This window comes from Lepisosteus oculatus, chromosome 1, assembly GCF_040954835.1.
Source record: "Lepisosteus oculatus isolate fLepOcu1 chromosome 1, fLepOcu1.hap2, whole genome shotgun sequence".
Taxonomy (NCBI): domain Eukaryota; kingdom Metazoa; phylum Chordata; class Actinopteri; order Semionotiformes; family Lepisosteidae; genus Lepisosteus; species Lepisosteus oculatus.
The window spans coordinates 19,807,240-19,862,055 of record NC_090696.1 but is presented as its reverse complement, the minus strand read 5'-3'; the positions used below and the strand labels follow the sequence as shown (position 1 = coordinate 19,862,055).

Here is a 54,816-nt window from a genome sequence, read left to right as displayed (position 1 = left end):
TGTTTTTGCATTATCCTCCGCCGTGGTGTGGACACATGGGAGCTGCAGGCTGGACGGTTATCATGGTGTTTATAACAGGGATCTGGAGATCCGAGGGTGGCAGCCTCGTCCTCCGTCGCACTGTCCTTCTGTGTCCCCTGCCGTCCTCCTCCAGCTGCGCGGCTGCCCCAGTGTGACTCAGTGCTCCGCAAACACGTCGGGGCATTTCAGTCCTCCTGAGCCTGGGCGGGGTCCCGGCGATCCCGTTTATGACGGATCATAAAGGGAGGATTAGTGTGCCCTGGCGGCCTGTGCCAGTGTTTACTGTGTGGTGCCAATGTGCCGGCGCACAGGAGATCGCAGGAGCTGGTCCGTACTGGCCCCCCCGAGTGTGGCTCCGCCTGCTGGCGTGCGGGGTCCATCACACCCCTCCCCGGGACTCAACCGGTTCGCTCCAGTTCCACACGCCGGTGGCACAGACGCCAATCCCTCGCTGGCGTGTGGGACCCCAGATTCCCGGTTTTGGGCGGGTCAAACCCCTAGTCGTGTAAAGCAGGGATCCCCAATCCTGGTCCTGAGGGGGGTCAGTGTGTCTACTGGTTCTGGCTCTGGCTCAGCTCGTCTGGGCCAGCTGAACAGCTTCTCCCAGCTCTTCAGGTGCTGCCACTGTGCCACTGCTCTGAAGAGACCTGGACATCTTCCACACTGACCCCCCAGGACCAGGACTGGACATCTTCCAGACACACTGACCCCCCCAGGAACAGGACTGGACACCCTGTGGACACACTGACCCCCCAGGACTGGACACCTTGCAGACACGCTGACCCCCCAGGACAGGACACCCTGCGGACACACTGACCCCCCAGGACCAGGACTGGGGACTCCTGTTGTAAAAGGGTTCCAGTCTGCCGGTATGGATCCCTAGAGGAAATCTATCTCCCCGTTCAACGCCCGAGTTGGTTCTGCATTCATTATCTAATATAACCAACAGGCGAGGGGGTGGGGAGTTCGAAAACAGGTCTGACAAGCTCGAGGGCTCCACTTGTATCCGAAAGAAGAAGAAGAAAATAATTTTAATCTTCCTAACGTCACAGTTCCCCCCTCCAGTGACAGAAGACTTCGCGACACCAGAACAGAGACAAAATCCGATCCCCGTGTCCGGATTCGGTCGCCTCCTCTGCTCGCTTTCACTTCGGTCTGAACAGAAAGTCCTCAGCAGGTCTCAGCTGCGCCTTCCATCCAATCAGAAAGAAAACGCAATCGAGAGAAAACACAGGAAATGTGTTTATGTCCCTCAGAGAGAGAGAGAAGACGAGAGAGCGAGAGAGAGTCTTGTCATTTCGAGTTGTGCAAGTCCCAATTCGGGAGAGGCGCTGAGGTTCGAGCCCGCTGTGCGTGGTTCGTCTGACGGTACCCGCTGGCTGAGACGTTGGGGAGTAACAGCCGAGTCGGGCTCGCTTTCCGGTACCGTGCGGGGAAAAGTCATGAAACTCTTACTTCACACGGAAGGAGCTTGAGGGTAGATACCGAAGTTACTGCTCCGAGGGCGAGCGAGAAAGACAGACCGAGAGAGAGAGAGACGGAGGGAAGGACAGAAGGAGCAAACCGAAGGCCGAAGCCCGTCTTGAGAAACGATTTTCAGATGCTAAGGACTTAAACGAGGAAGGCGTTTATTTTCCCTTCTGGCGACACAAAAAGGTAAGGAACAGATCCACCTCTGTCTGTTTTTTAATAGTTTTTTTTTGTGTGCGTGTTCGTGCGAGTTCCAAAAAGTTCTACCACAGCCCTCACAGAGAGGGGTGTTTTTTTTTTTTATTAAAGGGGGTCAACGCTCACAGGAAGCAGCTGGAATTGGGGGCTCCAGAGAAGGGGGGGTGTTTGTAAAGACCGAACGCCAGCAGCTGGAAGGGCGGGGGCACGAGCCTGGAGGCACGAGCGCCGCGGCGTGCTCCTCCAGTTCCGCCGAAGGTGGACGTTTTTCCCCGGAGCGGGACACTGGGGGGGGGGGTGCTTACACTTCCCCTTGCTCTTGTTTACCAGCAGAGCCCGGGGACTCACCCCCGGGGTGACTGACTAACCGCCGGGCGTGTGGTTCTCTACGCTGCGGCTTCGACAACCCCAGAGAAACCGTAGCGCCGGACATGGACGCTGTTCTGGAGGGACGCGAGTCGATTACAGCGACGTTGCAGAAACTCGTGATGCCGTTTCAACGGCAGGGTGACCGTCGCGCCCCGCGAAGTGCGGTCCGAAGGCGAGCCGCCCGCCCTGTCCCGGGTCTGTTCTGGACCTGTTGTCCGAGCGGGTATATGGGCTGACGGGCACGAGGTGCTCGGAAGCTGGCGTCGGCGCGCACACGGGTTGGAGGGTCACAGTGCCAGGCTCTGTCCCCTGCTAATCGCTGCCAACTCGCTCGGCGGAGACAGATTGTAGTGACGAATCTAGCCGCTCGGGGAGTTATGTCAGGCTGTCGCCGAAGGGTTACAGTGACCCCGCCAGAACAGAGGACTCCCCCCGGACATGTTGTGTCACCTGTACAAATAACAACCGAGATCATTTCGCTCTGGGCGCTGTGGCTATGAAGAACAGTTTAGATGACTCTGCTTGAGAGTGAGAGATCCTCACACACACACACACACGCCTTCATACAGTGTGTGTTGCGGCATGCTCACGCAGACACAACAGAACCCTGCCCTGGTCTGCCAGTGTGCCCCGTGCCTGGGTCTGCCATACTGCTGGTTCTTGGTGTGTGTGTGGGGGGCTCTCTTTATAAACGTGTGAGCTGTCTGCCTGCTGGTGTGGATCGCGGAGGCTTGGAGGTGCTGTTGCAGTCAGAGAGGGACTGTGTGGAGATGTGGAATAAATAATCCCCCTTCTCAACACACACACATGCACGCACCTATTCCAGCCTGTGAGGTCAGGAGCTGCCCATCCTAACACAGGAAAGGTCACGGACAAGAGGAGGCGAAACGGACCATCTGGCTCGTTTGGTTGTCGCTCGCTGAAAGACCCCAGGATCTCATCCAGCTGTTCCTTGAAGGAAGCCAAGGTATCCGTTTTGACCGCATGGCTGGGCAGCTTGTTGCCCTCTTCTGCCACCCTTTGTGTAAAGTAGCATCTGTCCTGATCGGAGGAGCTCATCCAGTTGTCAAGACATTAAAGGAGCCAGGTTACCGGCTTCAACAACATGACGGCTACCACAGTCATGAGAGAGGGAGCGTTCCACCCTCCCACCACCCTTTGTGTATATACCATGCCTCCCGTTCTTGGTTTTTAAGTGCACTTACATGCAGCCTCTGCTTGTGCCCCCCCATGAGGGGCGACAGGCTGGCCATCTGGATGCAGGCGTGCAGCACCTTGCGCCCTGTCTGCCCCCCCCCCCCTCCTACCACGAGCCTGAGCCAGGCCTCCGCTCTGGCTGGGGCGGGCAGGAAGGGTCTGCAGAGGGGAGAGTGCTGGGATGGAGGGATACTCCATGTTTCTACTCCAGCGAGCAGGTGCTCGCCGGGGCACGGGACAGCGTCTTCCTCCCGGACTTTCGTTATGAGCTCCCTGGAAATTTGGGACTTTCCAGCCTGGGTTGTTTTCTTAATGATTCTTCCCACCAGGCTGAGTTCTGAGCTCCTACAGCACGTGCTGAATTGGGCCCCTTAATTGAAGCAAGAGTGGTCTTAATTGGGAATTGTTCACAGCTCAAAAGTTAACAACATAGGAAAGGCCACAGATGAAGGGAGGCTGTTCAGCCCAGCCAGCCCGTTTGGTAATTAGCTGTCAATTAATCTGAGGATCTCGTCCAGATTAATTTCTTTCTTTCCAAGCAGCGCGAGATCCCGAGGGAAAATGACCAAAGCAGCTTTCGGAAAACGAAATTGTTCACCGAGTTCTTACTGCCCTGTCTTTCTCACACCTGAAGAAGGCTCCACGGCCGAAACGTTGTGTTTTCTTTCCTCTCTTTTCAGCGTGGAGCAGACCTACGACTTGTTCCTTTGCAGCCTGCGCGTGCTGACGCAGCTGCCCAGCTGAGCTATCAGCTCTTGTGTGGTCGCACGTATGCGATCAGTACTTATGGGAGGAAGGGGGCCTGTGTCTAGAGCCAGGGGGACTTCTGCCCCAGCGTGTGGGTGAGAACTCGGGAGCAGTCGCAGACAGGAGGAAGCCGCTTCAGGATCTCATCCAGCTGCTTCCTGAGAGAAGCCAGGGGTTCGACTGTCTGCCTGTGTGTGCCCTGCAATGGACTGGCGTCCCGGCAGAGCAGGATTATAACTTTTTCTATTCAGTCTTAAAGGGCTTTCACAGGGACCTGTACTTTTACTGAAGTGCGTTTTTTCACCAAGAAACCATAGAAGACCTTTAGAAAGATCCTGTGCATGTCTAATTTAGACACTGCTTAGGTTAAATGTTTAATTGACTTAATTGACTACTAAGGTTGGACTAAAAACCAGAAGGTGCTAGAACTGAGTTTGACAGCCCCGGGGTAGATCATGTATCCGGTGGTGTAAGATGAAGTAAAAAACAGAATTCAAATGCCAAGATTTTTTATTATTTATTTTTAAAATAAGTAAATTATTTAGTCTTATAAGTAGGATAAGTAAGATTATTTATTCTTACAATAAGTAAGAGTAAAACCAGTGAATTGAACAGTAAAACACAGGTTAGAGGTCACGCGTACAGTAGGTTGTAGGCGGAAGTGCCTTTAAAACCGACAACAGGAGGCACTTCTTTACCCAAAGAGTGGTGGGAGTGTGGAACAAGCTGCCCTGTTACATTGTTGAAGCTGATATCCTGGCATCTTTCAGACAATGGGTGTAAGAGATCCTCCAGTTAGAACAGGGCGGTACTTTACGCAAAGGGTTGTGGTGGTATGGAACAAACGACCCAGCCGTGAAGTTGAAACAGCTGGATGAGGTCCTGGGATCAGTTAACTACTAACTACCAAATGAGCCAGATGGGCAGAATGGGTCCTCTCATTTGAAACCAGGCTTCTGTTCTTAAGAATGTTCTCTGAACAAAGAGGAAGAAAAAAAACATACTCCTGCAGAGGAAGGTAAGACCCCTCTGGAGTCTGAAGACCGATGGTCTGCCTTTCCTCTGGGCACCAAGAGAGACGTCCCTAAGGTGGGCTTTCCGGACTGGGCACTGATGTCCAACTGGGTGGACACATGCCTGGCCTGGGTTGGAAGTGCTAGTTCACTGTGTCGGGTACAACAGGGAAGGCTTGGGTTATATCCAGCATGGTGTAGTGTCTCACATGAGATAGCAAACTCAGAACACAAGGCAGTGCTGGAAAGATCGATCGATTGATTGATTGACCAACCAACTGACCGACCAGCCAGCCAGCCAGCAAACCAGTCAGTCAGTCCTCATTAATAAGTAATAAGGAGACTTCATACTTCTGGATTGTAAGCAGGACCTCCGCGGTGCAGAACTATGGAACACTAGGAGTGCGTCGTTACAGTCCACTGAGTGAAAGCAGTTTGTGGATAAGGAGGACCTGAGAGGGAGCTGTGTCCAGGTCCAGCTCAGTGGCATTATCAGTATAGCTTCTTCGTGAAGATGAATATTGCAATCTGATGGTGATAATTGGAAATTTTGGGTGTGGGTGTGTTGGAAAACATGGTTAGACCCGACTCGCTGCACAAGGAGTGTGGGAAACGCAGGAATGCTGCAGGTTCGGGCAGGCCGTGCCATCTTTAGCTAAAAACCTCAGAAAGCTTTTGACTCATCGAACAGGAACGTCACCCAAGTGACGCTGACAGGAGGTTTACAGTGATTTCTTAGGTGTCTTCCGGAATGTCCAGTCAAGAGGATGGTCAGGGTGTCCAATCCTGGTCCTGGAGGGGGCAGTGTGTCTGCAGGGTGTCCAGTCCTGGTCCTGGGGGGTCAGCGTGTCTGCAGGGTGTCCAGTCCTGGTCCTGGGGGGTCAGCGTGTCTGCAGGGTGTCCAGTCCTGGTCCTGGGGGGGGTCAGCGTGTCTGCAGGGTGTCCAGTCCTGGTCCTGGGGGGTCAGCGTGTCTGCAGGGTGTCCAGTCCTGGTCCTGGAGGGGTCAGTGTGTCTGCAGGGGGTCCAGTCCTGGTCCTGGGGGGTCAGTGTGTCTGCAGGGGGTCCAGTCCTGGTCTGGGGGGGTCAGTGTGTCTGCAGAGTGACCAGTCCCTGTCCTGGGGGGGGGCAGTGTGTCTGCAGGGTGTCCAGTCCTGGTCCTGGGGGGTCAGCGTGTCTGCAGGGTGTCCAGTCCTGGTCCTGGAGGGGTCAGTGTGTCTGCAGGGTGTCCAGTCCTGGTCCTGGAGGGGTCAGTGTGTCTGCAGGGTGTCCAGTCCTGGTCCTGGGGGGTCAGTGTGTCTGCAGGGGGTCCAGTCCTGGTCCTGGGGGGTCAGTGTGTCTGCAGAGTGACCAGTCCCTGTCCTGGGGGGGGGGCAGTGTGTCTGCAGGGTGTCCAGTCCTGGTCCTGGGGGGGTCAGTGTGTCTGCAGGGTGTCCAGTCCTGGTCCTGGGGGGGTCAGTGTGTTTATAGGGTGACCAGTCCTGGAGAGTCAGTGTGTCTATAGGGTATAAACACAAAGACTCACACCTGCAGCACTCCCACGTGTTCAGGAAAACAAACAGAGCTGCGCTTGCACAGACTTTGACCCGGCTCCTGTGAAAGCTGTCGTGACAGTGCGTGTGCTCCAGCGTGCTGAGGGGGCAGCGCCGCCAGCTGTGTCATATGTGCGCAGAATCTGCTACTCGGCTGTTCTTATAGACTGTCCTCTCCCTGACTTGTCCCCTGTGCACCAGTGAAATCGGTGCCCCTCCTGATAGATTCTGGGGGTCCTGCAGAGAAAAGCTTTTTTTGAACCCCTGCCCACAGGCCTGAGCCGGGTCGGTCTCCTGCAGTCTGGTGGGCTGCTCTCAATTCTGTTTGGAGAGCGATAAACCAGGGCGGATTTGTTGATCTTTACTTCACCACAATGGCCTGAGCTCTCCCTGTGCAAGGTCCTTATTGCAGTGGTGTGGGCGCTCTGGGAACTGAGTCTCTTTAGTCTGAAGGGAGTGTCCCACACTGACAGGCTGAGGGAACTGAGTCTTTTCAGTCTGAAGGGAGTGTCCCACACTGACAGGCAGATGGAACTGAGTCTCTTTAGTCTGAAGGGAGTGTCCCACACTGACCGGCGGAAGGAACTGAGTCTCTTTATTCTGAAGGGAGTGTCCCACACTGACAGGTCGGAGGAACTGAGTCTCTTTAGTCTGAAGGGAGTGTCCTACGCTGACAGGCTGAAGGAACTGAGTCTCTTTAGTCTGAAGGGAGTGTCCCGCACTGAGAGACGGAAGGAACTGAGTCTCTTTAGTCTGAAGGGAGTGTCCCACACTGACAGGCTGAGGAAACTGAGTCTTTTCAGTCTGAAGGGAGTGTCCCACACTGACAGGCAGATGGAACTGAGTCTCTTTAGTCTGAAGGGAGTGTCCCACACTGACAGGCTGGAGGAACTGAGTCTCTTTAGTCTGAAGGGAGTGTCCCACACTGACAGGCTGGAGAAACTGAGTCTCTTTAGTCTGAAGGGAGTGTCCCACACTGACAGGCTGAGGGAACTGAGTCTTTTCAGTCTGAAGGGAGTGTCCCACACTGACAGGCAGAGGGAACTGAGTCTCTTTAGTCTGAAGGGAGTGTCCCACACTGACAGGCTGGAGGAACTGAGTCTCTTTAGTCTGAAGGGAGTGTCCTACACTGACAGGCTGAAGGAACTGAGTCTCTTTAGTCTGAAGGGAGTGTCCCGCACTGAGAGATGGAAGGAACTGAGTCTCTTTAGTCTGAAGGGAGTGTCCCACACTGACAGGCTGGAGGAACTGAGTCTCTTTAGTCTGAAGGGAGTGTCCCACACTGACAGGCTGAAGAAACTGAGTCTCTTTAGTCTGAAGGGAGTGTCCCACACTGACAGGCTGAGGGAACTGAGTCTTTTCAGTCTGAAGGGAGTGTCCCACACTGACAGGCTGGAGAAACTGAGTCTCTTTAGTCTGAAGGGAGTGTCCCACACTGACAGCCAGATGGAACTGAGTCTCTTTAGTCTGAAGGGAGTGTCCCACACTGACAGGCTGGAGGAACTGAGTCTCTTTAGTCTGAAGGGAGTGTCCCACACTGACAGGCTGAGGGAACTGAGTCTTTTCAGTCTGAAGGGAGTGTCCCACACTGACAGGCAGATGGAACTGAGTCTCTTTAGTCTGAAGGGAGTGTCCCACACTGACCGGCGGAAGGAACTGAGTCTCTTTAGTCTGAAGGGAGTGTCCCACACTGACAGGCTGGAGGAACTGAGTCTTTTCAGTCTGAAGGGAGTGTCCCACACTGACAGGCTGGAGGAACTGAGTCTCTTTAGTCTGAAGGGAGTGTCCCACACTGACAGGCTGGAGAAACTGAGTCTCTTTAGTCTGAAGGGAGTGTCCCACACTGACAGGCTGAGGGAACTGAGTCTCTTTAGTCTGAAGGGAGTGTCCCACACTGACAGGCTGAGGGAACTGAGTCTTTTCAGTCTGAAGGGAGTGTCCCACACTGACTGGCAGAAGGAACTGAGTCTCTTTAGTCTGAAGGGAGTGTCCTACACTGACAGGCTGAAGGAACTGAGTCTCTTTAGTCTGAAGGGAGTGTCCCGCACTGAGAGACGGAAGGAACTGAGTCTCTTTAGTCTGAAGGGAGTGTCCCACACTGACAGGCTGGAGGAACTGAGTCTCTTTAGTCTGAAGGGAGTGTCCCACACTGACAGGCTGAGGGAACTGAGTCTTTTCAGTCTGAAGGGAATGTCCCACACTGACAGGCTGGAGGAACTGAGTCTCTTTAGTCTGAAGGGAGTGTTCCACACTGACCGGCGGAAGGAACTGAGTCTCTTTAGTCTGAAGGGAGTGTCCCACACTGACAGGCTGGAGGAACTGAGTCTCTTTAGTCTGAAGGGAGTGTCCCGCACTGACCGGCGGAAGGAACTGAGTCTCTTTAGTCTGAAGGGAGTGTCCCACACTGACAGGCTGAAGAAACTGAGTCTCTTTAGTCTGAAGGGAGTGTCCCACACTGACAGGCTGAGGGAACTGAGTCTTTTCAGTCTGAAGGGAGTGTCCCACACTGACAGGCTGGAGAAACTGAGTCTCTTTAGTCTGAAGGGAGTGTCCCACACTGACAGCCAGATGGAACTGAGTCTCTTTAGTCTGAAGGGAGTGTCCCACACTGACCGGCGGAAGGAACTGAGTCTCTTTAGTCTGAAGGGAGTGTCCCACACTGACAGGCTGGAGGAACTGAGTCTCTTTAGTCTGAAGGGAGTGTCCTACACTGACAGGCTGAAGGAACTGAGTCTCTTTAGTCTGAAGGGAGTGTCCCGCACTGAGAGATGGAAGGAACTGAGTCTCTTTAGTCTGAAGGGAGTGTCCCACACTGACAGGCTGGAGGAACTGAGTCTCTTTAGTCTGAAGGGAGTGTCCCACACTGACAGGCTGAGGGAACTGAGTCTTTTCAGTCTGAAGGGAGTGTCCCACACTGACAGGCAGATGGAACTGAGTCTCTTTAGTCTGAAGGGAGTGTCCCACACTGACCGGCGGAAGGAACTGAGTCTCTTTAGTCTGAAGGGAGTGTCCCACACTGACAGGCTGGAGGAACTGAGTCTTTTCAGTCTGAAGGGAGTGTCCCACACTGACAGGCTGGAGGAACTGAGTCTCTTTAGTCTGAAGGGAGTGTCCCACACTGACAGGCTGGAGAAACTGAGTCTCTTTAGTCTGAAGGGAGTGTCCCACACTGACAGGCTGAGGGAACTGAGTCTCTTTAGTCTGAAGGGAGTGTCCCACACTGACAGGCTGAGGGAACTGAGTCTTTTCAGTCTGAAGGGAGTGTCCCACACTGACTGGCAGAAGGAACTGAGTCTCTTTAGTCTGAAGGGAGTGTCCTACACTGACAGGCTGAAGGAACTGAGTCTCTTTAGTCTGAAGGGAGTGTCCCGCACTGAGAGACGGAAGGAACTGAGTCTCTTTAGTCTGAAGGGAGTGTCCCACACTGACAGGCTGGAGGAACTGAGTCTCTTTAGTCTGAAGGGAGTGTCCCACACTGACAGGCTGAGGGAACTGAGTCTTTTCAGTCTGAAGGGAATGTCCCACACTGACAGGCTGGAGGAACTGAGTCTCTTTAGTCTGAAGGGAGTGTTCCACACTGACCGGCGGAAGGAACTGAGTCTCTTTAGTCTGAAGGGAGTGTCCCACACTGACAGGCTGGAGGAACTGAGTCTCTTTAGTCTGAAGGGAGTGTCCCGCACTGACCGGCGGAAGGAACTGAGTCTCTTTAGTCTGAAGGGAGTGTCCCACACTGACAGGCTGAAGAAACTGAGTCTCTTTAGTCTGAAGGGAGTGTCCCACACTGACAGGCTGAGGGAACTGAGTCTTTTCAGTCTGAAGGGAGTGTCCCACACTGACAGGCAGAGGGATCTGAGTCTCTTTAGTCTGAAGGGAGTGTCCCACACTGACAGGCTGAGGGAACTGAGTCTCTTTAGTCTGAAGGGAGTGTCCCACACTGACCGGCGGAAGGAACTGATTCTCTTCAGTCTGAAGAGAGTGTACCACACTGACATGCTGATGTAGTTCTTTAGTCTTGAACACAGAGGACTATGAGGGGACCTGATTCAAGTCAAGTATTGGAAACCCTCAAAGATACTGACCGAGGCAGCTGAGTGGGCTTATTCAGACAGTGAAACACAAAACAGAAGACGCAACTTGAAACTATGGAGAAATGCATTTAAAACCAAGAATAGGAGGCATTACTTTGAAGGAAGGTGGAGAAAGCTACTCAGCCATATTGTTGAAGTCGATACCCAGGCTTCCTTCAAGAAATCGCAGGATTACATCCCTGGATTAATTACCAATCTAATTCCAAAAGGGGCATGTGTGCCGTATGGCCTGCTCTGGTCTGTGACTCTTCTGCGTTCTCCTCCTTATTCTGGAATTGGCTGGATTGAAGCAGCTGCATCACAGCTGGCTGATATTGTTACTGGCTGTGAAGCTGAGGCACCAAATGAAAATGTTGTCTAGACCAGATGAGTTGCTTTATTACCATGATCCAAGCACTGTGCTTCAATTCAGTGAGGCAGCAGGCGAGAGGTGCAAGGTTGGCGATCTCGCACAGGGCTGTGCCACGCCTGCCTCATGTCTGTGCCATACCTGCCCCACACCCACACCATACAAGTGCTATACCTGCCTCACACACACACACCAGTGCCATACCTGTCCCATACCCACACCATACCAGTGCCATACCTGTCCCATACCCACACCATACCAATGCTATACCTGCCCCACACACACACACACCAGTGCCATACCTGTCCTACACCCACACCATACCAGTGCCATACCTGCCCCATACCCACACCATACCAGTGCCATACCTGTCCTACACCCACACCATACCAGTGCCATACCTGTCCAATACCCACACCATACCAGTGCCATACCTGTCCCATACCCACACCATACCAATGCTATACCTGCCCCACACACACACACACCAGTGCCATACCTGTCCTACACCCACACCATACCAGTGCCATACCTGCCCCATACCCACACCATACCAGTGCCATACCTGTCCTACACCCACACCATACCAGTGCCATACCTGTCCCATACCCACACCATACCAGTGCCATACCTGTCCTACACCCACACCATACCAGTGCCATACCTGCCCCATACCCACACCATACCAGTGCCATACCTGTCCTACACCCACACCATACCAGTGCCATACCTGCCCCATACCCACACCATACCAGTGCCATACCTGTCCTACACCCACACCATACCAGTGCCATACCTGTCCCATACCCACACCATACCAGTGCCATACCTGTCCTACACCCACACCATACCAGTGCCATACCTGTCCTACACCCACACCATACCAGTGCCATACCTGTCCTACACCCACACCATACCAGTGCCATACCTGCCCCATACCCACACCATACCAGTGCCATACCTGTCCCATACCCACACCATACCAGTGCCATACCTGTCCCATACCCACACCATACCAGTGCCATACCTGTCCCATACCCACACCATACCAGTGCCATACCTGTCCAATACCCACACCATACCAGTGCCATACCTGCCCCATACCCACACCATACCAGTGCCGTACCTGCCCCATACCCACACCATACCAGTGCTATACCTGTCCAATACCCACACCATACCAGTGCCATACCTGTCCTACACCCACACCATACCAGTGCCATACCTGTCCCATACCCACACCATACCAGTGCCATACCTGTCCTACACCCACACCATACCAGTGCCATACCTGTCCTACACCCACACCATACCAGTGCCATACCTGTCCTACACCCACACCATACCAGTGCCATACCTGCCCCATACCCACACCATACCAGTGCCATACCTGTCCAATACCCACACCATACCAGTGCCATACCTGCCCCATACCCACACCATACCAGTGCCATACCTGTCCTACACCCACACCATACCAGTGCCATACCTGTCCCATACCCACACCATACCAGTGCCATACCTGTCCTACACCCACACCATACCAGTGCCATACCTGTCCCATACCCACACCATACCAGTGCCATACCTGTCCCATACCCACACCATACCAGTGCCATACCTGCCCCATACCCACACCATACCAGTGCCATACCTGCCCCATACCCACACCATACCAGTGCCGTACCTGCCCCATACCCACACCATACCAGTGCCATACCTGTCCAATACCCACACCATACCAGTGCCATACCTGTCCCATACCCACACCATACCAGTGCCATACCTGTCCCATACCCACACCATACCAGTGCCATACCTGTCCTACACCCACACCATACCAGTGCCATACCTGCCCCATACCCACACCATACCAGTGCCATACCTGTCCAATACCCACACCATACCAGTGCCATACCTGCCCCATACCCACACCATACCAGTGCCATACCTGTCCTACACCCACACCATACCAGTGCCATACCTGTCCCATACCCACACCATACCAGTGCCATACCTGTCCTACACCCACACCATACCAGTGCCATACCTGCCCCATACCCACACCATACCAGTGCCATACCTGTCCTACACCCACACCATACCAGTGCCATACCTGTCCCATACCCACACCATACCAGTGCCATACCTGCCCCATACCCACACCATACCAGTGCCATACCTGCCCCATACCCACACCATACCAGTGCCGTACCTGCCCCATACCCACACCATACCAGTGCCATACCTGTCCAATACCCACACCATACCAGTGCCATACCTGTCCCATACCCACACCATACCAGCCCCAGCTCCCTCCCTCAAAGTGCCCTTTGCTGTGTGGCAAGCCTGGGCAGACACCCTGCCTGCTGAATTCCTACCTTCCTTCCTAAAGACAGACTGGAGTTGAGAACGGGGTGGTGACTGAGGGTGTGTGCTGGGCGGGGTTGGGGGGATGGTGGGGCAGGGGGGCGTTGCGGCGGGGCCCTGCTCCTGGTCTGCTGCGGGTGTGTGCACGCCGACGGCACGCGGAATAGGTTTCCAGGGAGCGGCAGCAGAGCAGGGAAGAGCCCTGCGGGTGGAGCCAGACGCCAGTCAAGCGGCTGTGTGCCGCGCAGTGCCAGCCCGCAGTGTTTATTTTATCAGCAGTGTGACAGGCGGCATTCGCAATCAGTGTAGAAACGGTAGAGACAGTCCCTTCCTTAATTGGTGCACAGCCTGGCGGCTCTGTGCCGACAGGAGACGGCTGTGTCTGGTGGATGATCACAGCTGCGCCTAAGGATACGACCAAATTAACCCCCGGTATCTTCTCCTTATTAGAGGGAAACCACTTGCCGGTGTTTTAGCAGAATGGGGTCAATATGAGTGGCGCCTGATCTACAAGGAAGTCCTTCCTGTGAGCGCAGGCCGTTTCTAACCACGGGGGCCACCCGGAGGCCTCCTGATATCTGCGGCTTCAGGGCGGGCACTCTGGAGCCCCCCAGCAGAGCACGATGGGATTGAACGAGCTCAGGGACCCCGTGGACAGCTGCTGCCTGGAGTCAAAGAGCTCAGTGACCGCTTAGCTCCCAGCTGGGAACAGGAGCAGCTCTTATTCCATGTGGTTTGTCGGCACTTGGAGCTGTGCGCTCTGCTGTAATGGACTGTGATTTCGTCACTGGGGACACTGGGATATAGGAGGCGTGGCGCTTAGGATGAGGCGTTAAACCTGATTGCTTGATCATGACAAATCCCAGGGAATGTTCGGAAGAATAGGAGCGTCTGTCCTCCCTCCAGCTCCCCCTTCAGCCCCTGGGGCAGCAGTGTCTCTCTCCTGCCCTGAGCTGCCCGCAGTGGGGCTGCTGTGCGTCTCCCAGGAGGGGCTGCTCTTCAGCGGGGGAGGAAGTGGGTCTCCTCCTACTGGTGAAGTGCTTTGAGGTCCTTTAGCATGAAGAGCAATGACAGCTTCTTAGTTTTGACCCTTGCAAGGCACTGTTAAATAAATCTCTGTCCGCTTGAGATCTTGCAGGTGTTCTTTCCTCGCGAGCTGTGACAGATCAGCTCTGAGAGTCATGCTGACACGGCGCTTTCATTCCACAGCATCTGGTGCTGCTAAAACTGGGGAGGGCAGAAGATTCTGTAAAATCAGTCTCACCCTTTGGCTCACACACCCACGACAGCTCCTGCCCTAGCTCCTGTCTTCAGGTGGAGTAACGCAGGTCGGGAGTGGGGTGGCACAGCTCAGGGTGAAGCTCATTAACAGAGTGGCTTTGGTGCAGGACACAGGCTTCTGTCCTTATGTTATGGCTGCAATACCTGTTCCACTAGGGCACCATCCTCAAGTGTAAAGACACCGTCTCCCAGGGCACCAAACACCTCCTCTGTCAAAAGCTTCTAGTTCACCCTCTGAAGGGCACCTGATTCTAGGACATCCTCTGTAAGGGCACCAGCTTCTAGGGCACCATCTGTAAGAGCACCAATTTCTAGGACACCATCTGTAAGGGCACCAGCATCTAGGACATCCTCTGTAAAACACCAGCATCTAGGACATCCTCTGTAAGGGCACCAGCATCTAGGACATCCTCTGTAAGGGCACCAGCGTCTAGGGCACTATCTGTAAGGGCACCAGCTTCTAGGACTTCCTCTGTAAAACACCAGCTTCTAATTCACCCTCTGTAAGGGCACCAGCTTCTAGGACATCCTCTGTAAGGACACCAGCTTCTAGAGCACCATCTTTTAAGACGCTGTCTTCTAGGGCACACTGTGCCGGGGTGCTGTCTTCTAGGGCACACTGTGTTAAGATGCTGTCTTCTAGGGCACACTGTGTCAAGATGCTGTCTTCTAGGGCACACTCTGCCCAGACCCTGTTTTCTAGGGCACACTGTGTTAAGATGCTGTCTTCTAGGGCACACTGTGTTAAGATGTTGTCTTCTAGGGCACACTCTGCCCAGACCCTGTTTTCTAGGGCACACTGTGTTAAGATGCTGTCTTCTAGGGCACACTGTGTCAAGATGCTGTCTTCTAGGACACACTCTGCCCAGACCGTGTCTTCTAGGGCACACTGTGTCAAGATGCTGTCTTCTAGGACACACTCTGCCCAGACCGTGTCTTCTAGGGCACACTGTGTTAAGATGCTGTCTTCTAGGGCACACTGTGTCAAGATGCTGTCTTCTAGGGCACACTCTGCCCAGACCCTGTTTTCTAGGGCACACTGTGTTAAGATGCTGTCTTCTAGGGCACACTGTGTCAAGATGCTGTCTTCTAGGACACACTGTGTCAAGATGCTGTCTTCTAGGGCACACTCTGCCCAGACCCTGTTTTCTAGGGCACACTCTGTAAGGACGGTGATGACTTGAGACTGAGGTGAGTGTGTGGAATCACAGGGAAGACTCCTGTTGTAGAGACGAGCAGTGACCTGCTTTAGTGTTGCCGTACAGATAAGGTTAAAAAGTTAATGGTGTGCAAGATGAGCCAGATCTTCCCAGGATGAGTTTACAGGCTCGAGGTGCCATACACTGCTGGTGTTGGATTACATCAGTGCTCTGCTTCAGGTCCTCCTTAGGCTTCGGTCCTGGGCTGTAAAAGACTATAATTGCAGTGAAGTTTCCCATCAATCCAATTAACTACTGAAGAGATCAGGTTGCAATGAAAGGCCGGGATACCCAGTCCAAGAGTCCCTGTTATCAGAACCACCTGAGGCTGTGAATGGGTTGACAAACAGCCGAGTCCAGAGTGAATCGGATCCCACAAGACTTTGTTCGGCACGCTAGCGCCGCCCCAGTGGAGATCTGGAGAGGCTAGCCATCGGGGGGTTACAGCAGCGGCAATGTCTGGCCACCCACAAGCCCTGCGAGGTTGTCTTGGTATTTTTAGCTCCTGCAGTTTATTCAAGTGTTAAGAGAAAAACACGAGAATCGGATGATGAAGAGATTTGTTGAATTAAGATGAGCACAGAGGAGTGCTTGGCTCAGCCTAGCAGGAGTGACTCATGGCTGACCAGACAGGTGCAGAGCTGCAAAACTCCCCACTTGGAGGCTTATCTGAGCAACAGGCTTTTTCTCTTTAGATGTCTTTGAAGGTGTTAAAGAAAACTAGAAAACCTGATGTCATCAGCTATTACTCATTTTTCTGCACCCTGCTACATTTGTTCTTGTAAAGATAAATAAGGCTAAGAGCAGGAAGTGCTTCTTTACACAAAGATTCACAGGAGTGTGGAACAAGCTACCAGCAGAGCTTGTGGGCAGAGCAGATCCTTGGTTCACTTTGCTAGTAACTACCAGGTGAGCCAGACTGTCCGAACAGCCCCGTCTCGCTCACAGGCATCACGTTCTTCACTTCTGACGATCTTAAATAGCTGAGTAGCCAATTAGCTAGATAGATAAGACTTTATTGATCCCGAAGGGAAATTGATGATTGCCCCAATTGCCCCTTTAAAAGATTTCTGTTTCACCTGCTGGGCCTGGGCCTGGGCCAGTGTTGGGATCAGTAGCGCGTGATCGGGTATGATGCTCTTCCTGGGATCAGGGTGTAGCACCCTGGCTGTGTGGGCACCCACTGGAGCTGCGGCGTGGCAACAACTGTTATTGCACAACAGTGAGCTGCGGGTCTGTGTCACTGGTTAGTGGATTTGAATACTTCATCGTTTTATAGTGCATTCTGGAAACCAGTACGTACTTCTTCTTCAGCGGTATATCAAACCCCACAGACGGCGCAGCCTTTCCTCGGCTCCTTCATGTGGGGCCCAAACCTGAGTGTGCACAAGGCAGCCAGAAAGACTTTTATACACCAGGAAACCCCTCCTCCACACTATCTGATTGGCTGATTATCGCCTCAGAACACGCGATTGGCCCATTCAGTGATCACCCATCCAATGACAATGGGGCATTTCCTGTGCTCGTCAAAACAAGTGAGTCGGGCAGTTCAAAGGCGAGTCAGGGGCACTCTGCGCCAGAGGACACGGTCAAGGCTGGGCCTCTCGTGTGCCCAAGCTTGAATCCCCCTTGAATGACTCACAGCTGTTGTGATCCGTTTGCTGCGGCCTTCACAAGGCCGGGGGAATTCTGCATGCGTGTGACTCGCTTTTCACAGTGAGGCGTCATGCTCTGGGGAAATATGTCCTCCTACAGCAGGTTTCCTCAGCAGGCTGCCTTTTCTACTCCTTGCACATTGCGGCAGGGCGCTCTCCGACAGCTGGCAGTGCCGTCTTTGCATTGATGCTGTCAATTTCCAATTAAGCAATTAAGGAGGTGATATAAGTGCAGTGGCCTGATGTGACTCGTAAGGGGTGGGGGGGGGAGTCCAATGCATGACCTCATCCCGACCACTGTATCGTATGGACTACAGGCCGTCTGGGGTGGAGTTTTCTTTTTTGAAACCAGCCCATTAACCTTGGCCCAGTTCGCGATACGTTTGCAAACCAAAGGCGTGGTTTTTTGTTTTATGCCAAGATTCCACTTCACTTTGTGTGTCTTTGTTCCCAGATCCAATGTTTACAACAGTGAATTTCCTCTCCCAGCACGAAGATTGATGATGTTAGGCGCATGCCAGCTAAGACTCTTTCATATCCCAGCTGTATTTATGTACTGTAAGCACAAACACTGGACTCCTGTACAGATTCCTGTACAGAGAGCTACTGGTCAGCTCCAGCGCTACAGGCCCAGGTTTCCCTCATTCCTGTACAGAGAGCTACTGGTCAGCTCCAGCGCTACAGGCCCAGGTTTCCCTCATTCCTGTACAGAGAGCTACTGGTCAGCTCCAGCGCTACAGGCCCAGGTTTCCCTCATTCCTGTACAGAGAGCTACTGGTCAGCTCCAGCGCTACAGGCCCAGGTTTCCCTCATTCCTGTACAGAGAGCTACTGGTCAGCTCCAGAGCTACAGGCCCAGGTTTCCCTCATTCCTGTACAGAGAGCTACTGGTCAGCTCCAGAGCTACAGGCCCAGGTTTCCCTCATTCCTGTACAGAGAGCTACTGGTCAGCTCCAGAGCTACAGGCCCAGGTTTCTCTCATTCCGGTACAGAGAGCTACTGGTCAGCTCCAGCGCTACAGGCCCAGGTTTCCCTCATTCCTGTACAGAGAGCTACGATTTCCGTGTGAATATGCTTTTACTGCCTCATACACACACTCTTCCGATGGTGGCCAAATACACCACTGTGCTAAGAATGTGTGTGTGTGTATAAGGGGGCAGGATCAGACCAAAAAAAATATTCTGAAGCCTGGAAAACCGATCAAAAAGAAAACTGAGGACAAATGTAAATATTTTCTCCTGCTAGAATGTAACCACAGATTAAAAGCAGGGTTTTTTAATGGGAAATCGAGTAGCGGCCTTGTATAGGGTTCCAGCAGAAGCAAAAGGATTGTATTGTTTTCGCCTTTGAAAAGTTGTACCAGCAGTATTCCCGATGCTCAGATGGAACCCCTCCAAGAACAGAATCCTTCCCGTCTTCCGAGAGGTCGGATTGCGAAAGGCAGGGGATGCAGTGGGGATGTTTGTTTTCCTCGGAGCCTGGGAGTCGACGACGGGGCCTGAAAGGCGAGAGGCGCCAGTCCCCGCTGGCTGGCGTGCGAGATTGGCGCGCCGGCTGGAGCGTTCAGGGCTAGACGCTTCACGAGCTCCTCGGCGGGATAGGGATGATGGCGTTACACCGCAGTAAAAGCACAGTAAAGAGCCTGGGGCATGGAGAGCAAAGCTATAGACTGTGAGATCCACATGCTGGGCGTCAGCAAGGGGAAACACAATTGTACGGCAGCAGAGCTCTCCTCCGACAGCAGGCCATCAGCAGTGACTTCCTCTCATCTCTGCCCCCCGGCTCTGCCTCACTCCAGTGCAGTGCTGTTGTCTCCCAGCCAGCAACTGGGCGGACTGCAGACACCCCCTTCCACCCCCCTCCCCCGCCTCCACTGTGCTGCACTGTAGCCAATCCAACCCAGCCGGACACGTCTCTAGGGAGCAGGAGGGGCTGCAGCACCCATGGAGAAAACGCACTCCAGTGTGGGGAGAGCGTGCAGACTCCACACAGACAGGTGCTGCAAGCTGGACTCACACCAGTTCGATTCAGTTCAGTCCACTCCAGCTGTTGCCTGCTTCCAGAGTTCCAGTTTGAGTAGACCTGATAAGGGAGAGACATTGCAGGAACACTGCATATTCTGTCTAAATGAGGACCAGTCAGGAGGTGTCTTCAAGTCCACAGTTACGCAGGAGGTGTGCCTGTGGTTTAGAGTTACTCTGGGCCACAACAGCTGTGCTCACTTCTGTGAAGAGCAGCTGAATTGCCTGGTAGTATTGAATTTCATCCCTTTTGTTTCCTAGCATGTTTTGTGTGCTGTGCCGATAAACTTTCTGCTACCAGAAAAGCTCCATGGCAATGCTTTATGTCCAAAGACAAATCCAGACGGGCTGTGCTGGGGGCTGTAGCTGTACTGGGGGCTGTAATAGTACTGGGGACTGTAGCTGTACTGGGGACTGTAGCTGTATGGTGGGGAGTAGTGGTACTGGAGGCTGTACCGATGTTGCGTGCTAGACCAGTTGGCTGTTCTCCAAGAATTCCCGAAGCCCTTTTCCATGACTCGAAAGCTCTGGAAGGACCAGGAGCAGGCATGCGGAGCTGTCTGTTCGTGTCTGATCTGGTTGAATCTGACATTCCCGAATAAAAAATGTTGGACAGAAGCAGGCAGTTTCTCAATGGCACGGCTCTCCTGAAACAGTGTGGGGTTTCAAACTCGGTGGATTGTTTTTGCGTCAAGTGGGAGTTGATACTCTCCCAGTAAACTCCTGTTGAGTAATGTCATGCGCTGGAATTGTTTTTTTTTCTTTTTCAAAGTTCCCTTTTTTAATTTGCCCATACTTGCGTAATTGTTTAAACTCCCGAAACAACTCCTTGACCCAACATTGTTACTGGAGACTCGCTGACTCCAGTAAAAAAGACTTGCTGGAGTTGCTGCAGGCGGCTGGGAGCAGCTCCCGTCGGTCTCTCGGGACACAGGAGCTGAGAAAGGGAGAAGAATTCCATGGATCCCGATTCCAGCCATCTTCTAACGGCTTTCAGTTCAGGGATCCAGGGGAGCTGGAGACTATCCCAGTAAGCACTGATAAAACACCAGTCCATCACAGGGCACACAGACACTCCTCCTCACACCAGGGCCAGTTTTCCCAGAAGCCAGTTACCCCTCCAGCATGTCTCTGTGCTGTGGGTGGAAACCGGAGCTCCTGAAGGAAACGCTGGTGGACACAGGGAGAGCATGCAGACTCCACACAGACAGCACCCCAGGTCCGGAATGGCACCCAGGGCCTCAGCTCACCACTGCGCCCCCGTGCTGCCCTGTATCCCACTTCACTGGCATTTGACAGTGACAGCAGGAAGCCGTGAATCCGTGCCCGGACAGCGTCGCTGCTCTCTCCTCCTGTCGAGCTCGCCGTTCCCTTGCACGTCTCCAGCGTGCCGCCAGCTTCCCCGGGGAAACGCACTGCTGCAGTTCTCGGCTTCATGGGACGCGCACCCCCGTCGTGGGACTGGAGTCTCCTGGGGCGTCTGCGTTGGTCACTCTGCAGGCGGCAGGTCGCTGTCAGTCCATTCGAGATGAGCAGCGAGTGGGGGTCAGAGCCCAGCCGCCCCCCTGCCCTGCCAGGAGCTCCTGGGCTATGCATTCTTATTTATCGCCACTGCTTGAGAAAACCGAGTTGTGAGGAATTGAGGAAAAAGCTGTTACTGTTGGCAGCACGTCTCCTCGTCCAAGGAAACATACACTTATTTGTGTATTTTCACACACATGCTGACAGCCTGCTCACCTGTCAGCCTGCTCACCTGTCTGAGTGTCAGCCTGCTCACCTGTCTGTCTGTCTGTCTGAGTGTCAGCCTGCTCGCCTGTCTGTCTGTCTGTCTGTCTGTCTGTCAGCCTGCTCACCTGTCTGAGTGTCAGCCTGCTCACCTGTCTGTCTGTCTGTCAGCCTGCTCACCTGTCTGAGTGTCAGCCTGCTCACCTGTCTGTCTGTCTGTCTGTCTGTCAGCCTGCTCACCTGTCTGAGTGTCAGCCTGCTCACCTGTCTGTCTGTCTGTCTGTCTGTCTGTCTGTCAGTCTGTCAGCCTGCTCACCTGTCTGAGTGTCAGCCTGCTCACCTGTCTGTCTGTCTGTCTGTCTGTCTGTCTGTCTGTCTGTCTGTCAGCCTGCTCACCTGTCTGAGTGTCAGCCTGCTCACCTGTCTGTCTGTCTGTCTGTCTGTCTGTCTGTCTGTCTGTCTGTCAGCCTGCTCACCTGTCTGAGTGTCAGCCTGCTCGTCTGTCTGTCAGCCTGCTCACCTGTCTGTCTGTCAGCCTGCTCACCTGTCTGTCTGTCTGTCTGTCTGTCTGTCTGTCTGTCAGCTTGCTCACCTGTCTCTGTCTGTCAGCCTGCTCGCCTGTCTGTCTGTCTGAGTCTCAGCCTGCTCACCTGTCTGTCTGTCTGAGTGTCACCTGTTCATTTACCTGCCTGTTACCCTGCTGACCCCCCTGCTGCCTATCAGTCTGCTCACGTTTACTTGTCTGTGTGCAATCAGAGCGAAACAGGAAGTCAGGCAGTCTGTACCCAGCTCAGAACAGGAAGCTGGGAGCGAGTTGCAGGAACGGAAGCTGCAGGCTCAGCTGCTGCACACCCAGAAGGTCCCGTTCGCGGTTCGCGGTGGCCCCAGCATACTGTACGCCTGCGGGCCTCATCCTGCCTGGTTCCTTCGGCAAAGCAGCGGATAACCACAGAAAAAGTGAATAGTGTCGGCAGTCTATACGGGCAAAAAAAGAACAAGAAGGGGATCGTTTAAAACCGAAAATGATCCCACGACAGGACAGACCCTTTGGGAAGGTGTGCAGGCGGGGTTTGTAAACAGGCTGACCTGCCCCTGACGTTATCAGGGGTTACTGTTAGGGGAGGACATCCTGTTGAAACCACGATCAAAGCTTGACAAAGCAAACGAGCTGTGACAGTACAACTGTGGCACAAAAGCTGGGGGGGGGGAAATGTGAGGCACCGTGAACACCCAGGAGCATCCTCAAGGTCCCTCTGCCCCCGGGAGGGAGAAACACAATCATCCTTCTCCGAGCTCTCAGTGGGTCCCCGTCCCCTTATCTGGCGCGGGGAGCGCTGTATCAGTGGACGTAGCTGGTGTTTCAGCGCAGGCTGGCCCGTGGCCTTCCTGAGCCCTTCCATGTGCCTCCCTCAGATAAGGACTCCAGGAAGTTGCTTTCGAAACGGGCCCTCGGCCCCCGTCCGTGCACGGCAGCGGGCTGGCCAATCAGAGGGCAGCAGGCGGCGCCACGCCTCTGGAGCGGCACACACTGACACACACTCAGTGTGACTGCGACTGGCTGAGCCTCTCAGTGCGGGCTCTCCTGCCAAACTCCGCACGGCCTCAGGAGCTTGTGGATCTCCACGCGGCTCGTCCCCCTGTGACTCACGATTTCCATGTTTCCAGCGCAGTCATGACTGTGCTGGGCTGCCAACAGAAACAGCAGATGGCAAGAGAACGTGGATTCCAACAGGAAATCTGTAGAGACGCGTCTGCTTGAAACCAGCACAGCTCTTCCTCTCTGCCTTCGCCCGCCCTCACTCTGTCTCCTCTTCCTCTCCACCCAGGCCTGACGATGGCGCTGTGGAAGCAGGTGCAGCTCCTGCCCACGCAGACCCTGAGTGAGCTGTACCCCAGCAGCTTCCCCATCGACGTGCGGCACTACCTCGCCAGCTGGATCGAGGAGCAGCGCTGGTATGGCACGCACGGACCGGTCTGGAGCAGAGAGACAGGCCGACGTGCAGACACACACACTGACAGTCCGAGGGGCACACACACCGAATCAGGGGAAGGATGGACAGAGAGGGAGACGGGCTGATTGGTAGCTCAGACAGACAGATACAGAGACAGACAGAGACTGATGCACAGTATGTGGACAAGCGCACCTGAACAACCGACAGACTGATGAGCTGAGACACTGGGAGACTTTGTGGTTGATCGTGGACAGAGAGACGCACAGACACAGATTGATCGACGGGCTTGAACAGAGACATGTGCACAGACACAGATTGATCAACAGGCGTGAACAGAGACAGGTGCACAGACACAGAGTGATCGACAGGTGTGAACAGCGACGGGCACAGACACAGAGTGATCGACAGGTGTGAACAGCGACGGGCACAGACACAGATTGATTGACAGACGTGAACGGAGATGGGCACAGACACAGAGTGATCGACAGGTGTGAACAGCAACGGGCACAGACACAGAGTGATCGACAGGTGTGAACGGAGATGGGCACAGACACAGAGTGATCGACAGGTGTGAACAGCGACGGGCACAGACACAGAGTGATCGACAGGTGTGAACAGCGACGGACACAGACACGGATTGATCAACGGTTGTGAACAGAGAGGTGCACAGACAGAGTGATCGATGGGCACAGACAGATTGATCGACAGGCGTGAACGGAGACGGGCACAGACACAGAGTGATCGACATGCGTGAACAGAGACAGGGGCACAGACACAGAGTGATCGACATGCATGAACAGAGACGGGGCACAGACACAGAGTGATCGACATGTGTGAACAGAGACAGGTGCACAGACACAGAGTGATCGACAGACATGAACAGAGACAGGGGCACAGACACAGAGTGATCGACATGCATGAACAGAGACAGGTGCACAGACACAGATTGATCGACGGTTGTGAACAGAGAGGTGCACAGACAGAGTGATCGATGGGCACAGACACAGGGTGATCGACAGGCGTGAACGGAGACGGGCACAGACACAGAGTGATCGACATGCGTGAACAGAGACAGGGGCACAGACACAGAGTGATCGACATGCGTGAACAGAGACAGGGGCACAGACACAGAGTGATTGACAGGCCTGCTGAGACAGGTGACAGACTGGCATGTGCGCAGTCACATACTGTTATCACTGTGTCCTGGCAGGGAGGAGTTTGACCTGGAGGACCCCAGCGGCGAGCCGGCCGCCCTGGACCTGCTGGAGAAGATCACGGCCTACCTGACCAGTCTGGCCCAGCACAACCCAGATGTGGTGGAAAAGATGAGGCTGCAGCAGGTCGTCAGGAACATGGTAATTTCCTCTAGTCCATCCAGGGGCCACGTCAACAATACTACATTCATGTAGTTAAAGGGAAGATTTAATCCTTATGTCTGTACCCTCGTTAAGGGCACAGTATCTGTATTTAATACTGCAGTCTGTACCCTCGTTAAGGGCACAGGATCTGTATTTAATACTGCAGTCTGTACCCTCGTTAAGGGCACAGGATCTGTATTTAATACTGCAGTCTGTACCCTCGTTAAGGGCACAGGATCTGTATTTAATACTGCAGTCTGTACCCTCGTTAAGGGCACAGTATCTGTATTTAATACTGCAGTCTGTACCCTCGTTAAGGGCACAGGGTACATGTGTAAACCTGCAGTCTGCCTGTTTCTATGACGTTGGCTGCGCTGGCTGCTGACTGTCTCTGCTCTTCCAGAGTGCGTTCCGCTCTCAGCCCCTCCAGCTGGTCGCCACGGTGCAGGACATCCTGAAGAAGGAGAGAGCCCTGCTCAACCAGTTGGTAAACACCCCTGCCTCTTACCCCACACACAGCACTGCTCACGCCTTCTGACGTCTCCCACCAAATAGCAGCACAGCTTTTAACATCAGTAGTGGCAGTAACAGCAGACACAGGAGCAACAGCAGCACATACCAGTTGGAGCAGTCTATTTAATGCCATTGATCACAACAGTAGGAGGTGAATGTGTACCAGTGGAGTAAGAACATTAGTACTCACAGTAAGAGCAGTAGGAGGTGAGTGTGTACCAGTGGAGTAAGATCATTAGTACTCACAGTAAGAGCAGTAGGAGGTGTGAGTGTAGCAGTGGAGTAAGATCATTAGTACTCACAGTAAGAGCAGTAGGAGGTGAGTGTGTACCAGTGGAGTAAGAACATTAGTACTCACAGTAAGAGCAGTAGGAGGTGAGTGTGTACCAGTGGAGTAAGAACATTAGTACTCACAGTAAGAGCAGTAGGAGGTGAGTGTGTACCAGTGGAGTAAGATCATTAGTACTCACAGTAAGAGCAGTAGGAGGTGTGAGTGTAGCAGTGGAGTAAGATCATTAGTACTCACAGTAAGAGCAGTAGGAGGTGAGTGTGTACCAGTGGAGTAAGATCATTAGGACTCACAGTAAGAGCAGTAGGAGGTGTGAGTGTAGCAGTGGAGTAAGATCATTAGTACTCACAGTAAGAGCAGTAGGAGGTGAGTGTGTACCAGTGGAGTAAGATCATTAGTACTCACAGTAAGAGCAGTAGGAGGTGTGAGTGTAGCATTGGAGTAAGATCATTAGTACTCACAGTAAGAGCAGTAGGAGGTGAGTGTGTACCAGTGGAGTAAGATCATTAGTACTCACAGTAAGAGCAGTAGGAGGTGTGAGTGTAGCATTGGAGTAAGATCATTAGTACTCACAGTAAGAGCAGTAGGAGGTGAGTGTGTACCAGTGGAGTAAGAACATTAGTACTCACAGTAAGAGCAGTAGGAGGTGAGTGTGTACCAGTGGAGTAAGAACATTAGTACTCACAGTAAGAGCAGTAGGAGGTGAGTGTGTACCAGTGGAGTAAGATCATTAGTACTCACAGTAAGAGCAGTAGGAGGTGTGAGTGTAGCAGTGGAGTAAGATCATTAGTACTCACAGTAAGAGCAGTAGGAGGTGAGTGTGTACCAGTGGAGTAAGATCATTAGTACTCACAGTAAGAGCAGTAGGAGGTGTGAGTGTAGCAGTGGAGTAAGATCATTAGTACTCACAGTAAGAGCAGTAGGAGGTGAGTGTGTACCAGTGGAGTAAGAACATTAGTACTCACAGTAAGAGCAGTAGGAGGTGTGAGTGTAGCATTGGAGTAAGATCATTAGTACTCACAGTAAGAGCAGTAGGAGGTGAGTGTGTACCAGTGGAGTAAGAACATTAGTACTCACAGTAAGAGCAGTAGGAGGTGAGTGTGTACCAGTGGAGTAAGATCATTAGTACTCACAGTAAGAGCAGTAGGAGGTGAGTGTGTACCAGTGGAGTAAGATCATTAGTACTCACAGTAAGAGCAGTAGGAGGTGAGTGTGTACCAGTGGAGTAAGATCATTAGTACTCACAGTAAGAGCAGTAGGAGGTGTGAGTGTAGCATTGGAGTAAGATCATTAGTACTCACAGTAAGAGCAGTAGGAGGTGAGTGTGTACCAGTGGAGTAAGATCATTAGTACTCACAGTAAGAGCAGTAGGAGGTGAGTGTGTAGCAGTGGAGTAAGATCATTAGTACTCACAGTAAGAGCAGTAGGAGGTGAGTGTGTACCAGTGGAGTAAGATCATTAGTACTCACAGTAAGAGCAGTAGGAGGTGAGTGTGTACCAGTGGAGTAAGATCATTAGTACTCACAGTAAGAGCAGTAGGAGGTGTGAGTGTAGCATTGGAGTAAGATCATTAGTACTCACAGTAAGAGCAGTAGGAGGTGAGTGTGTACCAGTGGAGTAAGATCATTAGTACTCACAGTAAGAGCAGTAGGAGGTGTGAGTGTAGCATTGGAGTAAGATCATTAGTACTCACAGTAAGAGCAGTAGGAGGTGAGTGTGTACCAGTGGAGTAAGAACATTAGTACTCACAGTAAGAGCAGTAGGAGGTGAGTGTGTACCAGTGGAGTAAGAACATTAGTACTCACAGTAAGAGCAGTAGGAGGTGAGTGTGTACCAGTGGAGTAAGATCATTAGGACTCACAGTAAGAGCAGTAGGAGGTGTGAGTGTAGCAGTGGAGTAAGATCATTAGTACTCACAGTAAGAGCAGTAGGAGGTGAGTGTGTACCAGTGGAGTAAGATCATTAGTACTCACAGTAAGAGCAGTAGGAGGTGTGAGTGTAGCATTGGAGTAAGATCATTAGTACTCACAGTAAGAGCAGTAAGAGGTGAGTGTGTACCAGTGGAGTAAGATCATTAGTACTCACAGTAAGAGCAGTAGGAGGTGTGAGTGTAGCATTGGAGTAAGATCATTAGTACTCACAGTAAGAGCAGTAGGAGGTGAGTGTGTACCAGTGGAGTAAGAACATTAGTACTCACAGTAAGAGCAGTAGGAGGTGAGTGTGTACCAGTGGAGTAAGAACATTAGTACTCACAGTAAGAGCAGTAGGAGGTGAGTGTGTACCAGTGGAGTAAGATCATTAGTACTCACAGTAAGAGCAGTAGGAGGTGTGAGTGTAGCAGTGGAGTAAGATCATTAGTACTCACAGTAAGAGCAGTAGGAGGTGAGTGTGTACCAGTGGAGTAAGATCATTAGTACTCACAGTAAGAGCAGTAGGAGGTGTGAGTGTAGCATTGGAGTAAGATCATTAGTACTCACAGTAAGAGCAGTAGGAGGTGAGTGTGTACCAGTGGAGTAAGAACATTAGTACTCACAGTAAGAGCAGTAGGAGGTGTGAGTGTAGCATTGGAGTAAGATCATTAGTACTCACAGTAAGAGCAGTAGGAGGTGAGTGTGTACCAGTGGAGTAAGAACATTAGTACTCACAGTAAGAGCAGTAGGAGGTGAGTGTGTACCAGTGGAGTAAGATCATTAGTACTCACAGTAAGAGCAGTAGGAGGTGAGTGTGTAGCAGTGGAGTAAGATCATTAGTACTCACAGTAAGAGCAGTAGGAGGTGAGTGTGTACCAGTGGAGTAAGATCATTAGTACTCACAGTAAGAGCAGTAGGAGGTGAGTGTGTACCAGTGGAGTAAGATCATTAGTACTCACAGTAAGAGCAGTAGGAGGTGAGTGTGTACCAGTGGAGTAAGAACACAAGAACCAGCCGCAGCTGCAGCTCTCACTATATCAGTTATAACAGCACACCCCCTCCTCTCTCCCTTCTCTCCTACTCCTGCCAGGTGTTCCCCCCGTCCCCCAGGAACCCCCAGTGCCCTCCAGCCGCCTCTTCTCTGCCGGGGGGGGCCCTGGTGTCCGCGTCCGCAGCCCAGGGCAGCAAGGGCGCCCTGCGAGAGGAGAGGAGGAGGGAGCTGGACCAGCTGGTGGTCCGGGTTCTGGACATCCAGAAATGCCGTCAGAAGATCCACCAGCTGCAGGAGGAGCTGAACTGGGACAGACAGAACTGCGAGTCCATGCAGGGTTGGTGGTGTGGGGGGTTATACCACCTGATCTTGGATATCTACAGCAGCTCCCACACATAGGAGACACTGCTGTGCACTCTGAGGAGACAAGTTCCCATATTTAATACTGCAGTCTGTACCCTCGTTAAGGCCACAGGATCTGTATTTAGTACTACAGTCTGTACCCTCGTTAAGGGCACAGGATCTGTATTTAATACTGCAGTCTGTACCCTCGTTAAGGGCACAGGATCTGTATTTAATACTGCAGTCTGTACCCTCGTTAAGGACACAGGATCTGTATTTAATACTGCAGTCTGTACCCTCGTTAAGGGCACAGGATCTGTATTTAATACTGCAGTCTGTACCCTCGTTAAGGGCACAGGATCTGTATTTAATACTGCAGTCTGTACCCTCGTTAAGGGCACAGGATCTGTATTTAATACTGCAGTCTGTACCCTCGTTAAGGGCACAGGATCTGTATTTAATACTGCAGTCTGTACCCTCGTTAAGGGCACAGGATCTGTATTTAATACTGCAGTCTGTACTCTCGTTAAGGGCACAGGATCTGTATTTAATACTGCAGTCTGTACCCTCGTTAAGGACACAGGATCTGTATTTAATACTGCAGTCTGTACCCTCGTTAAGGGCACAGGATCTGTATTTAATACTGCAGTCTGTACCCTCGTTAAGGGCACAGGATCTGTATTTAATACTGCAGTCTGTACCCTCGTTAAGGGCACAGGATCTGTATTTAATACTGCAGTCTGTACCCTCGTTAAGGACACAGGATCTGTATTTAATACTGCAGTCTGTACCCTCGTTAAGGGCACAGTATCTGTATTTAATACTGCAGTCTGTACCCTCGTTGAGGCCACAGGATCTGTATTTAAAAGCTGCCTTGTGTCCCTCTGCAGCCCAGGTCCAACAGAACAAGAAGAGTGGGTCAGATCCAAAGCTGGCAGAGAGCTGCACCAACCTGCAGAATCGCATCCAGCAACTGGAGTTCAACTGCCAGGGACTCGCCAAGGTAACACACGGCTGTACAGACACAGACACACTCCCACAGGAGCAGGCCGGACACAGACACACTCCCACAGGAGCAGGCCACATACACAGACACACTCCCACAGGAGCAGGGGGGACACAGACACACTCCCACAGGAGCAGGCCACATACACAGACACACTCCCACAGGAGCAGGCCGGACACAGACACACTCCCACAGGAGCAGGCCGGACACAGACACACTCCCACAGGAGCAGGCCTGGGAGGTGGGAGATGTGTAGCAGTGTGGGGCAGGTGCACACAGGGCCAGTGTCTGGGAGGTGGGAGATGTGTGGCAGTGTGGGGCAGGTGCACACGGGGCCAGTGTCTGGGAGGTGGGAGATGTGTAGCAGTGTGGGGCAGGTGCACACAGGGCCAGTGTCTGGGAGGTGGGAGATGTGTAGCAGTGTGGGGCAGGTGCACAGGGCCAGTGTCTGGGAGGTGGGAGATGTGTAGCAGTGTGGGGCAGGTGCACACAGGGCCGGTGTCTGGGAGGTGGGAGATGTGTAGCAGTGTGGGGCAGGTGCACAGGGCCAGTGTCTGGGAGGTGGGAGATGTGTAGCAGTGTGGGGCAGGTGCACAGGGCCAGTGTCTGGGAGGTGGGAGATGTGTAGCAGTGTGGGGCAGGTGCACATGGGGCCAGTGTCTGGGAGGTGGGAGATGTGTAGCAGTGTGGGGCAGGTGCACATGGGGCCAGTGTCTGGGAGGTGGGAGATGTGTAGCAGTGTGGGGCAGGTTCACACAGGGCCAGTGTCTGGGAGGTGGGAGATGTGTAGCAGTGTGGGGCAGGTGCACATGGGGCCAGTGTCTGGGAGGTGGGAGATCTGCCTCACCGACTCTCTGCTCTTGGGCTCTGCAGCAGCGGCTCCAGTTCCTGCAGGAGGGCGTGTCCAGCCTGGACCAGTGCCAGGCCCACCTGCTGCTGTGGCTGCGAGCCTGGCGCCGCGAGCAGCACCTGGCTACCATCGGGGCTCCCTTCGACGACAACCTGGCGCCCCTGCAGACATGGTGAGAACCCCGTCACGGTCGCCTGCTCCCACACCACCCAGCAGTACACAAAGACACTCCCAGGTTCTCCTGCAGTGACACATACAGCACTCCCCGACACTGAGGCATCACACATTCCTGGAATAGTGCAGGGGCGCTCTGCCTCACTGGCACTCCTCTCCTGGCCTGTGGAGCAGGGAACGCCCCCCTCAGCCTGCCCTGCAGAGAGCAGCTCGGCCACGGACGGGACATTTGCATATGATTTGCTTCTGTCCTGATAACGGTGATGGGGTTATCTGGTGATCTGCGCCAGTAAGTGTTCTGTGAAGTGGAACGATTATCAGCTCTCTCCAGCTCTGTCCCTCCATCAGCAGGCCTGGTCTGGGGCCGTTTCAGGTTTGATCATCTTCGAAATACTCGGTGAGCCCATGAAGTACGCGGCGGGTCATGTTGTAAAGATAATTCCAGCCCCTCGAAACGTACCTTGGATAACGGCGTCAGATGCGTTAAGGAAGAAGAACAATAAGAACAGGAGAAAGATAATTCCCCGGACTACAGAATGGGACTTTTTTAATTCCCATCAGGAATTCCATATTTCCCCCATCAGTGTCCGAGGAAGAGAAATGGAATGAACCCTCTATTCGTACACATGATTCATATTTTTTTTTAAAGACACATATTCAGCCTGTAAAGTCTTAGGAGTCGACTGTGAGTAACTGAGAGGGGTTTTAAAATGTCTGACTGTTTGGATGATTTACCTGATTGCAGCTGCAATTAAAGAATGCATCCAAACTCCTCAGTTTCATCCAAATTCCTCGCCCTGATCCCGGAGAGCCCCAGTCTTCCAGGGTCGACGAGAGTAATTGGTTCAGTGGAGTGGTTCAAAGCCAGGCACAGCTGGCACTGCAGGGGCTTCAGAATAGAGGAGCTCCTGTTTTGTTTTGTTTTTTGCCAAGTTCTGCTGATATCGTTTATCTGTGTTTCTAGTTTTCTAACCAGGAAGTCAAACATTAAATTAAATTAAACTGTGATAAAACTGGAGATCCCATCTGGAGAGCCATTGTCTCGGGCCCTGTGGCAGACCGGCAGTTGAGATAGTGAATTATTATAACAAATGTTCACGTAGAGACCCCCTGCGCTCATTCGCTCTCCCAGCTCCCAGCACACACTTCCCCTCTGCTAATGGGCCAGCCCTGGACCTCTCCCATCACCCCTCCTGCTCCCCTGTCCAGGTGCGAGCAGCTGCTGGGAGTGAACATGCAGCTCAGTCAGGAGGTGATCATCGCCAGCCGGGACTCCGGGCTCGAGCCCTTCAGGGAGCTGCAGGAGAGGCTGAGCCTGCTGCTCAAGACACTCATCCAGAGGTATAGCAGGGGGAGACGGGGGTACGGCAGGGGGAGACAGGGGTACGGGCAGGGGGAGACAGGGGTACGGGCAGGGGGAGACAGGGGAACGGCAGGGGGAGACAGGGGTACGGGCAGGGGGAGACAGGGGGGTACAGCAGGGGGAGACGGGGGAACGGCAGGGGGAGACAGGGGTACGGGCAGGGGGAGACAGGGGGGTACAGCAGGGGGAGACAGGGGAACGGCAGGGGGAGACAGGGGTACGGGCAGGGGGAGAAGGGGGGTACAGCAGGGGGAGACGGGGGAACGGCAGGGGGAGACAGGGGTACGGGCAGGGGGAGACGGGTACGGGCAGGGGGAGACGGGGGGTACAGCAGGGGGAGACAGGGGTACGGGCAGGGGGAGACGGGGGTACGGCAGGGGGAGACGGGGGTACGGGCAGGGGGAGACGGGGGTACGGCAGGGGGAGACGGGGGTACGGCAGGGGGAGACGGGGGTACGGCAGGGGGAGACAGGGGTACGGGCAGGGGGAGACAGGGGCACGGGCAGGGGGAGACAGGGGTACGGCAGGGGGAGACGGGGGTACAGCAGGGGGAGACAGGGGTACGGGCAGGGGGAGACGGGTATGGGCAGGGGGAGACAGGGGTACGGCAGGGGGAGACAGGGGTGCGGGCAGGGGGAGACGGGTATGGGCAGGGGGAGATGGGGGGTACAGCAAGAAGAGACAGGGGGTGCGGGCAGGGGGAGACAGGGGGGGTACAGGCAGGGGGAGACAGGGGGACGGGCAGAGGGAGGGAGAGGAGGAGGGGTACAGTCAGAGAGAGGGAAAGGAGGAGAGAGGGAGAGAGAGGAGGAGAAAGAGGGGTACAGGCAGAGGGAGCGAGAGAAGGAGAAAGAGGTGGGACAGTCAGAGGAAGGGAAAGTGAGGAGGGAGAGAGGGTGCGGACACAGAGAGAAGAGATGAAAGGACTGTTTTTTTGGAACACCCACCCCACACACACATGCTGCAACAGAGCCCACTACCCACTCCACTCACTCGGACACCATGTCCCTGCAGTGGGGGGCTGGTGGCTCATGTTCATGGGCAGTGGTGTCTGAGGCAGTAATCTTCCTCTCTGCCCCTCGGCCCCCCCTGCTCCTCTCTCACAGCTCTATGCTGGTGGACAAGCAGCCCCACCAGGTGATCAAGACGCAGAGCAAGTTTTCCACCACGGTGCGCTACCTGCTGGGGGAGAAGGTGTCCTCAGGGAAACCTGCTGTCGTCAAAGCGCAGATCATCACCGAGGCTCAGGCCAGGAACCTGGGGCAGCCAGGATCCCTGCTGCAGTGAGGATCGCCTTCCTTCCCCCTGCACCCACCCCACACTGACCCCGCTGTCACCCCACACTGACCCCGCTGTCTCCCCACACTGACCCACTGTTACCCCACACTGACCCCGCTGTCACCCCACACTGACCCCGCTGTCTCCCCACACTGACCCCGCTGTCACCCCACACTGACCCACTGTCTCCCCACACTGACCCCACTGTCACCCCACACTGACCCCACTGTCACCCCACACTGACCCCACTGTCTCCCCACACCGACCCCGCTGTCTCCCCACACTGACCCCACTGTCACCCCACACTGACCCCGCTGTCACCCCACACTGACCCCACTGTTCCCCCCACACTGACCCACTGTTACCCCACACTGACCCACTGTTCCCCCCACACTGACCCCACTGTCTCCCCACACTGACCCCACTGTCACCCCACACTGACCCCACTGTTCCCCCACACCGACCCCACTGTCTCCCCACACCGACCCCGCTGTCTCCCCACACTGACCCCACTGTCACCCCACACTGACCCCGCTGTCACCCCACACTGACCCCGCTGTCTCCCCACACTGACCCCACTGTTCCCCCCACACTGACCCCACTGTCACCCCACACTGACCCCACTGTCTCCCCACACTGACCCCACTGTTCCCCCCACACTGACCCCACTGTCACCCCACACTGACCCCACTGTCTCCCCACACTGACCCCACTGTTCCCCCCACACTGACCCCACTGTCACCCCACACTGACCCCACTGTCTCCCCACACCGACCCCACTGTTCCCCCACACTGACCCACTGTTCCCCCCACACTGACCCCACTGTCACCCCACACTGACCCCACTGTCTCCCCACACTGACCCCACTGTTCCCCCCACACTGACCCCGCTGTCACCCCACACTGACCCCGCTGTCACCCCACACTGACCCACTGTTCCCCCCACACTGACCCCGCTGTCACCCCACACTGACCCACTGTCACCCCACACGACCCCACTGTTCCCCCCACACTGACACACTGTTCCCCCCACACTGACCCACTGTTCCCCCCACACTGACCCCACTGTTCCCCCCACACTTTTTTTATGAGAAGTTGGTGCTAATCTCGGGGCTCCATTACTGGATAATTCGTATTTAATTCTGGCGTGTGAATTCTGGGGGGGCCCTCTTGTTACAGGGAGAATGTGGGGGAACTCATCAACAACTCGGCCATCCTGGATCACAACGCCTCCACCAAGAGTACTTGCGCCACCTTCAGGAACATGGTGGGTACTGCAGAGGCACAGAGCGCCACACAACTGCACAGGCCTTAGACCAGGGGTTCCAGACCTGGTCCTGGGGACCCCCACACCCCTGGATCTGGTTGCCACTGGGCTCTTCATTGAATTCACGAGCTTCTCTTAGAAAGCCAGACCTTTTAAGTTACTAACATAAAAAGCCACCTTCAAAATTCACATTAATCCTATTATGAAGCTCAGTGAGGGAACAAGTTTCAAGTTTCAAGTTCAAGTTTCAAGTTAATTGTCATTACACTCATATACATGGTATATTGTATAACGAAATGCTATTTATCTAGCTCTCGGACATAAGTAGTACAAAGAGAAAAAAAACAACAACAACAACAATACAATTGTGTAGCGAAAGAAAGACAGAGACAACAGGCAGTGTGCAAAAAACAACAGGCAATGTGCAAAAAAACAACAACAGGCAATGTGCAAAACAACAAAAAGGTAACAGGTTATGTGCAAAAACATGCATCAACAGAATGAAATAAAGGGATAGAAATGATGGGGAGTGAGCTTTTGACATGTATGGTAGAGGTAGATTTTCAATGTGTGTTTGGGTTTTTGGTAAGAAAGAAAGGAAGAAGGCACTGTGAGGTTCAGATCATAGGTGAGAGTGTGCGGGGCTCCCCGAGAATGGGACTGGGTGATGAAGCCTCATGTGGGAGATTCTGCCCGTCAGACCCCTCTCCCCTGTCTGGACCGCAGTGCTGAGCTCCTGCCCGGTGGACAGTGTCCATCGGCATGCTGTCTGCCATCCCAGCACTTCCCACAGATCCGCTCCTGCTCCCTCGGGCCTCACTCGCTCCCTCACCAGCTGCCCTCCCTCTGACCTCCCGTTCCTCCCCTCCCTCCAGTCCATAAAGAAGATAAAGCGTGCCGACAGGAAGGGCTCGGAGTCGGTCACGGAAGAGAAGTTCGCGCTGCTCTTCTCCTGCGAGATCAGCATCACGGGCTGCGACACCCCCTACAGTGTACAGGTACCCCTCGGCCACCCCTCGTCGCCTCCCTGTCCTTCCCTCCGTCGACTCGGAATTCACAGCCAGCTGCAGGGACCCCATCGGCATGTGTGAAACATGGAGCAGGATTACAGTGCAGCACAGCCCAGCTCAGGACAGGACAGGACAGTCCAGTCCAGCCCAGCCCAGCCCAGTCCAGTGCAGTATAGCACAGTACAGCACAGCACAGCACAACCTAACCCAGCCCAGTCCAGTCCAGTCCAGCACAGCACAGCACAGCCCAGCCCAGTCCAGTGCAGTACAGGACAGCACAGCCCAACGCAGTCCAGTCCAGTCCAGTGCAGTGCAGGACAACACAGCCCAACCCAGTCCAGTCCAGTACAGGACAGCACAGCCCAACACAGTCCAGTGAAGTACAGGACAACACAGCCCAATGCAGTCCAGTGTAGTACAGGACAGCACAGCCCAACCCAGTCCAGTCCAGTACAGGACAGCACAGCCCAACACAGTCCAGTGAAGTACAGGACAACACAGCCCAACCCAGTCCAGTACAGTACAGGACAGCACAGCCCAATGCAGTCCAGTGTAGTACAGGACAGCACAGCCCAACCCAGTCCAGTACAGTACAGGATAGCACAGCCCAACGCAGTCCAGTACAGTGCAGTACAGTACAGGACAGGACAGCACAGCCCAACCCTGTCCAGTGCAGTGCAGGATAGCACAGCCCAACGCAGTCCAGTCCAGTGCAGTGCAGGACAACACAGCCCAACGCAGTCCAGTCCAGTGCAGTGCAGGACAACACAGCCCAACCCAGTCCAGTCCAGTACAGGACAACACAGCCCAGCCTAGTCCAGTGAAGTACAGGACAACACACCCCAACCCAGTCCAGTACAGTACAGGATAGCACAGCCCAACGCAGTCCAGTACAGTACAGGACAGCACAGCCCAACCCAGTCCAGTCCAGTACAGGACAACACAGCCCAGCCTAGTCCAGTGAAGTACAGGACAACACAGCCCAACGCAGTCCAGTACAGTACAGGATAGCACAGCCCAACGCAGTCCAGTGAAGTACAGGACAACACAGCCCAACCCAGTCCAGTGCAGTACAGGACAACACAGCCCAGCCTAGTCCAGTCCACTGCAGTACAGGACAACACCATCCAACCCAGCCCAGTGCAGAACAGGACAACACAGCCCAGTCCAGTGCAGTACAGGATACAGCACAACAGGTCTTAGTGCAACACAGGGCCAAGTCAGACGACAGTCCCCTCCCTCCCCTCTTCCCCAGTGCGTAGTGACAGTGTACGTGTCGATACAGGTGATTTCACTGCCCATCGTGGTTATCGTCCACGGCAGCCAGGACAACAACGCCCTGGCCACCATCATCTGGGACTGCGCCTTCTCGGAGCCCGTGAGTCTGAGCACCCGTCCTAGTGCCGCTTGCATCCTCCGTCTGTCCGCTGCCTCCCCGCCACCTCAAACCGCCTCTGCATGCCCGCCTGGGCGTCGGCGCCTCTGCCTCAGTAACGGCCCGTGTCCGTGTCTGTGTGCGCGCAGGACCGCGTGCCCTTCGTGGTGCCCGAGCGCGTGCCCTGGAAGCAGATGTGCATGACCCTGAACAGCAAGTTCATGTCAGAGGTGCAGACCCAGCGGGGGCTCGACTCGTACAACCTGCACTTCCTGGCACAGAAGATCTTCGACAAACACGACATCAACGGGGACTTCAGCAACCAGCTGGTGTCCTGGGCGCAGTTCAACAAGGTACCCCCGCGCGCTGGCCCACGCTGGCCCACGCCGGAGCGCTGGCGCTGTCTGTGTGAGTGCGCACTCATGTCCTCTCTCTCTGCCTGGGGGCTGTGCCGCAGGAGGTTCTGCCGGGTCGGGCCTTCACCTTCTGGCAGTGGTTTGACGGAGTGATGGAGCTCACCAAGAAGCACCTCAAGAGCTACTGGAGTGATGGGTACTGTACCGCTGTCCGTCCAGCGGCCTGCCTGCCTGACTGGTCTCCATCACTGTCCGTCTTCCTGTCTGACCGCACTGCTGTCCATCGGCCTGACAGACTGACCACAGTAGTGCCCGTCTCCATCACTGACTGTATCACTGTCCATCAGCCTAACTGACCACAGTACTGTCTGTCTCCATCACTGACTGTATCACTGTCCATCAGCCTAACTGACCACAGTACTGTCTGTCTCCATCACTGACTGTATCACTGTCCATCAGCCTAACTGACCACAGTACTGTCTGTCTCCATCACTGACTGTATCACTGTCCATCAGCCTAACTGACCACAGTACTGTCTGTCTCTGTCACTGACTGTATCACCGTCCATCTTCCTCACTGACCACAGTACTGTCCATCTTCCTAACTGAACACAGTACTGTCTGTCTCCGTCACTGACTGTATCACCGTCCATCAGCCTAACTGACCACAGTACTGTCTGTCTCTGTCACTGACTGTATCACCGTCCATCTTCCTCACTGACCACAGTACTGTCCATCTTCCTAACTGAACACAGTACTGTCTGTCTCCGTCACTGACTATATCACCGTCCATCAGCCTAACTGACCACAGTACTGTCCATCTTCCTAACTGAACACAGTAGTGCCCGTCTCCATCACTGTCCATCGGCCTGACTCCCCCTCTCCCCATCGCTCTCTCCCAGGCTGATATTTGGCTTCATTGGAAAGCAGCACCTGCACCTGATCCTGCAGGACAGGCCCAACGGCACCTTCCTCCTGCGCTTCAGCGACTCGGAGATAGGGGGCATCACTATCGCCTATGTCACGCCCACCGACGGTGAGTCCCGCTGCCCTCCCCCGCCTGTCTGCTCCTTCTGTACCGCCGCAGAGAGGAACCGGGGGCCTGTCCCGCCCATCCCGTCGTGAGACTGCTGGATTTCATCAATGCCCAGGTCTAACCCATACAGAGCTGGGCCCGAGAGCCGAGAGCAGGAGCCAGGAGCTCAGGGGACCTCACAAGAATTTGGGGGCCCTTACAGAATGACTGCTTTCTTCCAGGACCTAACCCAGAATCCCCTTGGGTTACCAGGTGTCTGTCCCCAGATACCCCCTGTTACACTTCCAAGGCGAGCGCCTCGCCTACACCGGGGTATCTTCAAACTGCACCCTCAGTGGGAGAGGGTCAGCGGGGACCCCGGCCCCCAAGATTATAAAGGCTCCTAGAGATGTGGTGCCAGGGCCTGCAGCGCAGTGTGTTCAACACTACCGTCTTCTCTCCTTGCCGGATGCAGCCTCCGTGAAATTCCCACGCACCCCAGACCTCCTCGCGCTTCTCCCAGCACGCTCCTCTCTCACGCCCTCTTTCGCTCTCACCCCGCAGTGGGCCGCACCATCCTCAACATCCAGCCCTTCACCAAGAAGGACCTGGAGATCCGTTGCCTGGGCGACCGCATCCGAGATATCAAGTTCATCACTCACATCTACCCCGACTTCCCGAAGGACGACGTGTTCAAGAAGTACTACACAGGTGGGCGGAGAGGAGCCACCATCGTGGCCAGGAGAGGAGGGGGGTTGTTGTGTGTGTGTGCACGGGTTGGGCAGCGATAACTCTCCCTTTCTGTCTCCCTGTTCTCCCTCCTCTCTCCGTTCGGCCAGATGAACAGCCCAGCAGGCACAACGGATACATCGGCGTCTCCATTCAGACCAAAGTAGCAGGGTGAGCTCAGCCGCCATGTACCAAGACTCCACAGTTAAATCAAGGGTGTTGACAGGGAGGCTCTACAACCTGCAGGTGCTGCAGTTAACCGCTGCCCGTGTCTTTCAGAGGGGACGAATCCCCAAACATGGGGAACGGGGGCGGCCACCCAGCCTTGTCCCCCGTGCGCAGCGACACCCCCCAGGATGCCATGGGAATGCAGCACCCGTTCCCTGGGTCCCACTCCTTCAGCAGCTTGATGTGAGTCAGCGTCTCTGTGGTAGCCGTGTGCGTGTGCGTGTCACTACGGTAACGGCCCATGACCGACAGCTGTCTTGTGTGCCGCAGGGACTCCTCTCTGGGAAGCGGGGGCATGGTCCCCTCACCCCGCCACTCCGACACCAGCATGGACGCAAGCCAGACGATCTTCTACCCCCAGTGAGTCCCGCCACCCGGCTGGCTGTTAGATTGAACCCTGACGTGCAGAAAGGTGTCTGTGTGTGGGGACCTGGGTCAAACACGCATTTGCAGTACTTGCAAATATACTTCCACAACAGCACTCCTGAAGTCGGCATTAGACAGCACTTGCAGGGTTGAATCTTGGAATGTATTTAGAAATCTATTGCCATGTGTTTGCAACTACTTCAGTTACATCTTTTTTGAGGGATATGAAACCAGTCTTTTCAGCTATTGGTTTGGATTTCTGGAGGTATTTGAAAGTAGTTTTTCGTCTACTCGGTAGCTTCGTTTGGAGCAACAATAAGCTTTGAGGTTCCCTGCGGATTCCAGGCCATCTTTAATAGGGAGCTGTAGTGTGTGAGCAAAGTGCCTTCACGGGATCCAGACCTTCCTCCTCATTACTCTCTTGTCACAGTGCGATGGCTCTGTGGCTCAGGATCTGCGCCTGTGGCTGGAAGGTTGCCGGTTCAAATCCTGTGGCCGGCAGAGGAATCCTACTCCACTGGGCCCCTGAGCAAGGCCCTTAACCCCAACTGCTCCAGGGGAGCCGTATAAATGGCTGACCCTGCACTCTGACCCCAAGCTTCTCTCCGTGTCTGTGTGTCTCATGGAGAGCAAGCTGGGGTATGCGAAAAGATAATTCCTAATGCAAGAAATTGTATAGGGCCAATAACATGATCTGATCTTATTTTATACAGTAAATGGACATTACAACTTTCAAATACAAATACTTAAATTCTCATTAATTTAACCCTGGTCTGGAGTGCATTGATGTGTGTGTGTGCTGTGTGTAGTGGTGTGTGCTGTGTGCAGTGATATGTGTGTAGTGATGTGTGTGTGTGTGTAGTGTTGTGTGCTGTGTGCAGTGATGTGTGAGTATAGTGGTGTGTGCTGTGTGCAGCAATGTGTGTGTGTGTGTTGTTGTGTGCTGTGTGCAGTGATGTGCTGTGTGTAGCGGTGTGTGCTGTGTGCAGTGATGTGTGAGTATAGTGGTGTGTGCTGTGTGCAGTGATGTGTGTGTGTGTATTGTTGTGTGCTGTGTGTATTGTTGTATGCTGTGTGCAGTGATGTGTGAGTATAGTGGTGTGTGCTGTGTGCAGTGATGTGTGTGTGTGTGTGTATTGTTGTGTGCTGTGTGCAGTGATGTGTGTGTGCAGTGATGTGCTGTGTGTAGTGGTGTGTGCTGTGTGCAGTGATGTGTGTGTGCAGTGATGTGCTGTGTGCAGTGATGTGTGTGTGTGTGTGTATTGTTGTGTGCTGTGTGTAGTGGTGTATGCTGTGTGCAGTGATGTGTGAGTATAGTGGTGTGTGCTGTGTGCAGTGATGTGTGTGTGTGTATTGTTGTGTGCTGTGTGTAGTGTTTTGTGCTGTGTGCAGTGACATGTCCCTGTGTCTCCCCAGCCAACAGTTCCAGCCTTCATATGGCGCTGCCTCAGATGCCATGATGATGTCATACTCTGACCTTGGTGCTGCACAGCTCCCCCAGGGAATGGGACTCTTCTCCAGCCCCGACCCCCTGACAATCAGCCCGTGAGTCCACACACCACCTGACTATAGTGTTGTACTGTGCTCTCGCTCTGCCAAGCTCTCAGTTGCTGTCTGTGTTTCTTTCTGGTTTTATGTGATTCTCAGAGTCTCACTGCACCTTACTGCTCTTTCATGTCGAACCCAGAGAAGTTTCATGACCCCTTGTGGACAGAGAGTGATCTGTGTCCACTCTGCCCTTTGTTTCCTGAGCGTTCTGGCCCAAGTGTGTTGATTTACATAGTTGTGCAGTTGTGTTCTCCGGAATCCCAATTCAGCAATAACGCTCTCCTTGACTTTGGTACACAGAGGGAAATCTGAAGCTTGGAGAAATTGTGAGGGATGGAGTTCTTTACAGCTGGGGTGGGAGATGTTCAATTTACCAAGTGCTTTATTGAACGCAAGTATCAAGAATATGCAAAATATGACAGCAAAATTCTCACTGAAGAGCCCCCAGAAAATGCACACATCATAATCTGTCAGTATGAAAATCTGCAGGCTGTGTTGCAGGTTGAATACAAGTTCTGCTTCTGCAAGGCATCAGTAATCTTGACCAGCATGTGCAGCCCGGGCTCTGAAATCCAGGAATACTAGTGCTCTCTCACACCTGCAGGCGTGTTTTAAGAACAGCAGAACATAAGAAAGGTTACAGGAAAGAGGCCATTCTATCCTTCTAGTTTGTTCAGTTACTAGCTGCTGCTAGGAGGTAGTCGAAATAAGAATATGAACATCATGTCTTCAAGCTGTTCCAGGCCCCCACCACTCTTTGTATAGAGAAGTGCCTCTTGTTCTCAGTTTTTTTTCTGCACTTCCAGTCAGTGTGCACTTGTCTGGCGGTCTTCTGGACTCTCGCCTGCAGGGCGCAGCACAGCGAGGGAGTGACCGGTCTCTGTCTCCGCAGGCTGTCCAGTCAGAACCCGTCCCCCCCGGCCGACATGGAGCTGGAGAGCCTCCTGAGCACCTTCACGCCGTGACGCCCCGGCCCGCCCCGAGCCCTGGCCGAGAGGCGGCAGTCACGGACCACCAGCTGCCCCGGCTCTTCTGGGTGGTTTTGTTTTCTTTTGCCGGTTTCAGTTCTTCAGAAAAGTTCATCCTAACACTGTGCCTTTTTTCTCCGAAGAGGAATCCGCACTGGATACGTGATGATCCTGTCCTTCCTTCCTAACACAACTCTACTAGTGATAGATACACTATGGACGAAAACCTCGCAGTGCGGTATAACTTCGGCGTGGGGCAGAGGACCACACAAGAGGGCTACAGAAAAAGGAGCCCCCCCCCAGTCGACTCCAATCCCCACCCCCTACCCACCACCACTTTGTTTATATTGGTGTCAATAGCTCATCCGTAATTGAACTGTGTCCATAGCAGCAGGCAGCGATGTTTTGGGGTTACCAACTCTCTTTTGATAACGGGGTTCCCCAGCCTCTCTTTTCTAATGCACTATAGCCGAATGCTTTATGAGGAACCTCGGATCTGGAGCCGATCTTAAAGGGGTGCCCCTATTTTGACACTTTGATTTATGTATTGCAACCTGTGTATGGTTTTTAACCAACAGCGCCCCCCTGCTGGAAGGTGTTAAGAAGATGCGCTATAATGTGCTCAGGGGACACGGTGGAAAAGAGCCATTGAAATGAACTGAGATGATCAGTGAGTAAAACTCCAGAGACAGTGTGTCTGGAAACTACTGGCACGGAGGGCAAGGAACTGCCAAAGTGTTTCTGCATGTCCTTTTTTGTCATGTACTTGTTCTTGTTCTGTATGATTACGATTTGATGGGGAATGATGTTCATCCACTCTGCTTTGGGCCAGCCTGTGTCATGTCTGCACTGCACCTCAAACTAGCCTCTGCCTGGAGATGGAAAGTGAGGGTGTCCTCACAGGAACATTGCAGCGGTGGCATTGAGGTGTCCAGAGGCTCTCTGGCACAGCAGTAATACAGCCAGTTCTAGAAATAGTCTAATAAAAAACCAGGCCGATGTGCTGGCGTCAGACCCCTCTGTGGACCAGGCGGATGTACTGGCATCAGACCCCTCTGTGGGTCACACTGATGTGCTGGCGTCAGACCCCTCTGTGGACCAGGCCGATGTACTGTCATCAGACCCCTCTGTGGGTCACACTGATGTGCTGGAGTCAGACCCCTCTGTGGGTCACACTGATGTGCTGGCGTCAGACCCCTCTGTGGACCAGGCCGATGTACTGTCATCAGTCCCCTCTGTGGGTCACACTGATGTGCTGGCGTCAGACCCCTCTGTGGACCAGGCCGATGTACTGTCATCAGACCCCTCTGTGGGTCACACTGATGTGCTGGCGTCAGACCCCTCTGTGGACCAGGCCGATGTACTGTCATCAGACCCCTCTGTGGGTCACGCTGATGTGCTGGCGTCAGACCCCTCTGTGGACCAGGCCGATGTACTGTCATCAGACCCCTCTGTGGGTCACACTGATGTGCTGGCGTCAGACCCCTCTGTGGACCAGGCCGATGTACTGTCATCAGACCCCTCTGTGGGTCACACTGATGTGCTGGCGTCAGACCCCTCTGTGGACCAGGCCGATGTACTGTCATCAGACCCCTCTGTGGGTCACGCTGATGTGCTGGCGTCAGACCCCTCTGTGGACCAGGCCGATGTACTGTCATCAGACCCCTCTGTGGGTCACGCTGATGTGCTGGCGTCAGACCCCTCTGGACCAGGCCGATGTACTGTCATCAGACCCCTCTGTGGGTCACACTGATGTGCTGACGTCGGACCCCTTTCTGGACCAGGCTGATGTACTGGCATCGGACCCCTCTGTGGACCACACTTATGTGCTGGTGTCAGACCCTCTGTGGACCAGGCCAATTTACTGGTGTCGGACCCCTCTGTGGACCAGGCTGATGTGCTGGTGTCAGACCCCCCCTCTGTGGACTGGGCTGATGTGCTGGTGTCAGACCCCTCTGTGGACTGGGCTGATGTGCTGGTGTCAGACCCCTCTGTGTACCAGACTCATGTGCTTATTTATCCTGTGTTGGGGATAGGTAGGTGGGCAAACTGTGCATTATGCTGCTGTCGCCTTCAACAACTGAACTTTCCCTTCCTATACAGAATCAACTCGAGTTGATTTCTTAACTTCATAAGAAATGTTGGGTAAATAACACTTGGTTCAGCCCTGCTCTTTCCCTCTCCCTCCTTCTTGTCCATCTCCACTATTAAAATAGTTTGAAATGATTTTTATACATCAGCCATTCCCATCTCTTATCTCTGTTTCTCTCATCCCTTTGAAGCCCTATCGGCACGAATGTTTCTTTACTCTCCAAACTGCCCAGTGGCACAAACTCTTCCCCAGAAAAGCACACACACCACACTCATCCTCCCCTAGGCCTGTTTGCAGCCAATCTTTTCGCTGACGTAAAGAAACCATTCCAGTGGTATTCGTTGTTTTTATTTGGAAGCATTGTATTTTCAGGCGACTCATAAAAAACGGACCCAATAAAATATACTTGTGATGTTCATCTGAACCTGGGGTTGAAAAATCTTAAAACTTGTTTAAAAAAAAAAAAAGGTTTCAGTGCTACAGTAGCCAGACCATCTGTTTGCATATGAGAGAGAAATGTGCAGGCCTGGAGCATGAAGGTCGGCGATCAGCACATAAGAGCCGCACACAAGTGAGAACGGCAGCTGGGTGTGTTGTCCATCTCGTGGCTGTGATGAGGTGGCTGACGGAGGTAAACTGTAGATCACACAGCTGATGCCCAGTAAGGAGCTGCTGCTGGAGGGTGAGCTCACGTGTAGATTAAAAATGCTTGCACATGCCTCTCATGCTGTCGTCCTGAGCGCCAGCAGCTATGTTGATTCCTGATGGGCTGCTGGAGGGAGTGATTTTGTTTGGGGGGGGGGGGGGTACTCTCTGGACACACTGACTCCCCCAGGACCAGTAGGACACCCTGCAGACACACTGACCCCCCCAGGATCAGGACCGGACACCCTGCAGACACACTGACCCCCCAGGACCAGTAGGACACCCTGCAGACACACTGACCCCCCCAGGATCAGGACCGGACACCCTTGAGTTAGGTTCTCCCTGACCAACCTCCTGTTCTCCTGGGGAGTTGGAACAAATTCACATCTCGCTCTACCGAGCTATTGGTGGTGGTGGAGGGGATCCCCATTACCTGTAAAGCGCTTTGAGTGGAGTGTCCAGAAAAGCGCTATATAAGTGTAAGCAGTTATTATTATTATTATTATTATTATTATTATTATTATTATTATTATTATTATTACCGTCAGAGGGGGTCTGTCAGAGGGGGGTCTGACGCGAGTGGTGGTTTCTTACACTTCATCATGGGCTGTTGGGTTGCAATCGATGAGAGCACGAATGTCTTACAAGGGTTTTAACTTTTTATTGTTCATTTCTTGGTACATATTTATTTATAAAAGCATTTTATTTTTCTACGGGGTACGGGTACGAGGGGTGGTGTAAGGAAGGAATCAACTAGCCAAATACAAACTGAGTACAATATCTCTTTCCTGCGAATTTCCCGAAATACAACTCCAAAGTAATAACGCTTCCAAACTGCGTCAGACAGTGCCAGCCAGCTGCAGCGGCGAGTGCAGACGCTAGGTGGCACTGTTTCACAGCCAATGCACGTGGAGAGATTCTCAAAACGTTACAAGTGTGCTCGGACCCTGACGTGTTTACTAATGGTCACAGCCATCGCAAAAGCTTTTAAAACAGATTTAAAAAGGAAAAGCAGCAATGTCAGCAGTTTCACCAAGAACCTAAGCAGCAAGTAAACATCTTTTAAAGCAAGGCTAGAAGAGGATCTTTAAAAAAACAACTGTTGAAAAGATGTTAAAGAAAACAAACAAGAAGATATAAATATATAATAGTACTAGCAACTGTCATAGTATAATACTCTCAGTACCTGCAATAATTACGGACAGCAAACACAAGCATGTAAACGTGTATTTCTGTTCTGCTTTGCAAAAACCTACCAAAGAAACTGTAAAAAATAAAAAAAAAGCAGAAACAAATGGAAATTCTCCAAAGCGACCCCCAAATAAAGAGGGGGTGCTCTTGGGGTACAGGTCTGAAATAGGGAAACTGGAAACTCTGTTCCAGTGTATAGCGACCCCCCCCACCTCCCCTCAGGTCTCACCCCCTTTTAGGGAAACATGGCCACAGGCTGTTGGGGAGACTCGTTTCCATGCAGATACCAGGTATCGGCTCCGATCACCTTAATAAGCCCAGCTGCCCCCCCACGTGCACACTGTACCACGTCGCGTGGGTTAATTAGATGGTGCTTAATTAGATGATCGACGAGTTAGCACCTGAAGCAGTGATTAAGGCCATGCAGGGCACATGGATTCTAGGATTTGGGGGTCTGGGTGGCGACTCAGATGGGGAGCACGTTCCCCTGGGCCTGTCTGGGCCTCTGCCCTTCACAATCGCCGAGCCCCAGCAGGCAGGAGGGGGTCAGCCAACCTACTGTTAATAGGTGAAGGAGGTCCCTGGTTGGAATCCTGTACAGCAACCCAAGCACAGGACACATCAGCAGTGTCTGCGACACAGGTGGAGGAAGAGGAAGAGGAAGAGGAGGGGAGGGGGGTAGAGGGGATGAAGGGCAGGGCAGGGAGAGGAGTGGGAGGGTCGAGTCGCAGGTGTGAAACTCACCCTGTTCAAAAATCAACACAACGTACTCATACGTACACAGAACACCTGATTAGGAACTACGTCACTCCAGAAATGACGTCAGGATTCACTCCTGCTTTAAAAAAACGTTCAGGAATCTGAGCCAAGGGGACAAACAAGAAGTGGAAAGGAAAAACAACCCTCCGAAACAACCCCCCCAAAAAAACACACGACCCCCTCTCCTTCTCCTGTTCCCCAGATCCCTACTGAAACTCCGAAGCGTGAAACCACTGCACCATCAAGCACCCACTCCGCAACACACACACACACAAGGCCGACAGCAACAGAGGAGCCTACTTCTTCTGTGGCCCCGAAAAGCCAGATCTACTTTTCCAGCCAACCTGTTGCTACGGGAAACACAAAGGCAAATCAATCCGCCTGCTCACACGCTATAAAGACTTAACTTGAACTTCGTGTCCCCTGGGGCAAAAGGAAAAATAAAACAATAGCACAAATATGAGGGACATTTTAAGAAAAGGAACAGCACCCACAATTCTGCCCAGCCGCCAAGAGGGGTATTTGGAAATCCATTTCAGTATCAGGACATAGGACAGCCTCAGTTAAAAGACCGTTTGGGCTTTTCTGGTTTTTCCGTGGCTTCTGTTACCGCGGGAAGGGGATTTGCTCGCACCTGAGGCAATGCCGAGTGAGAAACTCGGCTCAAGCCGAGTGAATCCTTCAAGCTTGAAAGGTGCTCACAGTGAAAAGGCGCAATATAGAAAATTGGTTAATTAGCGTCTACAACGAAGAGAAAAAGTCGGTCGTGCGTCATTTCATTTTTAAAAAAAGCTTCAAAACTGCAGTTCAGCGCAATCACGGAGAGGCGTGTTTCGTTTTTTCTGCTTTAAAACAAAGCGTGCTGACACGGCACGGGAGAGACCGGCGAGAGCGAAGCGCCAGGAGAAAAACGCACCACAAAACAAGAAAAGGAAACGCTCATGGCAGCGTCCATCCCTCGTCGTGCCACTGCATCGGAAGACCAGTTTCGGAAAACCACAATGACACCCGAATGAGGGGGAGGGACGCCCGCGGGGTCCTCGGCGCTGGGGATCTCGGGACCGGGACGCGCGACCCCGGCCGGAGGAGGGGGGCGCGATGGCGCGCGTCCGCGACGGCTCCTCTTCTTCCTCGCGACCGCTCCTGCCCTCCAGGCCAGGAGGAGACCAGGGGTGGGGGGCGGGGCGGTTCCACGGTCAGTCCAGGCTCTCGAGCGCCGAGGTCAGGGCGGCTGGGGGCTTGTCTGGCGAGTGTGTGCTGGGAAGGTTAAAGGTCAGGGGTGAGCGAGAGGTCATTGTGCGAATGTGTGTTTGTTGGGATAAGGAGGGGAGGAGAAAGGGGAAGGGGGTCAGTGCGCCGCCTGTCCTTGTCTTTATAGCGCCTGTGTCTTCAGCTCTATGGGCTCTGTGCGCGAGTCCTGCTGACCGTCAGCCTCCGAGGGGCGGCTGCCCTTCAGCGTGGCCAGTCTCTCAGAAAGACCCCTCATCCGGGGGAAGAGCAGGAAGTCGTACACCAGCGCCCCGATGGCGCCCCCTATCATGGGGCCGACCCAGTACACCTGCAGAGACAGAGACGCGGGCAGTGACCCAGGAAGCTGTACCCGACACACCGCGGGAAGATGTTGTCCTCTGTTTCCAAAGGTACAGGAATCGTGAATATTAAATGTCCAGATCACTCCAGGAGAGCACATTGGTTACAGTGAACATCTTCTAAGCAGTTGTACTTTGGGACATTATGCTCACAAATGAGAGGGGGCCATTTGGTAATTAGTGGTTACTCGATCAGAGGATCTCAAGCAGCCGTTTCTTGAAAGACTCCAGGGTATCGTCTTCAATCACATGGCTGCACAGGTTGTTCCACACTCCCACTACCCTTTGTGTAATGGACACCCCCCCCGGTTTTAAATAGACTTCCACATTGTTTCCAGTTACGTCATTCTTTACACAAAGGGTGGTGGGAGTGTGGAACAAGCTGCCCAGCCATGTTGTTGAAGCTGATACCAGGCAGGGACTCTTTCAGGAAACAGGAGCTTATTGATCCGAGGATCTCGCCTGCCGAGCAGGCCAGGATGGCTTCCTCGCGGTTGTGACCTGTCTTGTGCTGCGGGCCGCCGGTCGCTTACCCAGTGGTTGACGAAGTTCCGGACCAGCACAGCCGGAGCGAAGGAGCGCGCCGGGTTCATTCCAGCCCCGGTGTAGTACATCTGCAACACACAGGAGGAGTTTCAGCGGGCCGCGCCCCCTGGCACTGCCCGCGGGCCCAGAGGCAGTCACCCCGAGACTTGTCGAACCCGTGCCCTATGCCACCCCATTGCATTGCCCAACCAGCGCCTTAATTATCAGGTACATCCCACTAATTTTTAATTACTTAAAATAATCAAGGAGCAGGCGGCAGGAAAGTTCTGCAGTGGACTGGATTGGATCACGAGGTGAGGTCAGCCTTACCTTAAGGACACATATTAGACCCGGTCAATAACCTAGAGCCCAGACCTCACGCTTACACCAGGTCTTCCTAATGGGCTCTGGGCAACTTACTGTAATTAAATCAACTACTGACTTGACAAGACTTGTTTTTTACAAAGACAATAAAAAAAACACTTGTCCTGTTCAGCTCTTGAAATCGCTTACATTTCAAGTTAGGTTATAGAGCGAGAACATTGTTAACTTGACCACATTTTTTAGCAAAATTATTGATTCTTATTAAACTCTCCTTTGCATCACATACATGGTAAAATGTCAGGTACTGTATAGATAGTAGACACACTGACACCCTGTAGACAAACTGACACCCCCCAGGACCAGGACTGGAAACACAGACCCCCCAGGACCAGGACTGGACACCCTGCAGACACACTGACCCCCCAGGACCAGGACTGGACACCCTGCAGACACACTGACCCCCCCAGGACCAGGACTGGACACCCTGCAGACACACTGACCCCCCCAGGACCAGGAGTGGACCCTGATTCCCGGGGGTAGTAGTGATATCCGAGGAATGGAGAAGGGGTAACGTTGCACCCTCCATTCCCAATTCCATCCTTCTTTTCCCAATCGGAATCAGCAGGGGCAATTTGCTCCGGGGCAGGTTGTCCAAGCCCAGTGTGTGAGCCCCGCAGAGACCCCCCTCCTCACCCCCAGCAGGTGCCCCAGGGTGACGGAGAAGCCGATGGCGAGGGCGGCGGACCCCAGGCGGCCGTTGCGGCGATCGTCCGTCACGGCGAAGACGCACACGACCAGCTGCACGGTGAGGAAGATCTCCACTGTGGTGGCCATGCCCAGACTCACGCCGGGGTGGAGCTATGGGAACACAGAGAGTTGGGAGAGGCGGGATCGTCCCTGAGAAGCTTCGTCGCTTAACTCAGTTTCCCCCCATCTGGGATTTCCGCTTAGACAGGTCTCGTACGGATCAGGTCCCTGCTAACAGGGCCATCGGCTGCTACTGTGCTAAACACCATGCTTGTAAGGGCATCACTACCTGTGCAGTTGTTGCACCTTTGTTTTTTAAAGCATGGATCTTCTGCCTCGGCCCTACGAAGGCACCGTAGCCTTGCAGGTGATGCCGGCAAGAGACCTGGCCCTCCACCAATCAGGCGCTGCGGAGCACTCATTGCGCCATGAGGTGACGGCTCGGTGGGGCCGTGTCAGGCGGGCGTGTCCTCGTGAATCCTCTCCCAGGAGCTGCTGCCTTAAAGCTGAGTCGTCCATATACAACTAGTGATACATTACATGGATATATAAACTTAATTACTTTTAAAAAAATAATAATAAATGGCCTATTCCTAAAAATCGGAGGACAGACAAGCCCTGCAGGAGCTGTGCCCACTGCTGGCGAAGCAGTTCTTGGGGTCAAAAGCATTTCAGATTCGGCAGTTCCTGAATTCAATTAATCAATTCATCAATAACTGAATTAGGAAATAAACACGCCTTAATGATCCATGGAGGCGTCCAACACAGAAATAGCCAATAATATAAATTTCATACCACACACTCCCTCCCACTCTCTGGCCACCCTTTCCTGAAATTAAATGCTGAAGGGCTGAAGCCCTCGTCACCTGATCTGTCTGTACCCGCTAACGAGGACGAGAGGGAGAACGCGATGGGCTACTCTCTCCTCCTTGGAGAGCACGTCTTCACAGACACAAAATCATTATGGTTGTAGAACATTAAATATTCATTAAAAAGTGTCAAAACTGTGTCTCGCTTTTTGAATTCCCTTGCCTATTGACCAGTTGCCGATGACACTTGATTAATAAAGCTGGGAGCAGAGCCAAGAATGAATTGTCAGATGTTTCTCAAGTGGGCGGCATGGTGGCGCAGTGGACAGCATTGCTGCCTCGCAGCCCCGGGACCCTGGGTGCAGTTCCTGGGCTGCTGTCTGTGTGGAGTTTGCATGTTCTTCCCGTGTTCGTGTGAGTTTCCTCCAGGGCTCTGGAGGAGTCTGAAGATATGCTGGCAGGTAAACTGGCTTCTGGGAAATATGGTGCGGGTGTGAGTGTGTGTGTTTGTGTCTGTATGTGTCCTGTGAAGGGGTGGTGTCCTGTCCAGGGTGGACCCTGCCTTGCGAACGCTGCTTGCTGGGATAGGCTCCAGCTCCCCTGAAGCCCTGTACTGGATGAAGTGGTTAGAAAACAGATGGACTGACAGTTTCACAGTGTTACTAACAGTGTTAGTGCACGAATACTGATATCTGCCACTAGACCCGTCTTGGCCATCCCTGAATTTTCTAATCAGGAGAAGAAAGGGGGTTTGTAGACTCAGAATCAGAAGAATCAGTTGTCTGAGAGACTGAGCACAACCAGGACGTTTCCTTTGTGCCTTTGTTTTTTGGTGACCTAAAATCTCCAACATTTGAGTAGAACGAAAACTTACAAAAGTTCCAGACAAGTGATCCACTTTAAAATCAACGACATTTCAGTCAAGAGCTCAGCAGTCATGAAGACGAGCAGGTGTGTGTGTGTGGGGGGTCTCGGGGACTAGAGCAGTCCCAGGAGCCTGTGGCTGAGCTGGAGCAACACGTTCAGAGGTACAGTTAGTTTTCCCTTTGGATTCACTGCCCGAGTCGCACCCCACTGTGGGGGCTGTGATCCAGGCAGATCCTGCGCTCTCATGCTGACTGGGTGACAGATGGATTCGATAAACTGAGCAGCGGTGTGCCCTGGGCTGAGCCATTATCTGGATGTGCAACAGTCAAAGAGGAGGCTGCTGGAGACCCGGGGGTGGTCTCTTTCTGCACACTCTCCTCCTCGAGATGTTCACGTAACCGGCAGTTAAACTCCCGCCACATTCTCCCATGGGAAGACACTATCCGTTAGCCCAGGCAACCGGCCAAGTCACCCCAAACCCTGTTGGTGGGCGGTCACGACTGCACTCTAAAATACTGCCCTAGAAGGCGGAGGGTGCCGACGCCTGTGGCTGATCCAGTTTGTCTCCGTCAGCAGGGAACGGTGCTCCGTATTTGTTCATCTGAATAGATTCCAGCTGGCGTCCTTTCTTCCCGCGAAAGGCCCAGGGGCGGGGGATCGCACAAAACCGCCCGCAGTCCTCGTGGCGTTTCGGAGAGAGCGGTGCGGCGTGCGCGTGCCAAATGTTTGAAGAACGGGCGGAAATGTGTCCAAGAACCGAGGGTGTTTTTGGTGTTGCATATTCTAGACATTAGACCCGTGAAGCGATGTGTATGTACTGTATTGCTCATATACGATGACAATGGAGAACATTACCCACCCCTATTCCACTGTTGCTCATGGCATGATAATCCCTGGTATTAAAAAAAGACTTAGTATCCCTCTTAATAAAAGTTTATTCTCATGGGAAATAAGAACACATCTACGACCAATAACCAAGACCCCTTACCACACATTAGAGCAGGACAGCTCTACTGTCACTGCACAATTGCCCCCACTGCCACAGAGTACTCTCATAATTACTGATTACTGACATATGTAGCATTTTTGCCCAAGCAGCCAGATGATGGATTATTGGCTGGAAAGGCATCGCAGGGGTGAGAGCAGGAACAAATTTGAGATCTAGATCTAATAGCAAGAAAATGACACGGAGCCCGCAACACCACATCACAGCCAGGTAGGACGCCGGGTATTACCCTGCTGTAGGACGCCAGAGGACTTACCGTGTTGAGCGCCAGGTTTCCCCGCACGTTGGTGGGCGTGACCCCATAGAGCACGGCGGCTCCAGACACGGCACCCAGCAGCTGCGCGGCGATGTAGAAGACGGCGCGGAACAGGGACATCTGGGAGCCGATCAGGTAGGCGAAGGTGACGGCCGGGTTGATGTGGCCGCCGCTGATGTGGCCGATGGACTGGATGAGCGTGGCGGCCGCCAGCCCGAAGCAGAAGGCGATGTGCAGCACGTTGTAGGGGCCGGAGGTCCAGCGCAGGGCGGCGCCCAGCCCGAAGAACACGAAGAACATGGTGCCGAAGAACTCGGCGAACACCGCCCGCCAGAACAACATGGACCGGAACTCCCACATGGTCGGCCGGAGGTCAGCACGCAGGCACAGCCGCGGGGAGGATATTCAGGGCAGGAAAGAGGATGGAGCCAATCTGTGGGCGCGCGTGCTTGGCAGGAGGGGGGATGGGGATCCCTCGGTAGGCAAAAACTAGGGAACAGCCAGACCCCGAAAGAGGATTTTCTCACGGCTAGAGCTTCGTCCTCAAATCCGGCTTGCTTTGGCTATCGGAGAGCTTTCTTTTCCGCTTGGCGTGTTTGGGAAAAACACCGGAAAAAATGAGTTCTGAAAAAGCACGGGAACGCCGTCGGGATCTGAGCCTAAGCGGACGATGGGGCCAGTTCGAGCAGCTGCCCGTGCCGAGGAGCGGGACTGGACAGATAGACTGATGTGTGTCTGTCAGCTGCGTCCAGGTCTTGTCATAGAGACACAGAGGACGTGTTGTGTCACCAGGATCTGTGCATCTAAGTGTGTCTAAGTTGTTGCTAGAAAATAACCCGGCAAGTGGACAATTGCTGAGCCCTGCAGACCGTCAGCCTCTCTGTCAGAGCGGAGCAGGGCCAGAGGGGGATTTATAACGGCCCCGGGGGAAAACCGACGTGATCGCCCCCCTCCACATCAGGGGGCGGGGGTGAGGGGCTTAGTGGGAGGGGGCTCGACAACCTCCAAAATAATGGAAAAAAAACTTAACCCTTTCCTTCACCCTCCTCGGCACCTCGCCCGCCCAAAATGTCAATGCCCCCCTGCCCCCCACAACCACCCACCATCCCTGAACTCTCACCCACACAGAGGGACACAGGGGGCAAGATCTGGCCCTGTGACTTTCAGAACTTCGCTCCCCCGGCACCCCAATAAAACTGACTGGAGCAGCTGCTACCTCACACCTCCGAGTTCTACTGATGACAGCATTTCTCGACCTTTTCACAAGCTCAGAGTGAGGTCGGGGGTTCTGGGGACCACTTTTCACTCCAGCTCAGCTCGTTACTTCATTTCATCCATAATGGACCTTGTAATAAGATGCACTGGAGCTCTGTGAGTGCTTTCAGTCCCTAATCCCATGGCAGGTTGCCTTTATATCTAGCAGCCATATCACCCTGCAGCTCACAACTGGCAACCCACTGAAGCTAAGCAGGTGTGAGCCTGGTCAGTACCTGGATGGGAGACCTCCTGGGAAAAACTAAGGTTGCTGCTGGAAGAGGTGTTAGTGGGGCCAGCAGGGGGTGCTCACCCTGCAGTCTATGTGGGTCCTGATGCCCCAGTATAGTGACGGGGACACTATACTGTAAACAGGCGCCGTCCTTCGGATAAGATGTAAAACTGAGGTCCTGACTCTCTGTGGTCATTAAAAATCCCAGGGCGCTTCTTGAAAAGAGTAGGGGTGTAACCCTGGCGTCCTGGCCAAGTTTCCCATTGGCCCTTACCAATCATGGCCTCCTAATAACCTCTCTATGAATTGGCTTCATTACTCTGCTCTCCTCCCCACTGATAGCTGGTATGTGGTGAGCGTTCTGGCGCACTATGGCTGCCATCGCATCACACTGGTGGTGG

The 54,816-nt window shown here is 53.5% G+C and overlaps 2 protein-coding genes across 2 annotated transcripts; one reads left to right on the top strand and one right to left on the bottom strand.

Annotated features, from left to right (window-relative positions):
- Window positions 1-1,020: 1,020 nt before the first annotated feature.
- stat6 (signal transducer and activator of transcription 6, interleukin-4 induced) lies at window positions 1,021-44,635 on the top strand. Its single transcript, XM_069187056.1, has 21 exons — window positions 1,021-1,677; window positions 23,059-23,185; window positions 24,395-24,539; window positions 24,946-25,029; window positions 28,345-28,582; window positions 29,478-29,590; window positions 30,467-30,615; window positions 31,827-31,958; window positions 33,087-33,263; window positions 34,438-34,525; window positions 35,401-35,523; window positions 36,821-36,913; window positions 37,060-37,263; window positions 37,368-37,462; window positions 38,168-38,301; window positions 38,845-38,991; window positions 39,120-39,180; window positions 39,289-39,420; window positions 39,508-39,597; window positions 41,020-41,148; window positions 42,044-44,635. Exons 2-21 carry the CDS (start codon window positions 23,067-23,069, stop codon window positions 42,114-42,116), a joined length of 2,526 nt encoding a protein of 841 aa, XP_069043157.1. The 5' UTR covers window positions 1,021-1,677; window positions 23,059-23,066; the 3' UTR covers window positions 42,117-44,635.
- An 862-nt stretch (window positions 44,636-45,497) lies between these two features.
- LOC102698273 (lens fiber major intrinsic protein-like) lies at window positions 45,498-53,825 on the bottom strand. The gene is made up of 4 exons (XM_006629282.3): window positions 52,930-53,825; window positions 49,938-50,102; window positions 48,929-49,009; window positions 45,498-48,364 (listed from the first exon to the last, which is right to left on the bottom strand). The coding sequence occupies exons 1-4, from the start codon at window positions 53,287-53,289 to the stop codon at window positions 48,179-48,181; spliced, it is 792 nt and encodes a 263-aa protein (XP_006629345.1). The 5' UTR covers window positions 53,290-53,825; the 3' UTR covers window positions 45,498-48,178.
- Window positions 53,826-54,816: the final 991 nt, after the last annotated feature.

Bases quoted from the DNA above. Each gene is read 5' to 3' on its own strand.
- stat6 (XM_069187056.1), top strand. From the start codon at position 23,067: ATGGCGCTGTGGAAGCAGGTGCAGCTCCTGCCCACGCAGACCCTGAGT. The intron at 36,914-37,059 runs GTGAGTCTGAGC...GTGTGCGCGCAG, and splicing joins ACTGCGCCTTCTCGGAGCCC to GACCGCGTGCCCTTCGTGGT. The intron at 38,302-38,844 runs GTGAGTCCCGCT...CTCACCCCGCAG, and splicing joins CTATGTCACGCCCACCGACG to TGGGCCGCACCATCCTCAAC.
- LOC102698273 (XM_006629282.3), bottom strand. From the start codon at position 53,289: ATGTGGGAGTTCCGGTCCATGTTGTTCTGGCGGGCGGTGTTCGCCGAG. The intron at 50,103-52,929 runs GTAAGTCCTCTG...GTGTTCCCATAG, and splicing joins GAAACCTGGCGCTCAACACG to CTCCACCCCGGCGTGAGTCT. The intron at 49,010-49,937 runs GTGAGGAGGGGG...TGTGTGTTGCAG, and splicing joins CCCTGGGGCACCTGCTGGGG to ATGTACTACACCGGGGCTGG.